At 35.6% G+C, this 60,948-nt stretch overlaps 1 long non-coding RNA gene across 1 annotated transcript; it reads left to right on the forward strand.

Moving 5' to 3' along the window:
* The first annotated feature begins 23,952 nt into the window (after positions 1–23,952).
* Positions 23,953–57,923, forward strand: LOC111559709. Its single transcript, XR_002740829.2, has 6 exons — positions 23,953–25,472; positions 26,402–26,469; positions 27,181–27,226; positions 52,431–52,529; positions 55,359–55,457; positions 55,836–57,923. It is a non-coding gene; the product is annotated as an uncharacterized LOC111559709 (long non-coding RNA).
* The last annotated feature ends 3,025 nt before the right edge of the window (positions 57,924–60,948 follow it).

Raw genomic sequence — 60,948 nt, forward strand, 5'->3', positions numbered from 1 at the left:
TTACCAATACATTTTTTAAAAGTATTTTCTTCTAATATTCAAGTAGTTTTCATGCTATATAAAATTGCCTTTTCACATATGATATCTTATTATTAAATAATTTCCTATTTGACATTAATCAGTGATAGCTCTTTTTCTTGATAGATACTGTCCAGATTTATACCGCAATTAATGAAACATATACTCTGCTCTCAGTGGCTCTTCAAAGGGGCACATAGTCAATTCATTTTAAAGAAATATTATACAAAATAAAACCACATGTGGATAAGAATTAAATGAGCTTTAGTCTTCTCACATACTGTGTTTATTTAATTAGTGAAGAGAGATACATATTATTTTTCATGCTTTAATTATCAGTCTCTTCTTTCTAGGATTAATCCTTAATGAAAAACTTATGAAAGAGATAATTTTGAAATACATGGTGAACTCATTTATTTTGTCTTTGAATACAGATGAGGTCAAAATTCATCCTGTATTCTGGAAATTTTGTTTATCAACATCTTCCTGTGTGTTCCTTGCTGTTCAGGTCTATTGCCTATCATTAATAAAGTTGTTGTGCACTAAACAGACTTAAGGCTTTTTGTTTCCTTAGCTCTGAAAATAAACAGTGATTTTCTTTTTTCTCCTCAAGAAACATGCTTGCCACAAGATAACAGTTTTACAATGTGAGAAGTAAAATCATTAATTGCTTCCTACCTCCCGTCTTTGTAACAGGTACAAGGCAAAAAGAAAGTCCCCTGATGCAGAGTAAGATCAAGTTCAACTGACTAGGGTGTCTCCCACTTGTTTTCTATAAAAGTTTTTCCCTTCCAAACTTATCAAGAAATGCATCCCCCTAAAAATCTATCTCCTACTTATGTCAGACTCAGTGTATTTTTTGCAGTGAGAGATGATGGAAAAATTGAAAGTCAGAATTAAAAGGAAGGAAGGAGGGAAATTAATATTTTTCCTTTAGGATCATTCATAAAATCTTTGCTTCTTAGCAGAATTATAGAAAAACAGTTTTGTTTCACAGAATAGGAATTCAATATCAACTTATGTTGAATGCCTTAGAAACAACAGAGAGGACAAAACCATCTATCCCGTATAACCCGTAATAAAACTTTTAAAGTAATAAGAAGAGCTTCTGCTCAGGTAGTCATTTGAATGGGAGCTGAAAAATAAAGAGAAACTTGAACTGATCACTAAATAAATAAGACTGATGCTTGCACATCAACTTTTTAAATAACCAAATGCCACTTAAACCATGTCTCTGGAAAATTGCTTCAGAATTAAAATCTGTGAATCCAAACAAGCAAGAAATCAGAAAGCCCAGACCATCTGAAAATGGTATAATTTTAATACTACTACACTATAATAAAACGTTCCACAAAAAGAACCATAAGTAAGTCCCTTCATGACACTCAAGTCATTTTATATCATGCAGTGTGCATTATACTCTCGAAACATTGTTCTTGAGAGTACAGAACCTCAGCTTCTATTGAGGGGAGTTTGGTGATAATTAAAACAATCATTTCTGCCCTTACATTTTGATTTAGCAATCCCACATCTAAGTATTTATACCAAAATATGCTGGAAAACCTATGAAAAGACTCATGCTCAAGTATTTTATTTTGCTATTATTCATAAGAGTGGAAGATCGGAAACAACTCAAATGTGCATAAAATGGACAATGAACAAATTAATGTACATTAACACAGTGAAACACTATGCAACAGGAATGAAATATACAGAAATGAAGATCTCCATGCACAAGGTGATCTCCATTATATACTGTTAATTGAAAAGAGCAAAGCATAGAATAGCATATGAAATATGCTACCTTTGGTGAAAGAAAGAAGTTATATATAAATACATATAAGCATATTTTTACAAAAATGAGCACTAAGAGCATGAACCAAAAGTTAGTATGGATGTTAACCTATAGAGAATAGGAGGAAACATAGTAGAAGGAATAAGTAAAAAAGTAAGATTGAACAACAACAACAAACTTGTTACATAGTTTTGCATTCCTAACTTTTAAAACACCTAAAATACTAAAAATTAGGAATTTAGGATCTAAAAATTAAAAACCAAACCGAAGATCTTAATTGTAATAAACCACACAGGGATAAGAATTAAAAAGTAATAATTTTAGAATACATTATTTTGACTGTATAGACTTAGTGGAAAATGTTTAAAGGACAAATAGAACTACAAAGAAATCTTGGACTTTAGTCAGTAGTCTAATGCAGAGTAGCAATATTGATATTATAATTTTGAAACTTCTTTATATACATATAGATTAATGCAAATAATTTTTGTTGTTGAGAAACAAAATTCAGCTTAGAAGTGATACAACTGTAAAATCCAAATGTTGAACAAAAGTACAATATTAAATTTGAATTGGAAATATTAAGTATGAACTCTTGATATTTTTTATTTCTCAAGAATACTTAGGACAGCTAGCTATTGCAATAGCAATGAGCACATATAGTGCCCAGATTGTGGTCTTTAATTACCACGAGAAGCCAGAGATCCTTGGAATAATTCTTGGAATGTTTCCACATCTGGTTGAAAAATGCACAAGGTGAGCTTGAAATATCTAATTGTAACAGAAAACAAGAAAACTATCAAAGAAAAATGGATTCTGTCAAAGGCATGCAGGAACAAACATAGAGGGAATGTCTTGGCCAAGTTTGAGACAATTTGCACATAAAAAGAATGATGAATGCAATTAATTGTAACAGATTAAATATATAAGAATTCATGTGTTCCTAATGTTACTTCAGGGGGCAGGGAAGACAACATTGAAAACAAAACCACCAAGGACACAGCTGGAAGCAAGTAGGTGATCAGCCCCTTTATCAGAAAATTGACAAAAGTAAAAGTTTAAATATTTATTCTGCCTTTTCATTACCAACTGTATTTCTTAGGAACCAAAAAGCCCAAGCCAATGAGGGACTCTGTATGTTGGGGTGGGGGTTGGTGGTAGGGTAATGTGGAAAGAATTAAAAGAAAAATTAGAAAATACTAGTTTTCAACTACTCATGAAATAACTGATTCAAATGATCATTATCAACAGATGAAAAAATATGAAAAACTGATAGTGAACCTCATAATATTGGGATCAGTGTACTACCACCTGAATCCACTGATCAATCTCAGCATTACGCAAAGTGGGGACAACAGATATTGCTTTTCTCTTTATAGGAGACAACATGAATTCATAACATCAGTTTTGAAACATTATTGACAAAAAAAAAAAAAAGGAAGCGGATCTAATCTTGATTCTATCATTAACTGCTATGTGTAGGAAATTTAAAGAACAGAAACAAATTTAACCACAATGAAGTTAATGGACAAATCTAAATAGCAGACACTCAAATAGGGAAACTGATTCAGCTTCTGTGAAGAGACAATAACATGGCTAGTGGGGGAAGGGAAGAGGCAGGACCCAGCTTTTGATTATGACGCATGAACACTATTTTCATCTTGATTGGAACCAACAAAATTTCCTATTTAAAAAAAATTATAGCAATATAAGCATGAATTACACATTAATATTAAGAAATTAAGACTTTTTTATGTTCAACAATGGCATTGTGATTATGAAAGAAAATGTCCTCATAGATGCATACTGAAGAATTTATGGGAGAAATGTCATGAAGTCTGTACTTTTAAATACTCTAGCAAAGAATGAAAGAAAAAAGACAAATGAAACAAATATGGGAAAATCTTGATAATTGTTGAATCTGAGTGATGGATACATAGGAATTAGTTGTACTAATCTGTCTTTGTGTTTGTTTTTAAGATTTCACAGCAATTTAAGTTGCAAAAACATTAAAAATCAATGCAACTAATTCATTTTTAAAATGTTGCCATTGATTGGGTATGGTTAGATAAATTAATGAAAGATCTGGAAAATAGTGATGCTCATATTTTGGGCTCAGTTACTGTGCCATTCTTTGTCCCAGGTGAAGTGAAAGCAAAAATGTAGATCTCATTTAGTAAGCATATAAATGGAAGTATGTGTTCAAAATTTCTCACAAGACAGAGACTGTCAGAATTTCAAGCAAATTGGTTCATCTTATACATTAAATACTAATATGGACAAATAAATATGCAAAAAAAATGGACTACCCAAAGAATCACATGATAGAGGTAAAAAAAAATTTAAGTTTTATTTTTCAAAAACTTTCTGCCTTTCTGATTAGTAATTAATGTACCAACATAGAAAAACTGAATGTTATCCCAATATTACCTTCAAGAAAAGAATCATGAATTTAAAGCTATAACAACTTAATAAAAACACTTATTGGGTGTCTACACTGTCTCAGGGACTGTTATCAGCCTAGGAAATACACAGATAAGTATTTTGTGGTGTCTACACCAGAGAAGCTAGTAATTTGATGGGGAGCACAGAGATCTGAGCATTTAAGATGTACAAACTGAGTCTGGACTAATGAAGAATAGATGGACAACTTAAAGAGACCTGGTGAGTGTATTCCCAGGAGGAAAAAATGTGTGAATAAAGAAATGCATAAAGTGAAGCTCCAAATAGGAATTTATGAAGTTATAGGAAAAGGTCAGTGTGGCCAGAGCCACAAGGCAAGTGCCAAGTGGATTTTACTTTGAAAGAAAAGACAGCATCAAATGATTAGAAAAGAATTGTGAATTTGTGAAATAATGTGATCACAGATAATGATACCAAACAACCTAAATTCATTGACCAAAAAGAACAAAAAGGCAAAACACACATGAGTTAGGTACATAGTAATACATTATTGAAGAAAATGAAACCATGTTAAAGTCAAATGGCTTTTTACAATTTTTTCTATTAAATTCCAAACATTACATAAGTGTATTGGTTTGTATATCCAGAATACATACTTTGTGTAATAAAATATGGAGCTTAGATACTCAGGAAAGTATGCCACTGCCTAAATAATCACATGATGGCTGGGGTGGAGGTGTTTTGTACCTTTAGTACTTCCTGATCAACCACCTAAGTACTAAACTCCCTATTTTGAAAATCTTATGTTTATAGATGTGTTTATAAAAATGAATGAGTAGGTATTGTACTTCATTGTTTTTGAAATTTTTGCGTGTTGTATAACCTTCAAACACACTTAAGAAACCATCATATTTTAATGAAATTCTAGGGTTTAACTTTTTACAAAGTTAAAAATCGTATCATACTATAAATGTCTAACCTTTCTCACACATTTAAGATAAGTTTATCTTTGCATAAAATAGATTTTCTTAAGTTGTTTCCACCTCCACTAATAATTAATTGGACATTTGCTCAATTTTGCAACTGTGGGCAACTTAAGACTGTACATTTCTATACTCACATAAAAAGCTTAGGACATAAGAGTTGTCACAGCACTGAAAATAGTTATTAAATCTCAGAAGGCAATGTTCCAGAAGTTGGTTTTCTAACCAATTAAAGCTGACATACAAAAATATTAACTGATATGATAACACTATCAATTTCTTCAAAATACCAGTATGGGATTTTTTTTTTTAACGTTTATTTATTTTTTTGGGGACAGAGAGAGAGCATGAACGGGGGAGGGGCAGAGAGAGAGGGAGACACAGAATCGGAAACAGGCTCCAGGCTCTGAGCCATCAGCCCAGAGCCTGACGCCGGGCTCGAACTCCTGGACCGCAAGATCGTGACCTGGCTGAAGTCGGACGCTTAACCGACTGCGCCACCCAGGCGCCCCTAAGTATGGGATTTTTAACATGGAAGCATAGTTAGGAAAAAGGTAGAAAACCAAGAAGCAAGAAATTAGGTATTTTTTACAGTATGAAAAACATTTTTAAGTAAGGATCTCATAAGGTGTATTTTTATTAATCTTTTATCCATTTCATATTATTGATTGTAACCTTTTAAAGATGACAAATTCACACTGAGTATAAATTTCTCAAATTCTAGTCCTATTCACAGAAGGCATTCAAGCAATGGATTACTTGCCCTAAGTCTCAATAAGTTAACTATAAAATCATATTGATAACTAATGTTTTCTACTTAACTCAAATATTCTTAACATTCAATCCACAAAGAGTACAGTAGTTGAACATGTATTCCTTTGTTTTTTTTTTTAATTTTTAAAATGTTTTTATTTATTTTTGAGACAGAGAGAGACAGAGCATGAGCAGGGGAGGGGCAGAAAGAGAGGGAGACACAGAATCCAAAGCAGGCTCCAGCCTCTGAGCTGTCAGCACAGAGCCTGACGCAGGGCTCGAACCCATGGACTCGGAGATCATGACCTGAGCTAAAGTCGGACGCTTAACTGACTGAGCCACCCAGGCACCCCAAACATGTATTCCTTTGAATGAAAGGATTTAGCAGGTATATTTAGCAGCCTTAATATAGAAAGAATAGCTATACATTAAAAAAAAAAACTCATTGGGTTGGTTGGCATCAACAACTGAGAAGAACATTAATGTAAAAGATGAAGTTAATGGCTTAGAGGAAGTCAGTTGAGGGAGAAGATGGAGAAGCAAATTAACATGTAATAAAATTAAGACACTTAGGATCAAATGAATTTGGTTGTTTTTATTTTATCTTTGCTATGACTATATAGGCTTGCTTTCAACATTTTACACAGAATTGTCAGTAAAAGTTTTAGTGCTTTAATATAAAAAGCCTGTGGTCTAAGATAAACCATATATTGGTGATAAAATAGCGAATTTCCAAATGAACCTAATGTTAACTATGAGATAATATGTTTTGCTGCATGCAAAGGCATTTACAGGTTTAATATATTTGCTGTTGGATGTCAATCTTGTGAAATCGAGCATTGTAAATTATCTCACAAATGTACCTGCAATTCAATGGCAAGCCTCAAATGCAAAACTAGCAAGTTTTATTCAACAAAAGTAACAAAGAAATTTATCTTATCATTGCTCAGAAAGGATTCTCAAAGAATATTTAAGGATGTCCAGCTATGATAACCAATACTCCTTACACTGAGCTTCTAGTGCCTCTATACAGTGCCAAGTGGACTCAATAAAGACTACTTACTTTTTTTAATATTTTATCTTGAGAAATACACAGAGAGTGAGCGAGGGGGTGAGGCAGAGAGAGAGAGAGAGAGGAAAAAACAGAATCCCAAGCAGGCTCCACACTGTCAGCACAGAGTCTGATGCGAGGTTCAATCCCACAAAACTGTGAGATCATGGCATCAGCCAAAATCAGGAGTCAGATGGTTAACTGACTGAGCCATCCAGGTGCCGCCATAAAGACTAGTTATTAAAAAGATTTTTAAAAACTTGCTAGATGCTGCTCTTGCTTATTGTAAAACGGTTTCTTCAGTCTGACAATTCACAGTTCTCTTCAATGTAAGTTTCTGGAACATCACTACATCCTGACAGAGAGGAACAATTTTCATACTCTCATGAAAATAAGAAAAAGGAGTTCTATTTCTAGTTTTCATCTGTAGACTTCCATTAGCAACAAATCTTTTAATGGTGAATAAAGAGTGCAAGGATATTCATGGTACCTTGAAATGATACATGTATGGTTCTTTGATTTCTGGGGAATTCAAGCTAAAAATTTCCTCAGAAAAGAGGAAAACGGCCTCCCCTGAAAATGGAATGACTCCCTTCCTTCCCCTCCACCCTAGGCTTCAATGCCTATTCATTTTGCCTACTTATCAAACATCTCAAAGGCCTCATCAATACTCTTCAACAACATTCCTGAAGGAAGCCACTTCTGTTATGAAAATAGAAGTTTCTTGGTGAGAGGAATCCTTTCACAGTGTATACAAATATCAAATATCTTGATATACACTTTAAATACCTTACAATGTTATTAATACCTCATTAATTCCAGACTTTTGAGGAAGATGATGGAGGAGGACACTATCTCTTCCCACAGATATAACTGGATAATGCCCACACCAGTGTAAATAACTCAGAAAACCATCCAAAGACTGGTAGAACAGACTCTCCACAGCAAATTGTAAAGCAGAGTCCACATCAAAGTGGGTAGGAAGGGCAGAGACTTGGTCAGGAGCTAGATGGACCAGCAGGACTATCTGTAGGAGGTAGGAACTTCATAGTGGCGAGAGAGGAAAGAAACAGACCTGCACCGGAAGATAAATCTCCATAACATTTGGCTTTAAAAACCAGAAGGACCCAACAATCAGTGTGGCTTAATACCTATATGTGGGGAATAAGCTTAGAAATTCCCTGGGCTTACACCAATGGGTTAACAAGGCATAAAAAATTACAAAGCCATAGGATGCCCACACCCAAGTTTGGGTAAACAAGATTAGGCAAATAAGTATACAAAAGATGGGGCAGAAGGCACAGTATAGAGAGGGTGAGGCAAAGGCCCCAATATAGAACATAGGGATATTAAATAAACAAGATTAGGTGGAAGCACCCCCTAATTTAGTACTATAGCAGAATACTGCTTTTATGGAAGGAAGGACCAAATTAGGTAAACAGGTAAATAGGGCTATAAGACCACTGTGCTGTGGGTGAAGCTGCCCAGAGTGGAGATGATTAACAAAAGAAAGGTGCCCTGTTAACCCTGAGGTCATGTCCTATCTGTCTCATCACTTAGGCTAGCTAAGATAAACAGATGTGGTGGCCTCATGTCTACCGTAAACAGCATCCCCCCCCCCACCCCCAATCTGTTGCCTGGCTCCAGGATTTTGTTTTTTATTAACCCAAACCCCTAACCCCAAATATCTTCAAGACCCCCTTTCCCTCATTTCCATGAGTTAATGTTCACAGAATTATCGTCTCTTTGTGCACGTCCACCACCATGTTTGTAAGCCTTCTGATGGTAATAAAAATGGGGCAAGGACACTTATTTGGAACTCTTGTCTTTTCCCGGACATTAGCCATCTCGCGCATTTTAGTTGTGCATCCGCTTTCTTGCTAGACAAGAAAGAACTTTAGACTTAGAGTCTACGACACCTATAACTTTAAAAATTAGCAGACCTGGCTCTGGAAGAGCCAGAGAAAGTCAGGAAAATGAGTCTCTGCCCTTAAAGAGAGAGTACAACAGTCTCACTGACATACACCATAAAAGTAGCAGTTTGAAAAATACCTGGGCTATACAGGAAGGTTTGTTTACTAATCTAGATCTTGTGCTGGAGGGGCAGGGATCCTTGGGAGACTTCTCCAAGAATGAAAGAGCTGGCAGGGCCATTTCTCTTCCCTGCCCCTGAGCCTAGATACATGGACACCTGTGGGAGCCAGCACAGCTCCAACATTTGCTACCTAAATTGTTAATACCATGCCCTGCCCCTGTGTTTTCCTGTGGACATGCCCCCCCCCCCCCAGCCAGACTTTGGCTATAGGTCCCCTCCAACAACAGACCTGTACAAACCTTGCTAACACTGCCAGCATCTCCCCAGGTTCTCCTGGGGACCTAACCCTTTCAATATACTCTTGGATAGAGCCTATCCAAAGTGGTACCATAACCAGGCAGGGCGCAAGCAGGTGCAATAGGAACCAGCACCACTCCCAAGTGACTCTTGCCCCAGGGAGAGTGTTAGATAACCACATGTACCAGTCCTACTGAAGCCCCAGCAATGTGGTGGTGGCAGACATAGGGTATGACTGCAGGGCTCAACCACCAAAGCTTCTCAGGACAACACAGGGCAAGTGTTCAATGGTTTGTTGCTACCACATCTCTGGCAAATGCCTGGTCTGATTCACTTCGAGCCCAACATGGCCCCAGACTGGCCCACTAACAACACAGAGACTAAACCCTGGCCACAACAGGAAAAGGGAACCATTGCAGACAACTGGAATGAAGGCAAACATGGCTCAGCCATAACAGTAGAGCATGTGCAACATACATAGGATATACCCTTGAAGAACTAGGTTCTGGTGAATATAGGAGATTTAATTTCAGGGCACCACAGGACCTCTTCTTCAAAAGGCCACTATTTTCAATATCAGGAGACATAGCTGACTTTCCTAACACACAGAAACATACCCAGAGGGTTAGCCAAAATTAAGGAGACAGAGGAATATGTCCCAAATTAAAGAACAGAACAAAATCACAGCAAGAGATCTAAGTAAAAACAGAGGTAAGTAATATACCTGATAGAGAATTTAAAGTAGTGATTATAAAGATATACCCAGATCTGAAAAAAGAGTGAAGGACATGAGTGAGACCCTTAACAAAGAGATAGAAAATATTAAAAAGAATTAGAGATGAAGACACAATGATTAAAATTAAAAATACACTAAATGGAAAAAATAGTAGACTATAGTAGAGGAAGCAGAAGAATGTATTAGTGATCTAGAGGACAAAGTAATGGAAAGCAGTCAATCTTAACAACAGAAGAAAGTAATAGTAAATGAAAATAGACTTAGGGAACTCAACAACAACACCCAGTGTAAAGACATTGGTATTATATGGATCCCAGAAGGAGAAGAGAGAGAAAAAGGGACAGAAAATTTGTCTGAAGAAACAACAGCTAGAAACCTCCTAGAAACAGTAATCTAGATCCAGGAGGCACAGAGAGCCCCCAAGAAAATCAAGCCAAGGAGATCCACACCAAGACACATAGCAATTAAAATAGCAGAAAGTAGTGATAAAGAAACAAAAAAATAAATCAGTGGGATATAAGACAACAGTTACATACAGATTCCCCTAAGGCTATCAGCTCATTTTTCAGCAGAAACTTTGCCACCAAAAGGGAGTGGCATGATATATTCAAAGTGCTGAAAGAAAAAAAAAAAAACCCTGCAGACACAAATACTCTATCCAGTAAAGCTATTATTCACAATAGAAGGAGAGATAAAGAGTTTCTCAGGCAAACAAAAATTAAAGGAATTCATGATCACAAAACCAGCTCTATAGGAAATGTCAAAGGGGATCTTTGAGTGGAAAGAAATAACAAGATGAAGTAAAAATAGGAGGAAGCATAAAAACAGTAACATTAAGTATGTCTATAAAAATCAGTCAAAAAGATTCACAGAATAAAAGGATGTAAATTATGACATCATCTACCTAAAACATGGGGGCAGGGAGAGGAAGGAGCAAAGAATGGGTTCAAACTTAAGCAATCATCAACTTAATATAGACTGCTATATGTACAAGATGTTACATAGAAACCTAATAGTAACCACAAATAAAAAACCAGTAACAGATATACAAAAAATAAGGAGGAATTCAAGGATATCATTAAACAAAATTAGCAAATTGTGGGACAAGAGAGCAAGAGAATAGAGGAACAGAGAACTACAGAAGCAACTATAAACAAGTAACAAAATGGCAATAGGAACATACCTATCAATAATTACTTTGATTGTAAATGGACTAAATTCCACAATTAAAAGACACAAAGTGACCAAATGAATAAAAAAGCAAGACCCATTTATATGCTGCCTACAAGAAAGTCATTTCAGATCTAAAGACACATGTAGATTGAAAGCAAAAGGATAGAAAAGCATTTATCACAAAAATGGAAAGTGAAAAGAAAACTGAGGTGGCAATACTTTTATCAGACAAAATAGACTTTAAAACAAAGACTGTAACAAGAGACAAAGAAGGACACTACATAATCATAAAGGTAACAATCCAGCAAGAAAATCTAACAATTTTAACTAGGCATCCAGTATGAGAGCTCACAAATACATAAAGCATCTATTAACAAACATAAAGGAAGTAATCAATAGTAATAACAAAAATAGTAGGGGACACTTATCTCAATAGATACATCATCAGAACAGAAATCAACAAGGTAACAGTAGCTTTAAATGACACACTGGACCAGAAGGATCCATCAGATATATTCAGAACATTCCATCCTAAAACAGTACAATACACATTTTTTTTTTCAAGTGCACACAGAAGAGTCTCCAGAATAAATCACATATTAGACCACAAAATAAGTATCAACAAATTCAAAAAGATTGAAGTCATATTGTGCATCATTTCTAACACACTATGAAACTAGAAATCAATCACAAGAAAATAACACAAATACATGGAGGTTAAACAACATGGTATTAAGCAATGAATGGTCAACAAAGAAATCAAAGAGAAAATAAAAAAATACATAGAAATAAGTGAAAATTAAAACACAACAGTCCAAAATCTTTGGGATCCTGGAAAAGTGGTTCTAAGATGGAAATTTGTAGCAATACAGGCCTGCCTTAAGGAATAAGAAAAATCTCAAATAAAACATCTAACCTTACACCTAAAGGAGTTGGAAAAAGAAGAAGAAGAAGAAAAAAAAAACAGTGAAAGGAATGATATAACAAAGATTAGAGCAGAAACAAAGCAGAAACAACAACAAAAAACAAAACAAAACAAACACAACAGAAATGACCAGTGAAACCAGGAACTCATTCTTTAAATAGACCAACAAAATTGATAAATCTTTATCCAGACTCACTCCCTCCCCCGCAAAGAGAGAGAGAGAGAGAGAGAGAGAGAGAGAGAGAGAGAGAGAGAGAGAAAGGACTCAAACAAAATCAATAATAAAAGAGGAAAAATAATAAGCGACAGCAACAGAAATACAAAGGATTGTAAGAAGAAATGGATAAATTGCTAGAAACACATAACTTCCCAAAACCAAATCAGGAAGAAATAGAAAATTTGAACAGACCAAATCCTGGCAAGGAAATTGAATCAACAAACAAAAAATTCCCAACAGAAAGTCTAGGACCAATAGCTTCAGAAGTGAACTCTACGAAACATTTAAAGAAGAGTTAATGCCTATTCTCAAACTATTCCAATAAATAGAAGAGGAAGGAATGCTTCCAAATTCATTCTATGAGGCTAGTATTACCCTGATAACAAAATCAGGTAAAGATACTACAGAAAAAGAGAACTACATACAGGTCACTATCTCTGAGGTACACAGATGCAAAAATTCTTAACAAAATATTAGAAAACTGAATCCATTAATAATTAAAAAATCATTCACCATGATCAAATGGAATTTACTGCTGGAATGCAAAGGTGGTTCAATATTCACAGATCAATCAATGTGATCACATCAATGAGAGAAAGGATAAAAACCATAGAATCATTTCAATAGATGCAGAAAAAGCATTTTACACAGTGCAATGTCCATTTGTGGTAAAAAAACCCTCAACAAACAAAAAAAGGTTTAGAGGGAACATACCTCAACATAATGAAGACCAAAGATGAAAAACCCAAAGTGAACATCATACTCAATGGGAAAAACTGAGTTTTCTCCCTAAGGTCAAGAAGAAGACAAGGATGTCCACTCTCACCACTTTTATTCAACATAGTACTGAAATTCCTAGCCACAGCAATCAGACAAGAAAAAAGAATAAAAAATCATGTAAATTGGTAAGGAAGAAGAAAAACTTACTATTTGCAAATGGCATGAGACTATATACAGAAAATACTCACGAATCTAAGAAAATACTAGAACTGATATATGAATTCAGTGAATTCAGTAAGTTCACAGGATACAAAATCAATATACAGAAATCATTGCATTTCTGTACATTAATAATGAAATAGTGGAAAGAGATATTAAGAAAAGAATCCCATTTACAATTGCACCAAAAATAATAAAACACTTAGGAATAAATTTAACCAAAGAGGTGAAAGACCTATACTCTAAAAACCATAAAACATTGATGAAATTAACTGAATATGACACAAATGGAAAGACATATCATAATCATGAGTGGAAGAACAAATATTGTTAAAATGTTCATCCTACCCAAAGCAGTCTACAGATTTAATGCAATGCCTATTAAAATACCAATAGCATTTTTCCATAAAACTAAAATAATCCTAAAATTGGTATAGAACCACATAAGACTCAAAATAACCAAAGAAGAACAAATCAGAAGACACCACAATCCCAGATTTCAAGATATGCTACAAAGTTTTAGTAATCAAAACAGTATGGCACTGGTATTAAAACACATACATTAATGGAACAGAATAGAGAGCCCAGAAATAAACCCATAATTTATATGGTGAGTTAATCTTTGACAAAGGAGGTCAGAGTATGCAATGGGAGAAAGGCAGTCTATTCAACAAATGGTGCTGGGAAAACTGGACAGCTACATGCAAAAAAAAAAAAAAAAAAGAAGATGAAGGAGGAGGAGGAGGGGAAGAAGAAGAAGAAGAAGAAGAAGAAGAAGAAGAAGAAGAAGAAGAAGAAGAAGAAGAAAATGGACCACATTCTTACACAGTACACAAAAATAAACTCAAAATGGATTAAGGACTTAAATGTGAGACCTGAAATAATAAAAACCTCTGAAGAGAGCACAAAGAGTCAATTTCTCTGACATGGGTATAGCAATATTTTTCTAGATATGTTTCCTGAAGAAAGGGAAACAAAAGCATAAATAAACTATTGGGACTACATCAAAATAAAAAGCTTTTCATAGCAAAGAAAACAATCCACAAAACTAAAAGACAGCCTACTGTAATAGTAAATGACATAGCCAATAAAGAGTTAATATCCAAAATATATGAAGCATTTATACAACTCACCACCAAAAAAGGAAATAACCCAATTAAAAAATGGGCAGAAGACATGAACAGACATTTCTTCTAAGACCTCCAGAAAACCAACCGACACATGAAAAGATGTTCAATATCACTCATCATGAGGGAAATGCAAACCAAGACTAAAATGAAGTAGCACCTCACACCTGTCAGAATGGCTAGAATGAAAAACACAAGAAACAAGTGTTGGGGAAGATGTGGACAAAAAGCAACTTTTGTGTATTGCTGTAAACTGGTGTAGCCACTGTGGAAAACAGTGTAGATGTTCTTCAAAAAAGTAAAAGTAGAATTACCATATGATCCACTAATTCCATTATTAGGTATATACCTAAAGAATACAAAAACACTAACTAAAAAAGATATAAATACTGTATGTTTATTGAAATATTATTTACAATAGCTACATTATGAAAGCAGCCCAGGTGACCATCAATAGATGAATGGATAAAGAAGAAGTGGTAAAGATATACAATGGAATATTACTCAGCCATAAAAAAGAATGAAATCTTACCATTTGCAACAACGTGGAAGGAGCCACAGAGAATAATGCTAAGCAAAATAAATCTGTTAGAGAAAGACAGATACCATGTGATTTCACTTGTTTATGGACTTTAAGAAACAAAAGAAATGAACAAGGGAAAAAAAAAAGACAAACCACAAAACAGACTCTTAACTATAGAGAACAAACTGATGGTTACCAGAGGGGAGGTGGATGGGAGATGGGTGAAATAGGTGAAGGAGATTAAGAGTACATTTATCACGAGGAGCACTGAGTAATGTATGTAAGCACTGAGTCAGTATATTGTGCCCTTGAAAATAATATAACATTGTATGTTAACTATACTGGAACTTAAAAAAACACCTCAATCAACCTGGGAGAATTGAAAATTATATTTGTTTTTTTTTTTTTAAATTTTTTTTTTCAACGTTTATTTATTTTTGGGACAGAGAGAGACAGAGCATGAACGGGGGAGGGGCAGAGAGAGAGGGAGACACAGAATCGGAAACAGGCTCCAGGCTCTGAGCCATCAGCCCAGAGCCTGACGCGGGGCTCGAACTCGCGGACCGTGAGATCGTGACCTGGCTGAAGTCGGACGCTTAACCGACTGCGCCACCCAGGCGCCCCGGTTTTTAAAAATATATATAAACATAAGATTTTCTTTCTCCCACAAAAACAAAATATATGTGTGTGTGTATATACATATATATAATTCTGTATATATCTTATTAGTGTAGCAAATATTACCTTTCAATTCATTGTCTTTTGTACTTTCCCTTAAAATTTAAGCTGATTTCAACAGAAGATTTATTTCAGATTTGGAATGAGTATTGAACCCTACTACTACTGTGAGTTCTTTCACCTACGTTCCACTTGAAGAGCAGCCTTGGCAAAAGCATGCATATTCATACAATGACTTAGTCTAGGTGTGTGTGTGTGTGTGTGTGTGTGCGTGTGCGTGCATGTGTTTGTAGTTAGACTTAAACTTTCTATTTCCCTAATGTGTAAATCTCAAAAAGTAAAGGAAATAATAAATATGACTCTCCCTTGGTATGCTTGGTAATGTAAATATTAAAAAATAATTATAGTAACACAGTAATGAAAGACATCTTCGATCAACACGGTGACATACTCTGTCTGGGTGTTTGACACTGTTCATTTCTCCATGTGGCTTCCATTGGGAACTGGTGCCCCTGGAAGTCAGTAAGAGTCTTCTCTGGCTGAGATCATGTTCCTCTGACATTTCAAATGGTCATCTAAAATGGCTGTGTGTTGGGCTGGCCAGGTGACTCTTGGTATGCAACCTCTTTTAGCCTATTACAAGCTAATTTTAACTAATGGGCTTTCATATCAATCTGCCCTTCTAGGCTGCCTCCTCTTCCCTCCCTCCTGCACACCTTGCACCCTGAATTCAAGTCATCAAAGCCACATAGTTAAAAACATTATGATACTACTTGAAACTACTTACATTTTAATTTTGTATAAAACTTTTATGGACAACCTAACAGCCCAACTTGGCTCCTGACAGTATCATAATAATGTACAATATAGCTAAAAAGGAATTCCATTTTTTTCTAATTGGCCTTCATAAGAAAATGAGGTAAGGTTTTCAACCCACTATATTATTCAGTGATGATAGTATGTATTCTCTAAATTTATTACTCTTGGGTGATCTATAGTTTTAAACATAAAATAAATGTTAGAATCTGAATTCAAAAAGCAGTAAATAAAACTGTCTTTATCAACTGTGGCTATAAAGAAAATTCTATTTTCATAATTCACTGACATTGACTATGTATCAAATTTATTTTGATCAAAAGTTTAACAAATAAAGTGAGAGAAACATGTCTAACTAAAATAGCATTCAGTACACTAACTTCAGGACCATGTGGGGGCAAGTAATCACATATTTTTGGTTAATTACTTCACACATATTCCTGTTTTTAACACTTCTGCAGCCAATTAGACAATACTACTAAATGTGTTATGAAAGTTATGTCAAAGATCACATGTTCCATTTACTTTTTGCACTACTGAAATGTTTTTTAAAGATAAGCAAATGTAGTAAGAGTAAAATCAGATGCAGAAAAGCAAATTTTTAATTTGACCAATGCCTTCACCCTTTTTTGAAATTATTATTTCAACAATTAGAGATACTTCCTATCATATAGTCCAACAGTTTCTCAACCTTCACATACTTTAAATTACTGCATCCTCTTACAAAATTGTCTTTTTTCCCTCTTGAGGCTTTTAGTACGCTCCCTTAATAATGATGATGATGCGACAATAGTAATAACAAAAACTATAAAGAATATTTATTGAGTATTCGCTATGTATAATGCATCGTGTTAGAAGCTTTACACAAATTGTCTTTTGTAAAATCTTTACATCCCTATAGAATTATAATTAACCCCATTCTACACATGAAGAAACAGATCCAGCAGTTAAGTAACCTGACAAATGTAGGTTTATGAATTCATACAGAGACACCTGGCTTTAGTGCCACACACCCAGCATTTTAAAGCAAGTCAGGTATTATTATTCCTGCTCAGAACCTTTTACCAGTTTCTCATCATGCTTAGAAAATCCAGGCCCTTGCCATGTCCTACAAGCTTTATGATCTCAACAAAATAAGCTTTATGTGTTATGATCTTAAACCTTGTTTCCGACTGTACCTCCTCCAATCTCTCAATCACTCTCGTGCAAGCTACACTGGTTTCCTTGATTCTACCAACATGTGAAGCACACTCTGACCTCCGGACCTTTGTATTGCTGTTACTTTTGTCTGAACCATTTGCCCTCATAAATTTGCTTGGCTCACTTCCTTACCTCATTCAAGTCTCTATTGAAATGACACACAGAGAGGAATTCCCTCAATACCCCAACTAAAATGCTACTTCACTCCTACTCTTTACCTTTATTTTTCTTTTTTGGACTTCCTATCTGTCATCATGCTACATGACAGTATATATATTGTTTTTCTTTCCCACAACAGTGGACGCTCCAAGAAGGCAGAGACTTTGTTCTGTTCGCTGCTGTATCTTTGACACCTGGTATAGTACATGGCACATGGTGGGTTGTCAACTAACTGTGGAAGGAAGCAAGTGAGCAAGCAAGCAGGAAGAGAGGAAATAAGTTAGGGATCACAAGCAGGATATAACTTTGTACCCAACTCAAAGCAGTGAATCAAATTCCTCACAAAATAAAGCGTGCACACACACACACACACACACACACACACACACACACACACACCAAGAAACCAAAAACAACAACAAAAACCATGACTGTAATCTTAAGAAAAAAAACAAATCCAAGGAAGAAACTTTCTCAAAGCACATGATTATTGCTTATTATTATGTATACATTCATAACACCACATCTGGGTTAAAGTAAAAAAATATGAGATTTATAGTTATTTAATTTCATAAACCTAAGAAATTGTTGTCTGGGAATTGTTAATTTAATTGTCTTTTGAAATTGATTGTAATTCTACTCTAAGGTTGCATATATATGATGCTAGATGTTTACTTGGAAACCATAATACTTAATCACTATCCAGAGGTTTTCAAAGAAATGCCCCAGATGGTAGACAGTGTGTCTGAAAGATCCAGTTTGGGAAATTTCAGAATTTTTATTAAGCTAAAACTTCTATCCAATGCATAAAACCAAGTAAGAATGAATAGTATTCTGTTTTCATTTTTCCACCTGATCTTGCTTCTTTCTAGCTGGCACCACCCTAAATCAACCTTCTCATGTTCCATTTGTAATATTGTGATAAACATTCTCTCAACCATTCACACTATCATCTCTAATCAACTCTTCAAACTAGCTCCAAATGGAAGATACGCTGTCTTTCTAAATCCTCAGACTTTCCATTGTGTACAGCATAAATTACAAATTATTTAAAATTATTTAAACCAACTTTAAAGGCTCTAAAAATTGGATATTACCATGCCTATAAAATGTTATCTCTCAGAATCTCCCCAAAGAAGAAGCAAATGTATTCATTGTTCCATATAACCTGAGCTTAACTCTTAGGTTAGGTTGAAGTATGCTGCCCCCTAAACCTCAATACCTTATCATGGATCAGCTGTGGCTATATTCCACCATATCTTTCTTCTGAAACCAAGGTTTCTAGAACTGTCCTAAACATTTCAGGGTGGGTCTGCATAGGTCACAGGGTCAAGCCTGCTGACAATAAGAAGTGGAATTATCCCAGTGAGAGGCAGTGAATAATTTGAACAAGAATACAGTCTAACATAAAGAGAAAGTCATTGTTACTTTTCTATAGAGATAAAACAAATTACTCAAAAGACACATAAAATTCTCAGGTGTATTGTTCCTGAGGCCCAGCCCTTTTAAGACAAGAAACAAATTCCCATCTTCTTGGTGATTTCTATAGTTGCCTGACTTTTCTTCCTACCTACCCTGTAACACCTAACACTGTGTTTTCCACATAGCATGTACTGAAAACCTGTGTCTAAACTGGAGTGACTTTACCCGTTAGCTTGTGGTAAGATACTGTATTTGAAAAGTATATTCTTGGTGAGTTAATTTTTTCCTTCCTTCCTTCCTTCCTTCCTTCCTTCCTTCCTTCCTTCCTTCCTTCCTTCCTTTCCTTCCTTCCTTCCCTTTTTTCCCTTTCCTTCCTTCCTTCCTTCCTTCCTTCCTTCCTTCCTTCCTTTCCTTTCCTTTCCTTTCCTTTCCTTTCCTTTCCACCTTATCATTTTTCCCCAAAATGAAAATTACCTTTAGAAATCAATAAGAAAAAAAAAGACACACATCATAAATGAAAACAAATGGCCACAGAGTTCACTGAAAATAAATACAGAATGCTAATAAACATGAAAATATGCTCAACTATTATTTTAAACAAATTCAAAACAAATTGGGAAAGTTTCTATCTTTAAAGTTATCAAAAATATAAAAATTTTATAAGGCCAGTATTAGGCAGGACACAGGTATGTGTGCACTATTGAAGGCAATATAAATTGCTGTAACCATTTTAGAAGTATCTTGGCAATATCTATCAAACATTTTAATAGATATATATTTAACTCAGGGCTCCATAGCTAGTAAGGTGACTGTGCAATATGGTTGACAAGTGATCCCAAAACAAATAAACATAATGTTTATGTTAGTACAGTTTATAGATATGAAAAACCAGGACTACCTAAATGTCCATAATGGGTAAAAATTAGAAACAACCTAAATGACTATCAATAGGGATATACCATACAATAACAAAGTGTGCATTTAAAGAATACCCATTACCTCCCTATGCACATGTATTTAAAGATTTCTAAGATACAATGAAGTGAAAAAAACAATCCATACACAAACATAGACATATATAATGGAATATACATAAAATTATTTGCTGGCTTTACATATATGAGAAGTTGTGACACCAGGGGTTACCTCTGGAGACAGGTGATGGTACAACATTTTTACATGTTATTTGTGTATTTCTGTTGCTTAAACTTTTGATTTAAAATTTTTTTACTGTTTATTATTGAGAGACAGAGAAAGACAGAGCATTAGCATGGGAGGGGAAGAGAGAGGGGGAGACACAGAATCTGAAGCAGGCTTCAGGCTCTGAGCTGTCAGCACAGAACCTGATGCGGGGCTCGAACTCACAAACCACAAGATCATGATCTGAGCTGAACTCAGACGCTTAACTGACTGAGCCACCCAGGTGTTCCTGTTGTTTAAACTTTTAAAGAACTAGTTTGATTTAAAAATATGTCACCAGACAGAAGGGAGGTGGATGAGGGGATAGGGATTTAGGACTACACTTGTGATGAGCACTGGGTGTTGTATGTAAGTGATGAATCACAAAATTCTACACCTGAAATTAAAATGTCCATCAACTGATGAATGGATAAAGAAATTGTGGTTTATATACACAATGGAATACTACGTGGCAATGAGAAAAAATGAAATATGGCCTTTTGTAGCAACGTGGATGGAACTGGAGAGTGTGATGCTAAGTGAAATAAGCCATACAGAGAAAGACAGATACCATATGGATCCTGAGAAACTTAACAGGAACCCATGGGGGAGGGGAAGGAAAAAAAAAAGAGGTTAGAGTGGGAGAGAGCCAAAGCATAAGAGACTGTTAAAAACTGAGAACAAACTGAGGGTTGGTGGGGGGTGGGAGGGAGGAGAGGGTGGGTGATGGGTATTGAGGAGGGCACCTTTTGGGATGAGCACTGGATGTTGTATGGAAACCAACTTGTCAATAAATTTCATATAAAAAAATATTACCCTTAACTAATGGGAATTTAAATAAAAACTTGGAAAAAATAAAAATAAATAAGTAAATATCATCAGATATTATTTGTGTGTAGGATTTATAGGCCATTATCACATCTTTTTTTTTACTGTTGTTAAGTCTTTAAAAAGTTAGTGTTATAAATATAGAAATAGATTTATTGTTTTGTTTATTTGTAAATATATCCTTGTAAAAATAAACCAGGCAACAGAGAAAAAAAACAATGAAAAAGAAAATAAAACTAGCATAGAATCCCACTACCAGGATTACAGTCTTTTGAAAGTATAGAATATACAGAAGAAGAGTATCAATTACAGGTTAATCATGCAAGGTAGTAGTGACAGGAACCAATGACCAGTGTATCCCTGACTATAGAATATATGCACCTGTACTTCTGGCTTACCTGATCCGTGTGTGTGTGTGTGTGTGTGTGTGTGTGTGTGTGTGTGTGTGTCTGTATGTATGTGTGTATATATATACACATACAGTGATGGAGGTGATGGGAGAAAGTTTGCTCAATATTATCAGGTGGACTTGCTTAAAATACCTAAATCTGAGGTTCAGATTTTATGTACTCTTGCCAATGGCTTATAAGAAAATCATAAAAGATTATGCTTATGGATAGTACTCGGGGATGACAGTAAGTGTGGGCAGCCACCTCTTGAACTAACTGAAAATAGGCTAGGAAAGTCTGTTCTGCCCCAACGTTTCACCTAAGAACATTCAATCCAGCTGTTATCTGTCATTAGGACTATAAAATAGATTTGTTTATCATTTCTTTTCCAAAGAATCACTGAAGATATATGAAAAGAAATGGTAAGCTAAGGGGAGGTTAATATAGGCATGGAAGATTTTTTGGTGCACTTTTGGTGATGGTATTTCTGTTTCCATCTATTATTACAGAAAGCATTTGATTTCTTTCTGACAATGAATTCACTTTATTGTAATTATGACTAATCCTTATTGCATATACCTTTTCATTATCTCACTTTTATTAATGTTCCTTTGTCTGAAGTAAGAGAACTATGCAAATTTTAGGTTAAGCCCTGCAGTGTGCTGACAATGAACGCATTGAGCCTAATGCTTTGCCAAATAAAAATGATGAAGAGAAATATACTGCATTCAGATTGGTGGGAGTACAGCCAGGCACACCCACTGGGTAAATGTGACCACCACCTGAAATCCAGAGAATTCTGATGAATAAAGATAATTATGAGTAATTCTGCACACCTTGCCTGGTTTGGAGCATATGGCAGTGGTCGTGCATTGCCAAGAAAATACTGTTTCTGCCTGCATAAATTCTGATGTTTCACTCAGAAGCTTTACCTACATGTGACACAGAAACATAAGAAGGAGTTAGATGCACAAAGCTGACAGAATCCCCTATAAGAGTTGTTATCTAAACAAACTCATCAGGAGTTGCATGGAATTAAAATGTATTCTGATGCTGGAACTACAAAAGTAGTTCAAATATGTACACTATTTCTAAAGACTATGCTTTTGCGTACACAAACGTGAAACACTGATGACCAGCAGGAATCAATTGCTTGACTCTCTTCCATTAAATTATTGGAGAATTTTTTCGAAACTTTATGTTTTTCTAACTATTACTCATTTTTTTCCCTCAGTATAGGTTTCTTCCTGCTGTTAGGAAATACTCATTTTGGGGAGATAAATTAACTCTTTCATTTTACCTATTCAGAACAATGAAGTAAATAAAATATACACTCACTCGCTCCCCTGTATTCTCTGCTCAAACCCTCCCTCAGTGTGACTCCTCCCTATGTGCACCTAATGCCCTCAAACTACTCCATACTCTATTAGCTTCAACTAGCAATAGTTCATTCTGGCAGTGCCTCATGAGCCCCAACTTTTCCAATCACTTGTGCCTTATCAAAACATTACTGTTTTCTGTCTCAATTCCTTAAGACTCCCCTTCATTAAAGAGATAGAGGGCTCATTTTATCCAGTAATGATAAAATTGTGAAAGATTTAACCTCTTATTCCTCTCTGTTAGGCTGTTACTGTTCCAGTAATACTATATTACAAACTACTCCCTTAACTCATTGACTTATAATAGTGAGCATTCATTTTTCTTACAAATCTGAGGATCAGCTGAGGTGTTTTGCTTCAGGGTAGACTGGACTTGGCTCTGCATTCTGGGAGGGTTTAGATCTGCTTCACCTAACTTACTCTGGGATGGTAGCTTTCAGGGACATGCACTTCTCATGACAATCAGAGGACCACAAGATACGAAGTCAAAATTGTGCAAATACATTTAAGGCCTCTGCACACATCATGTCCACAAGTATTTCTTTAGCAAAAGAAGTTGTATTGCCAGTATGGCAGGGGTACTGAAATATGTTCCATGCATTAGAGTGCACTGCTAGGTCCTGGGGGAAAATAGTGAATTGACAATCTCCATAGCTTCCAAGGAAACATATTTTCTCTTTACTGGGAATTTACTTGAGATAATACTGTACCTTAAGTGAAAGTCGAGCTTGTATTGATGCAAAATGATATTATTGAAATTTAAGAGACAGTTGAAGAAATGTAATATCCTATGAATCACATCCAGTAGATGTTCTTCTATCAACTATATAATGGAATAAAATCTAACATGGTGCTAGGCAGTTTTAAGGGGTTTATCTCATTTAATTACTAAAATAACCTCATATATTAACAACTCTTCTAATTCCATTTGGCAAGTTAGAGAACTGAGGCACAGAGGTTTACCAGTTTGCCTAAGGTCACATATTAGTAAGGTTTGTACTCTAGCTCTGGACACTATGCTTCTAACTGAGAGACGAAATCTGCAAATAGACAATGAGACCATATATAAAAATAGAACTCTGACCCACAACTTGTAGCAAGCTGTCCAGGAAGCCAACCTATTATCTACAATAACCAGACTAGGAAGCTAGCTTGCTATAAAGGAGATCTATAGGAAGTCACAGTACTATCTTGAGTAGCAATCCAGGAAGCCAAATAATAACCCCTGCAACAATCGACCCCAAAAGGCTATGATTTGACAGCTTTCCAAATATTTATTCCAACTGCAAGCTGAGAACCATCCAGAGAAAGCCAAGCATGTATATAACCAATCACATAGAATGCCCTGTTTGTAGTTAGTAGACTCACAGCATCCCCAATTGCAACAACCTCCAATCAAGGCATACATGAAGCCTTCCTATTTTATCACCATAAAACTTTGCCGTCTCTCTGCCTGCCTTTGAGTCTCTGCCAAAACATAAGTGATGGTGGCTGACTCCCTTGCTATAGCAAACTCTGAATTAACAACTTTGGCTTTTCTCATTTGTTTAGTTTTTATTTATTTCCACATAGCCAGAACAATATCCGTTATAGCTAATGTAATTGAATTTGTGCATATCTAACATAGATTCTAAGACTGTAGCTAAAACTGCTGAAAGGCCAATAATCAACTCATTTCATCACTTCATTTTCGTAATATGGCCCCACTTGTATTTAGTATTTAGAGGATTTCATATATCTATAGAAAGTCCAAGTTAATGATAATCACAATAATAGTAACAAAGTATAAGTCAATGGTAAGAACAATAGTAATAATAAAAGTAAATGTGTTATTAAGTACTTATAACCACCACATACATTATTAAAAACAGTATTTAGATTAGTTTGTTGCATGCTCAAATTAATCATATGAGCTGATTACTGGCATATTTCCATTTTACAAGGAAACAGAGACTTAGAAGTTAAGAAACTCGCCAAATATCCACGTTGTTTACATATTATACAAACATCATTTAATTTTGCCGGCTTACCTCCAAACTTTAATTGCATTTATATTTAGTTCAATACCTGGCACACAGAATTCAACTTAATAGAGAAAAGAATAGATTACTTAGATAATAACCAAGATTCAGTAAAACCTACACTAACCCTAAAGACCTATTCACCAAATTTTTTGGAACTTCCTTAGGTTTTCCTCAGCAGCTTTTTTTCTACGTGAAAAAATACATATGTGTAAAATAACTACATTTCCCATTTAGATAAGAGTGTCTTAAGAGCATACTATCATTTTTGCTTTTTCTCAAGGTTTTAAGTGTGTGCATGCTGTGAACACTCAGACAATGCTGGAGAGAAGCAGACACTGTGCTACCCACTTACCTATGTGCCTGGTGAATCTACTGTCAACTGTTGAAAGCAGTAACTGGCCCCTAACATCACCACATCCAAAGGTCTATAATTTCCCTATTAAGCAGCCATCAGATACTGGCTGAGTACTATGTATGTGAAAAATTATGGTTAGGCAGTGACTTCCTGACAACCAGGTCTCATGAGAATACTCTCAGCAAAGAAATGTTGGAAATAACCTGTTTTTCAATTCTTTAGCAGGACAGTTAAGGGGGTTGTAAACTTGATGTGCATATGAGTAGAAGGCCTAATCCATTTCCTTCAAAACACTTGAGATCCTTATAAAATGACAATGAAATTACAATACAATGGAATACAATACAATGAATTACAACTTAGAATACATTTCACTGATAAATACCAAAGCATGACATAAAGAATGTATTCAAGTAAAAAATGTTTAAAGATAAAAAATATATATCTGCAAAAATTAAGATATTGGCAATTATGGAAAATGACTATGAGTTTAACTAAAGGCAAGGAAGAAGAGAACATTCCAGTTGTGGGGAATAGTGTGGCCAAAGACAGTAGTAGGAAAAAGAGACACGTGTAGACATGCATGAGTAGATCAGTCCACTAGGAAAAAAAAGTAAGGAAATAGTGGCCCTCATTTCTGTTATGCCTTTAATGTACATGAAGAATGTCTGACCTTTAGTGGAACATTGAAGACTAACAGGAAATAACACAAGTGCTTATTTTGCAACCAGAAGTTCCCAATGGCAATTCTACAATTTACATTTTTAGAGAATGAGTTATCATGAATATACACCATTTTTCTTCATATATGGTATCTGTTCATGTGACAACACGACATTTTATAAATAACACATTGTACCATCCTGTACTCTTCCAAAGGAAATATGCCTGCTGTCCACCCCACTTCTTCCTTGATATCTCACTGTTTTACCCCTCAATAAATTATGCACTATTCCAAGGAATTATACTTACAGTTTTTTGTCTTTTCCTTAAAAAGGCCATGAAAGAGCGAAATCTGTCTAGTAGACCGTTGAACTCCCAGGCCTCTATTCTGAAGTCTCATGGGTGAGCTCACAGTCCATATTATCATAGAACCTGGGAGGATTTTTTTCACTTACTTTCACTTACTTTTTCACGCACTGAATCATCCCTTTATTAGCCTCTTCCCATCCCCACCTTTTTTTCTACTTGGGTTATGATATGTCTCACAGCAAGCATCACCCTATTATTATCTCCAGTTTTGTTGTCTGGATTTATTTTCAGTCCCTGGCAGGGTATATGAATATCCATGATATTCATGGGAACAATGGCAACAAACACTGGAGACGAAGGCTAGGAGTGTCCTCCTCCATTCATACAGCCTGTATGGCAGAATGGCCTGAGAGATAATTTGGGGGCCAGTTTATCATGGTCTGTAAGGAGTTTTACCCAGTAATTGTTTTTATCTGCCTTTTTTCACAAGACCTTGTGTTAGGTACTAGACAAAGATACTGTACTTGCCATCAAAACCTTAAAGTCTAACATAAAATCAGATCCTAATTGTATCAGAGAGTGATTTTCTAAGAAAAGTACAGAGAAGGGGGCAATGGGAGTTCAAAGAAGAGGATTACTTCTTACTGGTGAAGGGTCAATCATGCTTTCTGGAAAAAAAATGCAGTAATTTATTTCTGTCCTAATAGGCAGGGAGCACATGACAATAAACCTTTACATCTAGGCACTTAGAGCTATGGAGAATTGGTCAGTATCATCATTCAAACTTTATTTTCTCCTTCCTAGGAGCCGTTCTGTTTAAGTTCACTGCACCTGATCCCAAGGAGCTCAAGTAATGTAAAATATCCTGCTTGATTAAGTTAATTTCAAGGTTTCATTTCTGATATATTGCCTACAACCATTTTATTCATTGTGATAACTGCATAAAAATAACCTAAAAAAATAGTTGAGTAAGTAATAGTGCCACAAGTTCCTTTCCACTCATTTCATCATAAATCTTAAATTTGCCTTCCGACACTAACAGCACTTTAGTGAGCATGAAATGTGATTATAATTGTGAAAGTAACTGGAAAAGAAAACATCGGCTTGCTAGATACGTTATTCTAAAAAAGAAATGCATAGGGATGAGGGAATCTCCAATATGGAAATGAAAAGATTCTGAGGATATGAAATTCATTATCTAGTTGCCGAACTTTTTTTCTTTTGTTACTTCTGTGTTGCATTAAACTGTATGCCTCTATTATGAGATAGCCTGTACTTTTCCATTTCAAATTTTTTAATACGTGCAAAGTAATTAACCTTATAATAGCTCTAATATTAGATGTCCAAACTGCCCTTTTTCTTATTAGTCATTTTAATTTGTTCAACATGTACTGGGAAACTGACAATAAGGAGTCCAAATTATTATTTAAATAGACTACCATCTGCGCAGAAGAGACAACTGTCTTGATATGCAATAAAACACTATGATTTTTTAAATGTATGTGTATTACTGAGTGGTAGAATACCTGTAGTTCACCCATTATGATCATTTTTTTTAAAGTTTATTTATCTATTTTGAGAAAAGAGAGAGTGCGAGCAGTGGGGGCAGAGAGAGAGGGAGAGAGAGAAACCCAAACAGGCTCCATGCTGTTAGTGCAGAGCCCCACACAAGGCTCAAACCCATGAACTGTGAGATCATGACCTGGGCCAAAATTAAGAGTTGACGTTTAACCAGTTGAGCCACCCACGCACCCCATCATGATCATGTTAAACAAAAGTATACTATCATTATTTTGTACATTATAAAAAATATCACCCAATACACAAAATTTATTTTTTTCTTTTCTTCTAGCACTACAGATATATAATTGACATATAACATTGTGTAAGTTAAGGTTTCCAATGAGTTGATTTACTTATTTATTGCAAAATAATTACCACCATGGTATTAGCTAACACCTGCATCATGTGAGATAATTACCATTTCTTTTTTTGCAGTGAGAACATTTAAAATCCACTTAGCAACTTTCAAGTATATAATACAGTATTACTAACTATAATCACCATGCTGTACATTAGATCCCCAGAACTTACTCATCATAACTGTAAATGCATACTTTTTTTTAATGTTTATTTACTTTTGAGACTGAGACAGAATGCGAGTGGGTTAGGGGCAGAGAGAGAGGTAGACACAGATCTGAAGCAGGTGATGCATACGGGCACTTGTACCCCAATGTTTATAGCAGCACTTTCAACAATAGGCAAATAATGGAAAGAGCCTAATGTCCATCAAATGAAGAATGGATAAAGAAATTGTGGTTTATATACACAATGGAATACTATGTGGCAATGAGAAAGAATTAAATATGGCCTTTCGTAGCAACATGGATGGAACTGGAGAGTGTTAATGCTAAGTGAAATAAGTCATAGAAAGACAGATACCATATGTTTTCACTCTTATGTGGATCCTGAGAAACTTAACAGAAGACCATGGGGGAGGGGAAGGAAAAAAAAAGGTTAGAGAGGGAGGGAGCCAAAACATAAGAGACTCTTAAAAACTGAGAACAAACTGCGGGTTGATGGGGGGTGGGAGGGAGGGGAGAGTGGGTGAGGGGTACTGAGGAGGGCACCTGTGGGAATGAACACTGGGTGTTGTATGGAAACCAATTTGACAATAAATTTCATATTAAAAAAAACCCAAACAGATCTGAAGCAGGATCCAGGCTCCAAGCTGTCTGCACAGAGCCCAATGTGGGGCTCGTACTCACGAGCTGTGAAATCATGACCTGAGCTGAAGTTGGCTGCTCAACCGACTGAGCCACCCAGGTGCCCCTTAATTTTTTTTTTTTGAAATGCATACTCTTTGACCTATGTGTCCTTTTCCCCCCTCATCTGACAGCTCCTGGTAACTACTTGTCTCTGTTCCTCTGAGTTTTGCTTTTTTAGATTCCACATATAAGTGACATTATGCATATTTGCCTTTCTCTGTGTGACTTATTTCACTTAACATAATAACTTTAGGATCCATCCATATTGTCACAGCAGGATGTCCTTTCTCATAGCTCAATAATATTCCATTTACATATGGGAGTTCAGTTATCCCTTGAAGAATCTGTTTTCATTTCCTTTGAATATATACCCAGAAGCGGGATTGATGGATCGTACAGTAATTCTGTTTTTATTATCTTGAGGAACCACCATACCATTTTCCATAGTGGCTGTACCAACTTACATTCCCACCAACAGCACTATATAAATATGCTCTTTCCTCCTCAAACCTCTAGTTATTAATTTTAGCATCCATTGATGATTGTTGCCTGAATCATCAGTTTTTACTATTTGAATCATCAGTATTTACTATGATGGTGGCCAAGTGGTGCATTTCTTCTCTATTTATCAATTGGCATTTTATTTAAAAAAGAGTTTTTTCATTTATCTATGTATAATTTTTTTTAAAGAATCAGTTCTCTTTTTTAATATTTATTTATTTTGAGAGAGAGAGAGAGAGAGAGAGAGAGAGAGAGAGAGAGAAAGCGTGAGCAAGCACACAAACAGGGGAGAGGCAGAGAAAGAGGGAGAGATAGAGAGTCCCAAGCAGGCTCTGGGCTGTCAGCACAGATCCTGATGCAGAACTCGAACACATGAGCTGTGAGATCATGACCTCAGCCAAAATCAAGAGTTGGATGCTTAACTGACTAAGCCACTCAGGTGCCCCTATAAAATTTTTTCAGTTTGGATTCATGGACTCATTTTAGTTAGGTAAGTTCTATTTTGTGTGATCACAGAAATGTACCATTCAGATCTTTAACAAGAATCTGTTCTGAGAATGTGGGTGTCTGACAGCTTCCAGTTGCTGCCCCTGAAGACCTGATCGCTATATGTTCTGCCAAAGCCTTGCTTCCATAGGGCTGCTCCTGGTCAGTGCTGGGCATAGGTACTATAGTTGGGGTGTTTATGCCCAGTACTAAATTCTCGTAACTATGCAGTCTTCTTCTGGGCTGGACATGAGCCTGGACAAGACTTTCTCAGAGCTGCACTGCAGTATGAGACTTTCCATCCAACTCCCTTCCATCTCCCCTTCACAGGAGTCAGTTTTTCACTGCATGTGGGGTTCTCCCTGCCTACTTCTGCTCTGTCTCTTCTTTATCCTTCCTAGGTACTTCCCCTAATAAACTATTGCAATTTTAATTCTGTATTACTGTTTCTTGGAAGACATATTCTTTTACTGTCATTTATTCTGGTGTTTGAATAATCCCAGATTTGGCCAGTAGGAGATATTTCAAGCTGGCTTTTACGTTCTCTTTTCTTTATCTTTTTATTTAGAAAGAATTTCAGATTCACACAGAAGCTCAAAATATAATACAGAGAGTTCGTGCGCTAGAGCCTTCACTCAGCTTCCTTCAAGGATAACATATTCCATAACCATAATACAATTATCAAAATCATAATACTGGTAATGGCATACTAAATATACTGCACCCCTTCTTCAGATTTTACTTGTTTTCCCACGCATTTATGTGTATGTGTGCGAGGGTGAAGGATTCTATGAAATACAGATTTGTTTAATCACTACCGCAATACGGATCCAGAACTGTCTGATCAGCTTAAAGAAACTCCCTTGGGCTATTCTTTTGCAGTTCTAGTATCCTTCCAACAACCCTGACCCCTGGAAACCATTGATATTTTCTCCATCACTGTAATGTTGCCATTTTGAAAATGTTACATAAATTGAATTACATAGTATGTAACCTTTTGAAATTTGATTTTTCTTTCATTCACTTAATGCCAATGAGATCCATCTAAGTAGTTGCATATATCAACCGTTCTTTCCTCTTAATTGTTGAGTAGTATTCCATGGGATGGATATGCCACATTTTGTTTATCCATTCACCCATTGGAGGGCATTCATGCTGTTTCTGCTTTGGGACTATTTCAAATAAAGCTTCTAAGAACATTTGCTTGCAGGTTTTTGGAATGTGATCTTATGTTTTCAGTTTTGAGTAAATACCAAGGAATTATATGGTAATATGGCAAGCATATGTTTAACTTTATAAGGAAGTATAAATATATATTTCACCATCTTTCAATTTTTTTAGTCCTTTTCTCATTTATTTGGAGGAGCACCTCATATATTCTGTATTCCAGTCATTTGATAATTAGGTTTTGCAAATAGCTTCTTCTAACTGGTTACCTTTTTTTTTTTTTTTTAACTTGTTAAATGGTGTATTTGGGTGGACTAAAATAATTAATCTACTTACACTCACCACTTTTTAATTATGTTTTATCTTTTCTGTGTCTTGGTGAAGAAATTCTTCTCACAAAGGTATTTCCTTAAGTTATATTCTAACATTCACATTTAGGTTATACAATCACTTTAAACTCATTCTTGTTATTATATGAACAAATTCTATTTTACCTGTATGTCTTTATTATTCTACAACAATTTTCAAAATCCTTCCTCCAATTAACTGTGATACCATTTATTTCATAGGTCAATTTTTTCATATATGTGAGACTTATGTTATTGGGCTTTCTATTCTATTTGTTTATTAATCTACTCTTCTATCAATGACCCCCCTCTTCATTAAAATGGGTTTATAATAAGATTTATTAAAAAGCAAGTCCTCCTACTCTGTTCTTCTTCAGGAATGTCTTGTTATTCTTGAATTTTTTTTCATATTAATTCTAGAATCAGCTTGTTCAATTTCATTAAAATCCCTGTCAGGATTTCTTTGGATTTTTATTGAACATATAGATTACTTTAATGAGAATTGCTACTTCTATGATATTGAAACTATTAATGGACATGATATTTCTTTTTTATGTAGGTCATCTTTAATGTCTTTCAATAAAGTTTTATGATTTTCTCCATAAAAATCATGAGCATCTTTATTTATACTTATTGTTATAATTCTTTTATATTTGGTGCTGCTAACAATGATAGATATGCTTCTAATGTTTAGATTATTATGATTTGCTGTAGGGTTTGTAAATATACTTTACTAGGAAAAGAAAATTTATCTTGGTAGCTTCTTTAATTTTTTCTTTTCTACTCATGAATTGGTGTTAAATTCTATAGAATGCTTTTTTTTTTTTAGCAAATATTGAGATGATCATGTGTATTTTCTCTTTTAATCTGTTTATATGGTAAATTACATTAAAAGATCCTTAAAGCTAAATTCAGCTCTTCATTCCTAGGATAAAACCAACATAGTTTTAAAATGTATTCCTAGATACAGTACCTAATATTTTGTTTAGGAGTTTTGCTTCAATATTCATGAGTGATATTGGCCTAAATTTTCCTTTTCAGTAAGTTCTTTTCTGTTTTGGTTTCAATGTCATATTAGCCTCATATAAAATTAAATTCTCCTTCTTTCTATTCTCATTGCCTGAGTCAGCCTCAGTGTGACTACACTTTAGACAGGTTTATTCTTCAGTATTGGCCCCTGTCCTTCCTTTTTCTAAAGCAATTGCGTTAGAAAGGTACAACTGTAAATTCTCTCCCTACCCCTTTGAGATGTAAATTCTCTGCAACCCAAAAATGTCTTTTTCAAGAACCAGAGAGCTATTTCTTTGAAATAAAATAAATAATAAACTTATATCAATACTTCTTTAGTCATCAATTTTCAACATTTATAGTTAATCTATGCAAATTCCCCAGTACCATTTACTCATATCACTTTTCTGGTCTTCTCAAAAAATTGTATCAATTTTGGAGAGGTAAAAGTTATGAAACTCTTGTTAATATGGCCAAACATCAAGTTATCTCCATATTCTGCTACTTCTCTCTCTCTCTTTTTTCTTTTGGATCATATCTCTAGAGTCTTCCAACCTTGTGTTCCTTCTTGTCTGGTTGCTTTTTAGGTCTGATGCACAAGTGGTATCCTGGGTGGGTCTTCTCTTTCCCTTCATCTGGAGAATTCCTCTCCCCAATCCTCTGCATCAGGGACCCTGGTTCTTAGGACCTGTACTTTCTCTTCCTTGACTTGCAATAGCTCTGCCAAAGGCATAGCCACAACTTCAATCAGGAAAATTTCATTTTATCTTCCATAATTTCTCTAAGGAAAGGTTCTTGAAACAAAGAGGAAACTAATTCTAATATTGCCTATTGATCTATGAAATAAGCTTAGGGGGAATTTCATTTGCATATCTTACTCAGGGGCTCTGCCACTATGTTCATTAGCCATCCATTGCTTCCCTCTGCCCTGGGCATGTGTATTTCAGACTGGGTTTAAGTTGATCATTTCCTTCGTCAACTCACTCCAGTTCTAATATTAATCACAACTAGAACCATCATATTGTGAAATTATAAAAACAAAGTGAAGGGAGTCAATATTTAGTGAAAATCCACTATGACCTACTCTACTAGGTACTTTACATCCACTATAAATGATTATAGCATCAAACAATCCTACTAAGTAGGTATTATTTTAGGGGCACCTGGGTGGCTCACTCAGTTGAACATCTGACTCTTGATTTTGGCTTAGGTTATGATCCAGGGTCATGGAATCAAGCCTCTCATTGGACTCCATACTGAGTGTGGAGCCTGCTTAAGATTCTCTCTCTTTCCCTCTCATCACCCCTCCCTTTAACCCTCCCCCACATACATGTGCATGCTCACTCTCTCTCTCTCTCTAAAAGTAGGTATTACTCTAATTCTCTAATTTTTCTAACTAGAAACTATGGGCATAAGGAACAGGGTCTTACAGATAGTAAGTTGTGGTCCAAATATTACAATATGTTTCTATTACTTTAAAGCCCATGTTTTATCCTTTTCATAGCCTTGCATCAAGGTCAGCTTGAAGTAAAAGACTTTAATTTCCCGAGTAACCTCTTGAGGTCTGACTAATTTTACAATCTGCTCATGACTTCTTATGGGAGAACTCTGTACCCGATGAATGAAATGAACCTTAATTTCCTTGCCTGAGCAAATGGAAAAGTTATAATTCAGTTTGTAAAGACTACAAGAGAACTCAAGAAAAATCTCTGACAAAGACACCCCCCCACACACACACACACCACCTTATCCCACAAAGCAATTTATTATAGTGGATTTGAATGGGATCTTCTTTCTGTTCTAAGGGCAGAAACAAAGACACGTGGTAGATTCTGGCTGTTGTAGATTAGACTTATGTTCTCTTCTTGTCTTGTGTTTACATCATGAAAAATATTAATAATCAATCTTCAAGTTATTATAAAAATTTCAGTGAGTAAGGTAGGAGCCAAAAAAGAAAAATCCTGAAAGTATTAGTGCTGTCTATAAGTATTGTTAGATTAATATATACTAATGCTTATTTTCCCAAGGCTTTCATTGATAAGTAAATATATTAAAATATACATATATGTTTATTAGCAAAAATAATTATTTTTAAAGCATAAATGATTTTATTAGTGAACTTACTCCTCAGTTTCTGGAAAGGCCAAGAAACACATTACTAAATAAGCATTCTCTTTTCATTCAAATCTCTCCCCTAATGCCCTATACTTCTTTGGCAATGAAATTGCTGGTACTTTTGGCACCTTCAACAAGTTCAATAAGACAATCAACTGGGCCCACTTCTCCTACTAAATAATAATTTTATTTAAGTTTTTTAATGTTTCTTTTTGACAGACAGAGAGAGACAAAGTGTGAGCAGGGGAGGGGCATAGAGAGAGAGGGAGACACAAAATCCCAAGCAGGCTACAGGCTCCAAGCTGTTGGCACAGAGCCCCATGCAGGGCACGAACCCAGGAACCACAAGATCATGACCTGAGCCAAAGGTGGAGGCTTAACCAACTGAGCCACCCAGGTACCCCTAACTAATAATTTTCTCAGGGATGAGTGAATTAAGAATGAGAAACTAAGTTGACTACCCACATTTGGTTTTAGTTTTTGGTGGAGAAATAAGAAATACCTAAATGGCCTTTTGACCTACCTCCTCTTTATTTAGGTAACAAAATCAAATCATCTAGGTTGTGATGCATCACCTAAAAAATGCACATCAAGTTCACGTTGTTTAACTATGAAGGAAAGGAAAACACAGACACACACACAAATTCACAGATGTGCAGACACACACACCGAGGATTTAAGTCAACTGAAACTTGTAAAGTCAAAAATATATTTTAACAGAATTTTTCATAAGATGGAGATTATAGTTACAGGAAGTACAGATGTTTACTCAATTTAGTAAGAACAATCATTCTATAGTTTTGCTACTATTGTCTTAAAATTTCATAATTTTTAAACATTCTATTCGTGTGCCTGTATTTGATAATCTAATCTCAATTTTTCTAAGAATAAAATGTTCTTTTTACTCAAAAGTGAAATTAACTTTGGAAGTAAATAGAGATATATATACCTCACATTCAATTTATCTTTATTAAAAGATATTAATTTTTAAGATATGACTATGACTTTGGCCACTAAGAAATGTTACATTTATGTCCTGCTTTAAATCTTCAATCAATCTCTCCCATCTGTCAAATTTTTATAGCTACTAAAAGATAAAGGCTCTGTTGCTATGGTAATTATTCTATTACCTAGGTGACAGTGTTCCAATGATGTCATTGTTAGTGATCTAACTCATAAAACATTTTTTAGTTTTAGTATAGTTACACAAGGGGGAACATTACCAATGATACAAAATCAAGAGGGTCAGAAGAATGCTGCTCTTCTTAATAAACAGGGTACTCACAAATGAAAATTAGAAGGTGAACACTCAAATGAATTTCTCCAATTATCTCTGCTTTTAGTTGGGTCAATGCCCTCATCAGCATTTTACAAAGCTGAATGAAAAAGAAGAGTTTGTGTGTAGAGAAAGATAAAAAGAAAGCAAGGTGTTCAGGGGAAGAATTGTGGAAATGGCATCCCATTGAAAAAATGTATTTCCTTAACTCTTTTCAGTTGAATCTCAGGCTTGATCATTGGCAAGGGGAAAAAATGCTGTGTGCTTTCATTTTAGTGTCATAATCTACTCCTTAACCAGAGAGCTGTGTACAAAGAAATGCAGAGAAAGATATAAAGGAGGAATTGGAAACAGGAAATTAGGTGGAGAAGATAGCAAAAAAGATCAGAAACTGAGTTGTCGGTCACTATTCAGATTATGATAAAAGAGGAATTAGGGGGGAAAAAGGTAGCAAGAAGGGTGGATAAGAGTTTGAAAAGTTTGTCCAACTTCAATTGGACTTGTTAAGAGGTGACTTCCCTGTGCTGATGCTATCTCCTTCTTATTTAAAAGACTTTCAGATGTTGGCAAAGACATAAAGCATGCCACTGTCCAATATTACCTAACAGATGACAGGGAAAGTATCCTTTGAGTTCAGAGGATTCTATAGGCATCCACGCTCTAATGACTCCAGGTGAATTATTACCCATCAAAGAAAAATGAAACCAACATCTCCTTTATAAAGGTAGTAAAGCCAATTCTTGAAAATCCTTTTTTCTCTTTTCCTCTTATCACGTCTTCTACATATTTGCCTACCCTATTCTCTCATACTGTAAGACTTGAATTAAGCTTGAAGAGAATGAAGAAATCCTAGTAGTCTATTTTATAGGTAAGGCAAAGGTTCAGAGAGTTTCATTGACTGATGCAATGATAGAAACTCAGAGTTGGAAGAAAAGTGTATAGTATTTAGTGGACTCATACCAATTCAATTCCTGAATGCTTGCCAACATCCTCTAGACTCTTGTTTTGACACCTCAATGTAGAAGAATTCACTACAGCTGGAGGCAGTCCATCCCTTTTTGGCCAAGTTGACATAATTCATTGAGGGCAAAATATTACATAAGCCTGTGAAAACTTCATCTGTTAGTCTCCCCTACTGCTAAAATTTTTTAGCAGGAGCATAAAGAGAGCAAAACTATTTCCAAAGCTCATGTGGCAGAACTCCAGACATCATGGTATTTGGGCTGGTGTTGGGAGGATGGGTTTGGGGGAGAGCAAATGCTCCTGCAGACCCCACAAATCACACAACTATGGGCTACTGCCCTCCTTATTTATGTGTAAGGCCAGTTTAGGGTTTTCGTTTCCCTTGGGATGTACACTCTGTGTACATATGCATTTTCTGGCAACAGTATGAATCAGGCAGAATAACCTAATGATAAACCACAAGCTCAACCAGGGAAGCAACAGCTGCTGAGGCATCACCTCACTTTGTGAAAATTGGTAATGGACCTATTAATTGTGGTATTTTAGGCAACTCCCAGAGCAAACATAAAGCCATTCCACAATTAATAATTTGTCTTTATTCAATTAACAGTTTCATGTGTCTTGTTCTTAGTATGTATTACACAACTTGACATTGCACCTAGGAGAGAGTTTTTACAAGAAAATGTGGTATGTGAATAATATTACCCCGTTGGTTTTAGATTCTAACAGGTTTCTTTCTTTCCCCTAAGGGATGGGGAAGGAAATACCAAAGGCTGGAATGTAAATGTCTAAAACCCAAAATAACTTGTCAGATTAAACCACCAACATCATAAATCAAGCTCATTAACAGCAACTGATAAAGCTTATCTGTCTCACATCACCAGGGAGGCACTTGCTAGCAGGGCCTTTGCAGAGAGAATTTTCAGTAGATATCATCATTAGAGCTCAGTGAAATAGCCATCTACAGGAACAGCTTGCAGCACTAGCTTCCATATCATAATTACAGAAATGATTACAGTAGCAAATATTAAAAACTGTGCAGTTATGCATAATTTCTACAACATGCAATCTAATTTACCAGCAGTAAAAACAGTAATAAAAGCATTGCCCGGTGATGGGACAAAGCAATTTTCAGTCAAGATGCCTAAAAATAACATACGTTTTCTTGGAGCTGGATTCATTGTTAACATGGTATGCTTAGCATCCTGCTTGAGGGAGCTTAATCATGACCAGGGCAGTAACCATGTTAACTAATGCATGATACTAATAGACTTTTCATACAAAATAGTAAGACTTCTGGCTTCCATGGATAGCTACAGTTTTGGTAAAGGCTATCCATAGAGGATAATAAAGTCTCAGAAGGAAGGGGCCCCTTCCTTTATCCACTTACATCAATATTCCTTATTCCTTTGAACCCCCATTTCCCTCCCTGGAGCTTCATGCTTCTTTAAGCATTCACCTGTCTCTCTTCTTATCCTACTTATTTGTATCCATATCAATACCCCTGTTAATTTAAGCTCTTAGATGGAAGAGACTATAACTGATTCGTATTCTTAATCTTTTCCTCCCCAGGGAATCCATCCCTGTGCTAAGCACAAAGTAAATGATACACAAGTTTGTCAAATTAAATTGATGGACTTGAGGTGTCAAGTTGTACAATATAAATCCAACATCACTCAGAAACGTCACAGTAAAGAAAACATAGTCTGCTATATCTGAGCCCTGGCAGGATTAAGTTTGCTCATTTAAAGCAATAATTTTCAACCCTGGCTGTAAGGCTTTAAGAAAAACCTAGCTGCTACGTACTACTCCAGAACATTTTAAAATCAGAATTTCCAACAGTGGGATCTGGGCATAGGGATTTTTAAATATGGCCAAGAAGGAGCCAGGGTTGAGTCTCGCTGATTTAAAAGGTATGAGTAAACACACACTGAATGTAAACACGGAAAATATTTGATTCACTAAAGGTAAAGAACTAGTTTCCTTTGCTGTGTGTCTTTGGGCATATGCTTCATACTCAGGGCTACATTTGGTTCCTCTATAAAATGAAAGGAGTTAATGATACATAAAGTAATCCCTGAATTACTTTTCATAACCAAACTGCGTAAGTACAAAACAATGCCAACACCAGCACCACCAGGTCAGTGAGTCAGTTATGAGTCAACTCCAATAGTGGAGAATGGAAGTTCATATACTTTAAAAATTCTCTAAGTCATAACTTCTCTTTGGACAAGGATGATAGGAGGATGACCTTTCTGGTTTGTTCTTAAAATACAAGATAAGCAATGAAAAACTGTTTTCAAAAAGCAGGGTCATCAAGATCTTGATTGTTAAATATCATTCTCCAACACAAGGAACCAGAACTCCTTGGAGAAATGACTAATTCTAGGGCAGGGGAAGAGATTATACAAGCTGAGCTTGGAACATCCTGTAGGGTTATACAGTAACGAAAGTGTTAAAAAAGCAAAATGATTTGGGCATGCTAAAGGGAACAGGAGCCCACTAAAAGAATTCCCAACGGCCAAACATGAAACAATTTGATGAACAAAATAAGACGGTATTAGATTAAAACCCGAAGTATAAGATAGATATCCATGAGTCCATATGGATATAAATGTTTGAATAAATAAATAAATGGGGGCAGAGAGACAAATCCTCCTTAGAGAAGAATTCCAAATAGTGTACACAGATATCTCCTATTCCAGGAGGTGAGGCATAATGTTCCTTACGTTGGATGTGAGCTATACTTAGCAACTTCTTCCAAAGAACAGAGTATGGAAAGGAAGAATAATCACTTTACAGTGGAAAATTATGGCAGATACTACCTTAAAAGTGATTATGGTTAACATCATCAGAGAGAGGTCATGTTGCTATCACAAATTCCCTGATAGGATACCACAATTCCACTTCACTTCTATGGTCTTTATTTCTTCCAAACCCATAACCCCAAAGTGATCATGAGAAAAACAGACAAAACCAAGCTGAAGAATATTGTATAGAATACCTGAACAATACTCCTCAAATGCTCGAGATCATGCAAACTGAGAATGACTGAGCAACTGTCACAGAGTAGGGAAGGCATGATGATTAAATACAGTGGTATCTTGAATTGTACCCAAGAACAGAAAACAGACATTTGTGGAAAAACTAGTGAGTTTAGTTTAGTAAAGTCTGTAGTCAATAGCAACATGCCAATGTTAATTTCTTAGTTTTTACAAATATAAAATATAAAAATGAACATTAGGGAAACTGGATGATGGATACATGGGAACTCTATGTGCTATCTTTGTATACCTAAAAATATTCTTAACTTTATTACAAACTGTACATAGAAAGAACATATAGGCATGAAAAGAAAATATAATTATAAAAATTTCTTATCTTTTGATTAAATATATTTAAAGTGTTCTCAGACATAAAAAACTTTGCTACTGTTTCCCTGTTTGTTCAATAATGAAAAATACATTTAATATATTATGTATTCAACTTTAGTAATTTGCATTTCTCATTAAATCAGTCTGACTTAAAATCTCCAGACAGAATTAGCAAAATGTACATTGTACTTGACATGGTATCAGAATGCCTTCCTGCACTACTTACCGGGAACCTTTAACGGAAAGCACATTTCCTCATGTAAGAAATAAACCATGTCAGGTACATCTAATCAAGGGCCCAGAGGAGTATCAACTTTTTTTTCTTTAATTTTTTTAATGTTTATTTATTTTTGAGAGAGAGAGACAGAGTGAGAGTGTGGGAGGGACAGAGAGAGAGAGGGAGATACAGAATCTGAAGCAGGCTCCAGGCTCTGAGCTGTCAGCACAGAGCCTGATGCGGGCCTCGAACTCACAAACTGTAAGATCATGACCTGAGTTGAAGTTGGGTACTTACCCATATGAGCCATTCAGGCTCCCCAAGGAGTGTCAGTTCTGAATGAACTCACTGTATGGCTGCAATGTGATGTGAACACTTCATAATGACTCACACAGTGTATTTTTCTTGGGGCCTAAATTTTATTCAAGAGCAGAACAGCACTCATGCTTACTAGTGAATGTTTAGCATCCTTTTGCTGTTTAATTTTACAAAGTTAAAATTTCTCCAAGCAATAAGGAAATCTGTTAGCCAAAGATGTGATGTTTAAATAAATACAAATTAGAAATTCGAGTTGCTGATTTTTGCTGGTTTTACTTACTAAATGTTTTTGGGATGTGGCCTTTCCACTCATTTTATTCGTTTAGTCTCAAGTCTTTTAATGGGTCTTTCTCTGCAGTATTCTGCTTCTTCCCCATCTCTAGTACATCCATTTCATTCTACCCAGAGTGGTCCATTCTAAGTTGCAAATATGACTTTGCCACTTCCCTCAGTAAAACCCTCTCATAGCTACCTGATTATTATATGTTAAGTTCAAACTTCTCATCATGGCACACCAACTGTCCAGCGCATGGCCACAGCTAACCTTCTAGAAGCTGTGCAAAGGAAGCTGTATACTTTCCCATTAGAAGAAGTTATGCTCTAATATTACTGAAGTAGTTATTTTCTATACACACCCTACAGCTATATGCTTTAGTGTCTTCCCTCTTGTGGTTCGTTTTTTCCCCTTCTTTAAATGGTAAATCTCTCATTATATTTCAGTAGTCATTGGAGGTGTCCTCTCCTCTATGAGGTTTTCCTTAATAATACTTTTCCAATCGTCTTCATTCCCCTGAAAACAAGCACTGTCTCAGTGTTCTGTTTCTATGTCATTTGATATACCACTATCCTAAGAGCCACCCAACCCCCTTTGCCCTGCACTGTACAAGTGTCTTGCTTTCCACTGGCTGTAAGCATCCTTATTACTCATCTTTGTCCTGGGGAAAAGCAAAGGGCCTGTATACAGAAGACACTAAAAATGTTACTGAGCAGCTATAAACAGAAATTTCTGCTCATTTAAATTAAAATAAATATCCCTCAAGGGACTAATTATGGAGTCACAGTATATCTGCAGGGCTAGATTTCTGCATTACCTCTCTTCACACACCCCCTCTCTGTAATCAACGAGGGTTCCAACCTGTATTACCTGCCAGCTTTTTCCACTTATTGTCAATCTCACATTTGTATTTCTACCCGGCTGAGAGGCGTCTTTAAAAAGATCCATTTTTATAATTCTTTTTCTGCTTCTTTCACCACGCTCTTGTAAATGAGATCTTCATTGTCTATATGCTAGGTTCTATCTTGTGAGCTCAGCATACAAAATCAAGTAAGATAAATTCCTGACCTCAGGGAGCTTATAGTTTGATAATGAATTACATGGAGGGAGTTAAGCACCAGATGCCACTGGAGAAGAGGGGCAGAAATCCTAAGTCAAGGAAGGTTTTTTCAAGAAGATGGTGCTTAAGCCAGGATTTGAAGGATAAATGGAAGGTGCTAGCTGAGGAAGGAGGTGAATGGCATCACAGGAGAAAAGAAAAACAGCTGGGAAGGGGCTCCAAGGGAAGGGGTGGTGGCCAGAGGTAGCTCAATATGTTTGCAGATCTTAAAGCAGTTGATATACATGGGATGAGGATGCATATGAGATGGTGCAAGGAGATTAGTGCAGAGGTAAACTCTGAAAGCCCTGTGACTAAGATTAGGTATTTGAATTTGAAGCTTGCAGAAACCAGAGAAAACTAAAGAACTATAATCACATTTATGTATTATAAAGGTCTCTGCAGATCCTGAGTTGGGCGGGGGGAGGTGGAGAGGAGAGGAGTAGGCATAGAGAAGACAAGTTATATGGCAGCTACAATTATTCAGTCAAGACACTAAAAGCATGAGTAAAAAAAAAATGGTAAAGGGTGTAGAAAGTAGGGAAAAGGTAAAATTTAGAGCATGTGGTCACTAGGGGGTGAGCAAATGGGAGGTGTCCAAGATGACTCTCAGGTTTCAGATGTGGACAATGGGGTCAATTGGTGTTCTTATTTCCAAAGACAGGGAACAAAGGATGAGGAACAGGTCTGAGGAAAAAGATAACATCAGGCTTTAAACATGTTTGGATTAAGTGTACATTTATCTTGATGAGCACTGAGTGATATATAGAACTGTTGAATCACTATATTATAAACCTGAAACTAATTTAACACTGTATGTTAACTACACTGGAAGTTAAAAAAAAATGTTTGGATTAAGATCCATCTGGGCATTCAAGCAGAAAAAGCAGTTGGATACTTTCTAGGTTTAGTCACGTGGTCCAATTAAAAATAACTCATTGAGAAGCTATGCATTTAGGTAAGACCACCCCCTACCCAACAGTGGAGAGGAAAAGACAAAAAAGGGAAGGAGAGCTAAGGATGTAGACCTGATGAACACCAAGATTTAAGGAAAGAGAACAGAGTGTGGTGAGAAGGCAAAAACAGAGAAAACCAGGACATAGTAAATTAGGATCCAAAATGTAAATATAAATAGCAGTTTTGAAAATGGAAGATGTGTAGCCAACAGTGTCAGAGATCACAGAAAAGTTAAATAAGTAAAGGCTAAAACTATTCTCCAGTGACATAATATTTTAACCATTTATTGGTTTGTATAAAAAAAATAGTAAGCATTATTCAAATTTTGAGATTGGCTTTTATCTGATATGTATAATGGTGTTTATGACTAAAAAGGAATTAATGTCATTACTTTTCTCAACTCACTATAATCTAGACACCTAGCCATACCTTAGAGTTCCCACTGTTGGTATGTGAGAAATCACTTAATTCCAAATCCCAGTTCCTATGTATTATGTATCCAAAAAATGCATTCCTAGAGAGACTGACAGAGGGGTTTATTACAGTTCAAATCATTCTAACCTTAAGATATCCCCCTCTTTTGTTATAACCACATTTCAGTCAGGAAATCTGTATTTTAGACCTAAAGATGTTACTAATTGTGTGCACTAGGGAAATCACTTATACTCTTTGCACATTTTTATTCATAGGTAAATTTATAAGATTGGGGTCTTCGGTTATGGATAGATTGAGATAAATCATGGTCTGGGAGAGCTAGCACATGCTTCTATACTGAACTTTCACTGGGTACATATATCCTTTCTTAGAGTTGCCTTTATACTTTTGGTATGAGTGGGCCTTTTGCCAACACAGTTTACAATGTCTGACTCCTAAATGCTGGTTTCATCTTTGCTTCACTCCTCCTACTCTATGTGTTAGTCAGAGTTCCTTCTTCCTCTGTACTTCCAAAACATATTTCATAAACCTCTATTATAGCATTTAACACATTTTACCCTAATTACAAGATGATGTGGTCCTTGGGACACAGAGTTTAATTATATTTAATGAACATCCCAAACATACAGACTGTGTCTGACACCAACTATTATTTGATAAATGTATAAGAATTCTTCAAGCAAAGGAACCAGATAGATCATGGTGTCTTCAGCTGGAAGAGAAGTGGCTAGCTTAGTTCATCCTGAACTCTGAATGAAACTGGAAGTCTACATATGTGTCACAGTGTACAGAATGGCAAGAGCTCATGTGGCTCAGGACTCTACAAATGGCTTCCAGAGAAGCTTCATTGGGAAGTTCTATTTAATTAAATGGTGAGGCAGGATCCCCAACAATGAAATCCTAGAGGACAGCCAGTCTATCCACTTTGAAGCAATACTTACTGAAGCATAACTCTTCTGGGTAGGGCAGATGGGGAGATGGATGATAACAGAATACCTAAACAACTGCTGGCTGACAGGCTCAAAGGCAGCAGGAAGGATGCTTTATTAAGTGCCTGCCACAGCACAATTACAAACAGGGCAGAACGACTGTGCATACAAAGAGCAATGACAGCAAGCTGGCTTACCTAGGGAAGGTCTGAAAGGCACTAAGAAAAAGCCCAAAATGAGATCTACCAGGCTAAACAAAGGCAGCCTTGACATGCACATGCTATTTTGAGATCATTCTTTTCTTGATCATTGCTACAAGACCCTAGGTGGTAGATGGATACCTCCTTGTATCAATGCATTGTGCATTGTTGTGTGTATATCAGGCTGCTAATAAATGTTTACGCATGATGATATACTTATCTGTTTTATAATCCCCATATAAATAGATAATAAACTTTATAGTGTTATTTTCATATGAACAATGGCATACTGAATAGATATGTCATGTGAAATGTAAACTGTGAAACAGATTTAAGAAATATATTACAACCTTCCAATTCTTGATTATTTCATCAGTTAGAATTTTATTTACCAATAAACTGAAATAATATGAACTCACTTCTTCTCATAAATATTCTCATATATGTCAGGTATATTTTGGCTATAATTGGAAATCTAGTTACAAGGACTTAGTTCTTTAGATAATTATTTGTAATTAAATATCGCTCTCACTATAAAATAAATTCTGGTTAATCAAAATATTAGTCAATCTTCCTTTTATTTATTTTTTTAGCGTTCATTCATTCTTGAAAGTCAGGGAGACAGAGCATGAGTGGGGGAGGGACAGAGAGAGAGACACACACAGAATCCGAAGCAGGCTCCAGCCTCTGAACCCTTAGGGCAGAGCCTGACGCGGGGCTAGCCCCACAAACCGTGAGATCATGACCTCAGCCAAAGTCAGACACCCAACCAACTGAGCCACCAAGGCATCCCTCAATCTTCCTTTTAGAGAGAATTTATAATGATGATAATGGAAACATCTTTAAAATACTAATTATAATTATAACAATAAGATCAATACAGCAATAAACACAGTCAAATCACTTAATAGATCTCGAGCATCTGCCATAGCCAAAAGACTGCACAAATGCAGGAAAAATGTAAAAATATCAATACATGACCTCAATGTTTAGTAGGAAAGAAAAAGCTGGAGTTGCAAATAACAGTGATACAAGGTAGAATGAGGTACACGTGATAAGAGCTATGACAGGTTGCTAAGTTAATAGTGTATCAAGTTACAGTGACTATGTGAAGTAGTATAATTAGGAATTAGGTAACCATTCCTAGTTAAGCATTTGTTTCCAAAGCAATACACAAGACTGTAGGATGAGACTTGAAAATATGAGACTTATTCTCATCCTTCAGAGACAAATTTATCTTGCAAGGCCCATTTTAATAAATAGAATCCCCAGGAAGTAGTCTTGATGCTCTGAAATTCTGGAAAATAGGAGACAGATGCTCTGTTTAGAATCTAAGCAATATTTATTGAATATTACTTAACCCAGGAATTATACTAATTTCCAGAGTATTAACTCTGAATCTCACCCCATATAAAGTAGTTTAGCAGAAAAAATGAATAAAATGCCATTTAACACAGGAAGTAACAAATATGTAAAACTTGATACCCTGACTAGCTATGAAATGAAAATATTAATAAATATAAAAAGGGACTTGACCTAATATACTAGAGCAGAATACTGTACCAGCATATGGCAAAAGAATGAGATTTCGCTCAGGGATCACTGCTTATCATTATCTCCCCTTTCTTTGTATCTCAAACTACACTTTGTGAAGGAAAATACCACCCAGTGCTAATACACCTGCTCTTTGATTCTAAGGATCCAGGGAAGTTCAGCATTAAAAATCAAGTAGGCAACATTTCCTTTTTGTTATTTTCAAAGAAAGGGTGACAATTCTACCTCTTCCTAAGAGCTACTCAGCTGCAGATAAAGACCGTTTCAGACCAGGGGATAATAATTACCACTTCTAATCTTTTGACAGCCCAGCCTGCAGCTAAAATGACTGGCAGAACTCACTTTTTGGCTGCAAGGTAGGAGGTTCTCATACCAGTCTATACTCAAGCTGTTCTACATGACAACCCAAGATCTGGAAGCAACCTGGAAACTATATTCAATAAGGCAGATGTTTTTCTATCTGATCTGAAACACTCAAAATCTTCAAAATACTATGAAATTAACAAAGTTTTCCCCCATCTTCCCATGTCAGGATCATTTTGTAGACTTGCTGTAAATACTGGTTCCTAGGTTCCATCTGATTTCTACTAAATCAGGCATTCTAAAGGGGGAGATCAGGAAGCTGAAATTAATCTGCTTCATATGTATAAATTTGGGACTCACGCATCTAAGTTGGGGGATGTGCCATGGAAAGATCAAAAACATCCAGAAAATAATTGGAAAATTCAAATAGTGTTGTCAACTAAGAATGTCAAAAATCATATGCCAATAGCAAGCAGTTATCATTTCTTGAGTATTACTATATGTACAACATTGTTTATATAGAAATGACCCTCTAATTACATTGCAGATAAACTAAATTGGAAAGGGCTCCTTAAGAGACTCATGCTTATGAAATAGAAACACTGCCACAATGAAGGAACATAATAGATGGTTTCCACACATAAATATGGTTAATTACTGCATCAGAGCCTTGGAGCCTGTGAGGATGAAAAGAAAATCTAACAATAATCCAGGATTTCACACAAGCTGCCTTCTGACACAACCAGAGCTCACCTGCCAGGCCCCATTTCTGTCTCCTCAAGATCTTACTTTTTATATCTATTCTGAAATCATCACCTTCTACAAGTGGCATCTGACTATTGCCTGCTGGGATTTTGTGGTCGATTCATAAAGAGTATATGGAGAACTGTATTGTAAAACTTACAGGGTTTATAAGCTACTTTTGAAAAGTAAGAAACTCAGACTATTTCAAACTATCCAGGAATAAATTTCCCTTGTGATACTCTGAGAAACAGGGAATGGAAACAAGTGAACATGTCATCACATCTCAGCAAAGCTCCACTAGGTAAATGCTTTCTGTACAACACCATTGTGAGAAGACCCTGTGCACATGAACTTGTCCTTAAATTTAGGATCTGAAAAGGGGTAAATGATATACTTAGGTAGGACTGGCTATAAAAATGAGAGAATAGGGGCGCGTGGGTGGCTCAGTCGGTTAAGCATCCGACTTCAGCTCAGGTCATGATCTCATGGTCCATGAGTTCAAGCCCCGCGTTGGGCTCTGTGCTGACATCTCAGAGCCTGAAGCCTGTTTCAGATTCTGTGTCTCCCTCTTTCTCTCTCCTTCCCCACTCATGCTCTCTCTCTTCTCAAAAATAAATAAACGTTAAAAAAAGAATTAAAAAAATGAGACAGAATACATTCACCCTGAAATTTCAAATAAACACTGCATACATATATTTTTGTTCTTCATAAGGAATAAAGAGAAAAAGGAAAACAGCAACATGGAAAATGTAAAAGATTTTATAATAAAAAAATGAAGGAAGTTGTATAGGATAAGCATACTGGAGAACATGATCTACAAGAAACCAAAGACAATTTTATATATGCTTTGCATTCTTAATGAAATTTAGGAAAAAATTAAGTCTAGTAAATAACACACAAAATCTTACATTAAGATGTTTTCAGAATTAAGAAAATAATGCAGGAAAGCCAAAAGCACCAAAGGAGACTTAAAACTCTGTATTATGTATATCACAAAGAAATTTCTTTATTAGAGAAACTTAAATCAATAAGGAAAAATTTAATCTTTCAATAGTGAAAGAAAACTTGAGAAATGTACCTGTTGTGGGTCACCTCAGTCTTTGAGAGATCAATTATCCCAAAGATAAATAAGTAAAAGATAAGTACAAGGTATAATGAGAAGCTTTACCTTGCTGCATTATCATGATATGCTGTAGACTAGGAGTCAGAAAAATAAGTCCAAATCTGGTTTGACACCTATTTTTATAAAAAAGGTTTTTTTAAAACAGAGGTTCACTTATTCATTTAACTGTTATCTATGGCTGCATGTATAATACACTAGCAGCGCTGAGTAGTTGTGATACAGACCATATGGACCACAAAGCCTAAAATATTTACTATCTAGGGGCACCTGGGTGGCTCAGTCAGTTAAGCGTGGACTTTAGCTCAGTTTATGACCTCACGGCTCATGAGTTGGAGCCCTGCTTCAGGCTCCGTGCTGACAGCTCAGATCCTGGAGCCTGCTTCAGATTCTCTCTCTCTGTTTCTCTCTGTCTCTCTCTCTCTCCCTTCCTCCCTCCCTCTTCGGCTCATGCTCTGTTTTGCTCTCTCAGAAATAAACATTAAAAAGAATTAAAATATTTACTATCTATTTCTTCACAGAAAATGCTTGCTAACCCCTCCCCTATACCACTGGATAAATAGAAATGTTAGTAAAGTAGCAGATCCTGAGTTTCCCTAACTTTTAGGTGTCACTCTGTCATATACGTGTCTTACAAAAACATTGAAGGTGTTTATTACCTACTGCCACCAAATCTAATCAGCATATCACCAATATGGTGGTGAGAAAAATGTCCTTCTGGATATTAACAAAGATCCTGTTGAAATTTACCATCACATAGACTGGGAGAGTTGGCATAGTTCTGAGGTAAAAAAATAAATAAATAAAGATAAATTGCTGTTTATGCCAGTTAAAAGACTGTTTCAGGTAGGTTTTTTTCTAATTGGTATAGAGGATATGTGCATTTGACAGATGAAAAAGGCAGCTTCAATTGGTGACACTTTTAAATTAAGTTTATGATAACCTATTGTGACTCTTCTATACTGGTCAAATGGGCATATTCAATGAAGCTGTTTGAGGAATCACTGCCATCTGCATCGTTTTTGATGAAAATTCTTCCTGGGATATAAACAGTTCTGATGTAAAAAGAGATTATTGTGATGGATTACTTCCAGAGGATGATGTCAGCAAGATGGTGATGAAGAAAGCCCCAGACCCCCTTCCACCCACAGAAATACAGACTTAACAATACATGGACTAATTCCCTGGAGAAATGGAGAAAACATGTTAAGAAGCTCCTGTAACCCAGGTGAGCATGAAACCAGAGACATCAAAGCATGGTGATCTGCAAGAAAATTCCCAGTACCTGGTTCTACCCTGGAGATGGAAAGAGAAGACTAAAACATGTGCCCAATATTTTGACCTGTGTGGAGGCAGGGAGGGGGCTACCCAAAGTACTGGCTTCTGTATTGCCTGAATCTAAGCACTGACAGGACAGAAAGTCATGTTGGGGGCTACTAAGAATAAAGTTGATGGTTTGGATTAGCACTCATTTACTAGCCATAATCTTAGCGTAGAATGAAAAGAAGAAAACTCCTGCTTCTTCCTGGGAAATGAAGGGCTTGAAACATGAGTCCAACATTCTATCTTTACAGGGAGCTTGCCAAGGGACTGGTTTCTGTCATGACTGTTCCAGAGCACTAAGGGGACCCTACATACTCTAGATGCCTGGGAGCCACTGAGAAAGAAATCTGGGAGAATTGATGCTGCTCAAATGTTCCTAAATCAACAAACTTGAAAACACCAACAAGGCATAGTCTAAAAAGGTAATTGACAAAGTAATCCCATTACAATAGCATCAAAAATAATAAAATACCTAGGAGTGAACTTATGAAGGAGATGAGAGGCTTATACACTGAAAACTATAAAATGTTGCTCAAATTGAAGAAGACACAAATAAATAGAAATACATCCTGTGTTCATGGATTCGAAGACTAAATATTGCTAAAAATATCCATACTACTCAGACTGATATATAGGTTCAATGTAAGCTCTATCAAATCCCAATGGCATTTTTGAAGAAATAGAAAAAATGATCCTAAAGTTCATATAGAAACACAAAACACCTTGAATATCCAAAACAATACTGAAAAAGAAAAAAAGATGGAAGCCTCATGCTTCTTGACTGAAAAACATATTACAGAGTTACAATAATCAAAACAATATTGTACTGATATAAAATGGACACATAAACTGATGGAAAAGAATAGTGATCCCCAAAACAACCCCACTCATATATAGTCAAATGCTGTTTAACAGGACAGAACACTGGGGAAAGAATAGTATCTTCAATAAATGGTGCTGGAAAAATTAAGTATCTACATGCAAGAGCACAAAATTGGGGCCTAATCTTACAACATACATAAAATTCAACTCAATATAAATTAAAGAGTTAACATAAGACCTGAAACTATAAAACTACTACAAGAAAACATAGAAAAAAAGCTTCATAATATTGGTTTGGCAAGATTTCTTCAATAGGACACCAAAAGCACAGGTAACAAAAATAAAAATAGACAAGTGGGACTACATCGAACCAAAAAAGCTTTTGTACAGCAAAGGAAATAAAAGAGTGAATGGCAACCTGTGGAATGGGAGAAAATATCCACAATACATATATCTGATAATGGGTTAATATTCAAAATATCTAAGGAACTCCCACAAGTCAACAGCAAAATAATAGTTTTCTTTACTTAAAAATAGGCAAAGGACTTGAATAGACATTTCTCTAAAGAAAACAAACAAACAAAAAAGAACAACAGCTATATGAAAAGATGCTGAATATCACTAATCATCAGGGAAGTGCAAATCAAAACTACAAAGAAATATTATCTCAATGAGATATTATTAAAAAAACAGAAAATAACAAACATTAGCAAGGATGTGGAGAAATCAGAACTCTTGAGTACTGTTGGTAGGAATTTAAAATGGTGTAGCCACTATGGAAAATAGTCTGGAAATTCCTCCAATAATTCAAAACAGAGGTACTATATGATCCAGCAAGTGCATTTGTTGGCATTTGTCCAAACTGAAGTCAAGATCTTGAAGAGATATTTGCACTCCCATATTAATTGCAGCATTAGGGGCGCCTGGGTGGCGCAGTCGGTTAAGCGTCGGACTTCAGCCAGGTCACGATCTCGCGGTCCGTGAGTTCGAGCCCCGCGTCGGGCTCTGGGCTGACGGCTCAGAGCCTGGAGCCTGTTTCTGATTCTGTGTCTCCCTCTCTCTCTGCCCCTCCCCCGTTCATGCTCTGTCTCTCTCTGTCCCAAAAATAAATAAACGTTGAAAAAAAAATTTAATTGCAGCATTATTCACAATAGCAAAGGGGTGGAAACACCTAAATGTCCATCAAAATAAAAGAATAAACAGATTACACACACACACACACACACACACACACACACACACACACACACACAATGGGTTATTATTGTGTCTTGTAAAAGAAGGAAATCCTGTCATAAGCTACAACATGGGGAAACCATGAGGACATTATACTAAGTGAAGTCAGTCACAGGAGGACATACTATGCATAATTGTACTTATACAAATATCTAAAATAATCAAACTCATAGGAGCAGAAAGTAGAATGGTGGTTGCCAGGGACTGGAGGTGGAGGGGAAACAGAAATGCTCTTCAGTGGATATAGAGTATTAGTCATGCAAAATGAAAAAGTTCTAGGGGGTAGGGGTGCCTGGGTGTCTTAGTTGCTTAAGCATCTGACTCTTGATCTTGGCTCAGGTCTTGATCTCAGGGTCTTGATCTCAAGCCCCGTGAGTGTGGAGCCTACTTAAAAAAAAATGTTCTGGAGTTTTGCTTTATAACAATGTGCATACAGTTAGCAATGCTATAATGTGCACTTAAAATTTTGTTGAGAAGAGAATTCATGTTACGTGTTTTTTACCACAATTTTTTTTAAGTGGATCTCACAGTTCCCAGTTCTGCTGAATATTGTCACTGGTTACCTGTGGGGAGCTGCATGGTGTGATATGAGGGGGGAATCAAGACTACAGTGAAAGGTATTTTTATTTTTACTCTATATATAATGATGTTTTTTTAAATATGCAAAAATAATCATGTATCTGTTCATGTATTATTTTGTAATATGTAAATAAAAGAACATGGATCTCAGTTTAAAGAAAAAGAGAGATGTATTACTTCCAGAGTATTTTACTTGCCCCTTCTAGGATAATAGACTTTATTCTTTGGGTGAGTGAGATAATGTAAGGATCCTCCTCATGGATGAGTATGTTTTGGATGCATCCAGAAATTGAGGAAATGACCCTTAGCTGCTTTTGCACACTCACTGGGTCCACTGTATAATGGTTTTAGGCCAAAATTTTGCTTATCTCACTTCCATAAATGTCCTCTCTGTGGGTAGGCCAGAAAATATTTCACTTTTCCAAGGTTTATCTCAGTTCGAAATTACCATCTATCCTGGAAAAGTGTGTTTCCCTCTTTCTGGGACATAGTCAGTGTGATGAATAATTGCAGATGAATAATTAGCAGAAGAATAGAAAGAAAATTACTGGCTATACCTATGGAAACAAGATCAGGCTGCCTCTTTGGGCACAACATTCCAGGTATACAAATTGGCTCAGGTTTGAAAATTAGATGAGAGGCTATGAAAGCAAAACTATAGAACAAAACTGTTCTCTTTCCACCAGAGTTATATTTTTTGTTTATATGAATCATGCAGAATTACATTTGTTAATTTTCTAGTGTTAAACCAGTTTTCATTACTAGATTAAACTCAACTTGGTCATACATTATTAGACTTCTCATATCTTAGAACTATTTTCTTCTATGTTCACAAGTGAAATTGGTATGTCATTTTTTTTGTTGTTGTTGTTGTTCACAAAATGTTCTTCTTAGGTTTGGTACCAAGGTAATACCAGCTTCATTATATGAATAGAGTAGTTTCCTTTTTTCTTCCAGGAGAGATTGCATAGATTTTTTTTTTCTTTAAATATTTTGACAGAACTCTGGGGAATTTACCTCTGGCTTAATTTTTCTGTGCACAAATGTTTTTGACTAATTCAATTTTTCTAATGTCTATAGGTCTATGAAGTTTTCTATTTTTTGAATTACTATCAGTGATGTTAATTTTTATAAGAATTTGGTCCATTGCATTTGAGTTTGAAATTTACTGGAATGACATTTTTCATAACATGCTCTTATTACTGCTTCATATGTGCAACATCTGTTGTCTAAATATTAACTTCTGATTTTTGATCTTGTCTTCTGTGTTTTAATTCAATTTTACCAGAGGTTTGTCATTATTATAAGTCATTTATAAGAAACAATTTTGACTTATGTATTTAATATATGTCTCTTATTGTTTTTATTATTTCCTTTCTTCTACTTTCTCTGTATTTATTTTGGATGTCTGAACAGTTATTGGGAAATATATAAATACCTCTATTTTTAACTATTCTATTGCTAACATTTACAAATTTGTGTAACACAGATGGTACTCAGAAGAGCAATGCTAAAAAAAAAAAATACCAAGCAATCCAAAATGTGTGGCTGTCTTTTTGTGATTGTTGGAAATCAGCAAGGGGAGGCAAGCTGCAGGGTAGCAGACCTTTGTTATACAGACAAATGTTTCATTACACTGCTGCTTAAGATACTTTGAAAAGCAGACTTGAAAAATTATAGACCTGCAAGTTATAGAGCTTATAACTATAGAATTGATGTGAAAACCTCAGAATATAGGTCTGTTAGTTTCTTTTTGTTGATTTTTTTTAAAGTTCTACCAGTGACAGTACAACGTAGGCTAGTTAGAACAGGTTTCTCTGAAAAGGTAGAGTTTGTAGCAGATAAGACTGTAGCCTCATGTTTTGCCAAGCAGTTCCTACCAAGAGTTTTCAGCCAGACAATGAAAACGAGCTCAGGGGCAAAACTGAGATTCAGATGTGGAGCGCTGAGTCCATTCAAGTTTGAGAGAAAAAAAAAGCCAGTAAATTAAAGACCAGTATGTTTAAGTATAAAAAATATCTTTTTATGACATTTTTACTTACGATTACCTGCAGACAGAATTGACTAGAAGCCTACTAAAAATTGTATTTCCAAAGAAACAAACCACCTACAGAAGCTTATTATTTTCCTAACCTTAAAGCAGAACCCTATCTCAAACCTGCAATCATGATGTGGACTAAACTAGCTTCTAAAAAAATACTTTTCAATATTTTCATTATGAAGGATAAGGACAAGGAAAGTGTCATAAAGGACTAAACCAAGGACCATAATCACAAATATCCAGAGGGCATTATAATGAGCTACTTGGGTTATCCAAGGAACTTAATTCAGTACAAGACAGATTTTTCTCCACTTTTGCCCAGTGAGATTTGATGGTTGTGATCATTCAGTAACTGCTATGAATTTCCCATGCTTTCTTTAAAAAAAAAACCAGTTTTAATCAGTTTTAAATTCTTGTGTCACCATTTTATATTGGCATAGAGGAGAGAAAAAGACATTTCCTTTATATTTTAATATCCTAAGCATGATGAGCCACATCAAGAAGAATGGTCTTCTTTGGGATATTCACTCCCCCTAAAAGGGAAACAATTCCAAAGTTGCATCCAGGTCAAAGTCCATCTCTGGGTAGGTAATATTTGGCCCTCTCCATCAGGTCTTGATGTGGCTCCTTGTGTTGTGGTTTGATGTGTAGGAAGAAAGGAATTGAACCTATAGGGGAGAGACAAGTGGTGGGCAACTTGTTTTTTTGTGGGGGTTTTGTTGTTGCTGTTGGTGTGTGTGTGTGTGTGTGTGTGTGTGTGTGTGTTTAGGGGAGATACAAGATTGAGAGCAGATCATCACATACCCATTCTACCCTTCTTCTATAGAACTTGAGTGAGGCATATGGCTGCACAGCTATAAAGACAATTTCCAGTCTCCCCTGCATCAAATGTGCCTGTGTCCTTGCCAATGGATTACAAGTCGAGGTAATCAGAACTTCTTTTAAAAGAAGCATCATGCCTGCCCCTTTCCCTTTTCCATTACCTTTTCCTTCTGGTTGGCTGAATGTAAATGGCTTAGCAAGAGCTGAAGAGAAGTTATGTAATATTGGCAGATATATAATGACCTAAATAAAGGGTCTTGGTCTTTGCTACAATGAAACCACCGTATAAGCCCTAGGCCATTTATTTTTTGGATTACTATGTAAGAGATATACAAACTTTTACTTGGGCCTATATTATCAGAAATGAATTTATTCAGTGACTAGTATAATGCTAATGGCAGTAATTATGATGTCTGTGTTTATGTGACTAAACCATTCTTTCTTTCTTGCACACATTTAGCATCTTTTTGTTTAAATTTAGAACAGCACTGGAAGCTGGTGATGAAGAGGAGCCCTTCTCCCTTTTGATGTGAAACAGATACAATGTCAAAAAAAAAAAGACACCACACAAACAGACAAACAAACAAAAACCCAAAAAACCAAGATTACTCCTTATAGAAACTGACCTGTCCACTGCATTTCTTTCCCTGGCATTAATAGTTCACCAGTATTATTCGAGGCTATATTTCAGTGGTTATTGTAGTTATTGTTTTCTCCCTTATCTCCCTGAATTTAGTAAAATCTTTGCTCTACATGGTACTGATATGATAAATCACATTATACTCAAGCTCTCTGGAAATGAAACGGCTTGCCTTTAAGATATCAAATTCTACAGCAAAGCCCTTCCCCCATCTACCACTAACCTTTTGGCTTTCCTCAGTCTTTGACTAGTTGGAAATAATATTTCTCTGGTGCTGACACTGCAGAGGATACAGAAATTCAAACTGCATGAAGGTTGATAAAAATGAATTTTATCAGGAAAGTGAGAAAGTGTTCATATAAATGAACTTTAGATAGCTATGGAGAGATAATCTGGGTATTTAGCTGAGAGATGAATACTTAGATTACTATACTAGAGCAGAAGAAAATTCATTTTTTCTTCTTGGATTTTGTATTATATGTAGAATTTCAAAACTCTTGACCTCCAAAGAACTTCCAAATGCATCTTAATACCTCATGATTTTATTTGGCTTATTTTCTACTTCCAAGAACATTTGTACTCTTTAGGAAGATAAAAAACTGAGTTACAAGGCATGTACAAGGTCATATTTTGAGCCACTAGTGGAACTTGGACTGAATTTTTGAACACTTTCTCAAACCAGTTGAACTCAATTTTCACTGCATTGTACATGCCAAAATTTTTTCAATACTATATAGGAAAAATTATTTTTCTTATCTTGTTTTTCGTTGGTGTGTTTCCCCCCACCCCTACACAGTCTAACCTTTGGCATCCCATTTCTTGCCCTTAGGTTGTATGTGTGTACTACACAGCTTATCACATTTAAGGTACATGCACATGGTGAGTTCAAATCACTGAAGCTTACTGAGCATGTCAGTGTGAAATGTTGCAAAAGAGGAAAGACACTAAGAGATTATTCCTGATGCTGGTGAGCCCAGATGTGTCCTCTAGATGTCCTACAGATGTTACCTAATAACTTTAAGAGGCTACTTGTGGTGATAACTGTGATAAATTAAATGTGATCAATTAATATTTTGATTAATTCAATTCTATTTAAATGAAATGAAAACTCATTTTATAGCCAATCATCCTGGTACAGATCGGATGGTATTAAGGCATTAATTTTCTTTTTTTGAGCAGTTAGCAACACACCTTCCATTTCCTTGCTATCATACTTTTCCAGCATTTGGCTACTCTTAACAAAAAGCATAAAAGGCTTCTCTATTCTTTTCCCAAATTAAACCTTCCTTCTTCATACATCAAAGAAAAGAGAGTTCAAATTCTTTTCCAGCTCTTTTTTATTAATGCTTGAGCAAAGATATATGTTTTCACAAGCACCAGTTAAACCAGAAAGAGAAGAATTTCTCAGTGATTCAGTGGATCCATCAATCAATGCTGTAAACTTTTTCAAATTTATGGTATGTTAAAATAATTACAATTATAATTATTATTAAAGAAGGCTCTCTGAGACCAAATTTTTGCTTTATTCATTATCTATCCTTGTCTCTCCCACAACCATTCACCCACTATTTAGAAGACCTACTTCTATGCTCCTCTGCTCTATTTGTAACTAATAATAATTAATTATAAAATATTTTGCTACTGATGAGCTAAATCAAACTCATCACTTCCTCTTTCCTGAATCTAGCCTGCTTGTATTTAAATTACTCTCTTGCTGCCTTTCAAATCACTTGAGGCTGGAAAACTTTTCAATGTTCTATATTCATTTATAATATATATGTGTACAAATGACTAATACATGTAATACATATGTATGATACATATGTAATACAGATATAATACATGCAATATATATAGGTATGCTTCTATCTCTCCCCTCCCCCTCCTTACTCTTTGTTCTGGTATTATACTAATTTTATGAAATTCTTTATCTTCCTTGTTTGTTGAGGTACCTTAATTTGGGGGGGGGCTTTGTTATGCTGACACTGTGCAAAGCTATAGTTAAAAATATGTAAACATCCTGCATGATTGAAATACACAAGGTTCAACTCCTTTTTTTTTCCTCCTCTTACAAAGATAACTATTGATAAGGCCCTGTAAATCCTTAATTTAATTCCTTTCCCTGTTGGAACTTCCATACCCTTACTTCCATCCCTATTGGGACTTCCTTTGTTTTTTTTTCCTGTTGGGACTTCCAAATTATTTTGCTCACCTCTGATTTCTCCCCTACTCTAGTCCATCATCCAAGTCCTTAAAAGTGATTTCTAAATATAGATTTGATCATGTTACTACCCTACTCAAACCCAGCCTTACAGTGTTATTCAAAGTCCATCACGATTTGATGGCAGCCTACCTTATCAGCCTCATCCTTGCCACTTTCATCTGTTAGGTTTACATTGTGCAAACTTCTCTATTTGTAGGGCACTTTTCTTCAAAAAGAAAATCTGTTTGGGAGCCTATTGAACTAATGAGGAACCAATAGGAACAAAACCCAATAAGTTTTTAGTCTAAAACTAATAAATTGATGCTCTGGTTTCTCTTCAAATCGCATAAATCTTTCGCCTTTTACTAAAACTAATAAATTGACTCTTTCCTCCTCTTATCAGTGCCTATTTAAAAAACAAAATAAATATGAGAAGTATGCTGAATTTTAGGATATCTCCATTACTATAAACTTGGCTTGGACAGGATTTTCTAGATCAACTATTTAAAATACCATAGATATACATAAAGATAATTATTTCCATCTTGAAAATTGTGTTCAACAATGTGTTGGTTTTTAATTCTATTTTAAAATTATAAGAAAATTGCCCATGTTAGATGCTATTATTCAAGGAACCATACATGTGTGCATGCACATGCACACACACACACACATACACACACACACAGATTTATCAATGCTTTGTTTCCCCAATTACTTCCAAAGTTATTCAACTGTGACTACATTAGATTAGACAATTAACTTGCAAATACCTCATTTGGCACAAATGCTTTAAGAATATTATTATTCAGAGCTATTTTTGTTTCTCTATTTCTCTAGAGTTTGGAATTACCCATAGCTTTAAAATTACTAGGTTTTGGATACATTTTGAATTTAAAAGCCACCTGTAATATTGCATTAGTCCCCTTTGTTTCCCAGTGTCACGTAGAAAAAGGTGCTCAAATGACACTTCTGGAAGGCAAGTGAATTCACTGTAATGCAGACATATACCAACAAATCATCTTTCCATTAAATGACTGTTTACTGTATTTAAGGCAATAAGAATGGTAGAAAGAACAGTGTTGCCAACCAGGTACCAAATCCATGTTGTCTAGAGAAAAGTAGACTCATACATATGCAAAGAACAGATAGCACATGCCATGTAAATGACAAAATTACTTACACATGAACACTATGATAATAATGGTAATAAAAATGATGATTAATATTTATTGAGCATTTACTATATACTAGGATCTGCGCTAAACTCTTCCAGACATTTCATCATTGAATCTTCACAAAAATTCTATAAGGCATGAACTACTACTATACATTTTACAGAATGAGAAGGATTTAAAGAGTTTTATATACACTTAGTTTTACCCAAATGGTAAGGGGTAGAAGTAGAACAGGTTTTTCTGAGTTTATAACTTTCTAATACTCTAAAATGGACAGTTTACCCTATTAGGGGCATCACTAAGATGGTAGAATTAAATGATGAATAAAATCCAATATATTTCCTACAAAATAGAATTTAAAAATATTTTCTATGTTACAGCACAATGAAGACAAAATTCTGTAATTGAGCTCTTAGGAAGACATAGATTTCCCCAGGAATTAGAGTTCACCTCTGGATAGAATTAGCAGCAGCCAAGTATATTTCTACAATGTTTTGAAGCTTTGATATATTGAGCTATCTACAGCATAAACATTGGTAAATTTAGTGTGGCATATGCTGGATATTTCAAGTTTTAAAATTCCAGCCTAGATGATTTAACAGGATTAAAAAAAACACTGTTCTCTAATATTGCAGAAGTTACCATGGTATATTTCAAGTCACAGTTTCAAAACAGCATCAGCATACATGATCATATTACTAATTGAGTCCATAGCAAATATGGAAACAGGTGCACACATAAAGATCTACTTTGATAATTGAAATTTATTTTGAATAAGCAGTAAACAATATATCTTAAGTTGTCATTACTAAGACATTCAAATGAAAGGAGATTCATGAATGATTATGCAAATTTCAAAGCCACATTCAAAATGCAGTTTAACAGCAATGTGCAAAACATAAAAAGATTCTGTTTCTTGTTTTCTTAGCTGACTTAATCTACTTGTATTCAGAAATCTAATATTTAAAGAGGAAGAAATTGTCAATTTAGTTGTCATTGGCACAGATATAGCTATGGGAAATTCCTATAAATATTTTTAGTCAATTAGGATTGGCCGGGAAGTTTGAAAATTCATTATACAAACAGAACAATTCATAGGGGAAAAAAAAAAAAGAAAATGGATTTTCAAACAATGAAACAGTATATAAATTAAAGTGATAAAACAAAGGAAGATGAGATTCATTCATTCATTAACCATTCACTCAATAGGTTTTTATTAAGAATTTACTGTGCAATTTGCGGCACCTGGGTAGCTCAGTTGGTTACACACCGGACTTTTACCCAGGTCATGATCTCATGGTTCATGAGTTTCAGCCTCGCTTCTCAGCACAGAGCCTGCTTCAGATCCTCTGTCCACTACCCCCTCTGGCCCTCCCCTGCTCTCTCTCCCCCCTCTTTTTCTCTCCCCCCTCCTTTTTCTCTCTCTCAAAAATAGACATTTTATAAAAGAAAATGTTACTGTGCAAGATATGTCAATAGACAATGACCTCTGCCCTCATGGCACTTTCTAATGAGAAGTACAGAAATGATAAGACTAATAGTCCAATTCATTTTTAACTATAGCTATGATAAA

This window comes from Felis catus, chromosome A3 (genome assembly GCF_018350175.1).
Source record: "Felis catus isolate Fca126 chromosome A3, F.catus_Fca126_mat1.0, whole genome shotgun sequence".
Classification (NCBI taxonomy): Eukaryota; Metazoa; Chordata; class Mammalia; order Carnivora; family Felidae; genus Felis; species Felis catus.